At 44.4% G+C, this 72,089-nt stretch overlaps 1 non-coding gene and 1 pseudogene across 1 annotated transcript; both read left to right on the forward strand.

Annotated features, from left to right (window-relative positions):
* The first annotated feature begins 13,007 nt into the window (after nt 1-13,007).
* Nucleotides 13,008-42,695, forward strand: LOC143733388 (uncharacterized; annotated as a pseudogene).
* Nucleotides 38,132-38,285, forward strand: LOC143734821 (5.8S ribosomal RNA). The gene has a single exon (XR_013202699.1). It is a non-coding gene; the product is annotated as a 5.8S ribosomal RNA (ribosomal RNA).
* Nucleotides 42,696-72,089: the final 29,394 nt, after the last annotated feature.

The raw sequence follows: 72,089 nt of genomic DNA on the forward strand, positions 1-72,089 counted from the left end.
TTATCTATGTGAATGTTAAAATCTCCAGCAATGGCAAAGCAGTCAAACTCTGAGGAAATTGTTGATAACAGTTCTGTTAAGTTCTCAGCAAAAGCTGGAGAGTATTTTGGAGTTCTGTAAACAATGATAAGTAAAATGCGTGGAGAACCTTTTAATACAATACCCAGATATTCGAAAGACGGGTAATTCCCAAATGATATTTGCTTACATTGATAGACATCTTTATAAAGAGCAGCTAAACCTCCGCCTCTTCTGACAGCTCTGCAGACACTCATAAAAGTAAAGTTAGGAGGGGCTGTTTCATTGAGGACTGTTGCACTGCAACTTTCTTCTAGCCAAGTTTCATTTAGCAACATAAAATCCAGGTTGTATGTGGTTATTAAGTCGTTGACTAAAAGTGATTTATTTTTAAGTGAGCGGATGTTTAAAAGTGCTAACTTAACAGTCTTACTTTTTGTCCCCACAGCAATCTTGGTATGTCGTGTAATAGGCACCAGATTAGATGGGTTTGCTGTATGGCTTTTGAAGGCCTTAGACTTTCTATCATGTAATCGAACAGCAATAGAAAAAGATACAGGCTCACTGGGTTCCCGCTTGTTCTGTAAACATTTGAGAAAGTTATTGTTATCATAGTGGGGACCCGACACATATCACTGAGAGCTGGTATCAGTTGTTTTTGGTTCACCTCGAGCCGCTGGAGGGGGGTGTGGGCCCTGGCGCTGTGGCAGAGGCCGAAGAGCTCTCACAGGAGGAGGGGGAGGGCGTGCTGGGCCCGCAGGCTTTGGTGGTTGTGGGGCCTGGCGTTTTTTGGTTGGTATCTGGGGGCTCGCAGCAAAAGGGTGGGATAGTCTAGTTCCAGCATGCACCAGTTGTTCCATTTTCTCTGAGAAGCACAGAAGTGGAGATGCTGGAGAGAGTGATAACGTTTCCGGTGAGAGGGGTTGTTGCTCTGGTGTTATTGGAGGCTGTAATATGCTGTCCTGGTTTCCCTGGCTGTTTTCCAGAAAGTCGTCCTTGGGTGCTGTATCTTGGAAAAGTGCTGGTATGTCACAGTCTGTCTGTGGTGAGCTCTGTGGGCAGGGCTCAGCTGAGATTGTGTCCGTGAGCAGAGGTTGTTGTGGCTGAGTGGTGTTATCACTGTCCTTGTGTGATGTGTCAACCGCATGTCCATTCAGGTGCTGAAGTGAAATCCTGTGGTCTTTCATACTGTATCCAGGTGTGTGTGTGCCATTCAAGTTGAGTGGATTGGCACACATTGCAGAAGGATGACGGAGGGAGAAGTAGATATTGTCCTTTAGCACTCTTGAACCAAGTTTGTTTGGGTGGTGGCCATCCTGTTGAAACAGTAGCCTCTGACTCCAGAAAAGATTGAAGTTGTCAATAAAGTTCACTCCTTTTATATTGCAGGTTTTTTGCAGCCATGTATTAAGCCCAAGCAACCGTGAAAACCTGTTTGTTCCTCTTGCTGGGAGTGGTCCACTGATGAATGTTTGAACTTTCAGTCTTTTAAGTGTTTCAAAAAGTTAATTGAAATCCTTTTTAAGAAGTTCCGACTGCTCTTTATGAATATCATTCTTCCCCACATGAATGATGAGTCGATTTGCAGTCTTATGTTTCATCAGAATGTTCTCAAGTTTCCTGTTTACATCAGATGTTGTTGCTTGTGGAAGGCAGCATGTTGTTGTATCCCTGCTATTAATGTTTCTGATTATGGAGTCGCCCACTATCAGAGTCCTGGGCTCGGCTGCACTGTGAGCTGAGTGCCGCTGTCTGGTCGACCTTGAGCCCCAGTTTGCATCAGTGTTAGCTACTGGCTGATTCAGTCTGTGTGCGATCACATTCATCAAATTTGGGGATTCCTCATTCATTAATACTTCAAATCTGTTCTCAAGATGTATAGGCGGTGGTAGGAGACCAGTGTTTGCAGTCCTTGTCAGAGCCGTATCTGGGGTAGAGGATGCTACTGCAGTAATATGTGATGCTCGTGACAATCCGATGTCTCGAGTGCCTTTGGGTCTCGCACCCTGTTTGTGCCATCGATTAGTAAAACGATCGGCTTGTTTCTCTACACTCAGTATGGCCTGTCGAGAAGCACTAGATTCATGGGACTCACCGGCTGTATGCTGAGGACGTCCATGACGAAGCTCTGTTGTGTGTTCTGTCTGGTTTGGTGGTCCCGCAATTAACTTTGTTTCAAGAATTCCAATCCTTTGTAAAAGTCTGTGGCAGTTGGAGCAGCAAGTAGATTCCAGAGGAGGCATTTTCTTATCCTTATGAATGTAGGCAGTTGTGTTTTCTCTTCCCCGGAATGTAAGCTTTCAGTGGGAGGCTGGTCGAATAAAATAATTCAGCTTTTTTTGTAGTAATTCAAGCGTTTGAGCACTGTGCTGATTTGCTGAAGTAAAAATTAGGTGATACAGGAGATAAAATATAGAAATATAAAAGTGATAGAGCAAAGCGCGGAGCAGTAAGCGAGAGCGTCCGAACAGTAGCTGAGCAGGAAGTAAAAAGAATACCTTTTCTGGGTCTAGGTGATGGAGCAAGGGTGCAGTGGTGAATGCGGTTTTGAGGGATTTAAAAGCAAGCTCAGCTTCAGGGGTCCAGAGAAGCGTCTTCGGCTTACCCTTTAGCAAAGAGGTTAGGGGGGCTGTCAATGTGCTGTATTGGTGTATAAATCTTCGATAAAATTTAGCTTTTAAGAACAGAGTAAATTCTCGGAGTCTTTGGAGTACTAAGGACACATGAAGTTCATGTTCAACAGGATCTTTGGAGAAGATAAGAATATCGTCGATATACACCAACAAAAAACTTCCCAGGAATTCTCGGAGCACCTCATCCATGAAGCTCTGGAAGACGGAAGGAGCGTTTACCAATCCATACGGCATGACCAGGTACTCATAGTGCCCTGCAGGAATAATGAAAGCAGTCTTCCACTCATCCCCTTCTTTAATTCTGACCAGCTTGTATGCACTCCTTAACCCTCTGGGGTCGAGAAATGCGCCGGAGCGTTTTGCTTGATTTTTTTCACATAGCAGGAAAATAGACTTAAAATACTGGTCATTCAGACAAAAAATAAACTGTTGAATGTCTATTTTTTTATGTGTCCACTTACAATCGAAATAAAACATTGTGCTTTTGTAAAATGAAGAAAATAAACAGGGTGTGCTTTCTGTCTCTCCATCTCCGTTAACCCTCTGAGATCTAAGGGGTTTTTGGGGTCCTTGAGGTGTTCTGACATGCTCTGACATTTGTGCTTTTTTCAGTTATTTATAAACATGTTAATGGCAAAGGTGTAAATTCACTCTATAGCACAAACGGGGCTACTGTAATATGTGAGCAACATGTATGTACATGTTTGTATTTTTTAGAGAATAATGTTTATGCGTGATTATTGAAAACACTAAAACTTAAAGTGTCTGAAATAAGGCCACAAAACACATACTAAATATGTGTCTACAAGACTTTTGACTAATAAGTGTTGTTGCTTAGAATTTTTGCTTCAAAATGATCTGAAAATTATCCTGCCTAATCATTTACACAAAACAATACATTGATTTAAATTTTATAAGACACCTTTTGTTTGGAAAGGCAATATGCGTGGAGGCGTGTTCACACCTGAGAAGACAAAGGCCAGATAATGTGCCACATACATAATGAGCTGCATATTAATTAGCCTTTCACACAGGTGTGTCACAGGGTCCCAAAGAATGCAAGAATGAAAGGACAAAAGAAATGATCTATATATACATATTTTACAATTAGAAATTGTAACCAATTACAAATAGGTTACAATTACAACAACAATTACAATTTTAAAAATATTTCAAGTGTATTTCTTTGTAAAAAGTATACATTTTATTATACGTATTAAAAAAGGTAAGGATTCATTAGTTTGAATATTGGAACAAACACTATAATAACATCTTAGTTGATAATTCAATATACCTACTTTATTTTTGACAAAACATCATACTATAGTATATTTAACATATGAGCAGAAATTGGTGAACAAAAGGGTACCTATTTAATGTGACAGTAGTCTTTTTTTACAGTCAACACTTTATAATCTATCCAAAACTAATCACAAAATCTTGTCTAAACATTCATATTTAGTCTGTAACATATTGTGTATGATATATTAGCATATACATGTGAATTTGCAGTTTGTTGCTTATACAGAGATTTTATTTCAACATATTTCAGTCTATTTTTACTCATCTTAGTAGGCTGTAGCAATATAGTTTGGATGTGTTCATGTAAAAATAACATGTTTACTAATGTAGGTGCGAGAGTGAATGAACGGCACAGACACGCACTGTATAACTGTAGTAAACAACGTACGTGCGTCTGTGCTGTTCATTCATCATTTAGCCTACACACAGACACGCAATTCATATTTAAACAGTCTTTTTGTGGTGTACAGACACTATTTAATATCGCGATTAGAACAAAGCACTTAAGAATAAATGACTTACTACATCAGCTGGATCCGTTGCTCAGCGAAATGAAACTACCAGCACTTCTGGTACATTTTCCAGGGTTATTAGATAGTATTATTCCTCACAGGTAGGGATACGCTGTGTACACAGCGGTAGTAAGATACTTACTAAACATGATGTGTTTTATAATCCAGCTGGTGGGCGTTGGCATGTTTGAATGGCTTGCCTTAGATCATTTGCGTTTGAATACCGCGCGCTCTCCGTGGGCGTGGCACATTAACACGTAATCAGGTATAATGAGCTGGATAGAAAAAGACTGACATCTCTCTTTTTTCATACAGATTACATAAACTGAGAATATTTGTTTTTTTATATAAATTAATTAATTTAAAAGAAGAGAGTTCAAGCTTCATTATGGAAAAACACTCGTGCCTGTATGACAAGTATTAGCGGAATTACAGTTAATTTTCGGACACTTTCAGAATGGACTTAACTGACAGAGAGAAGGCAAACCTAGTATCATGTTTGTTTTCTTTATTTGGCGAAAAGCACAACACTTTGTTTTTATTGTGAGTATCCACCAAAAAAATAGACACTTATCAGGATATAATGATGTACAACACTTAATATGTAAGATCAAAATCAACAGAGTATTTTGAGTTTCTTTTGCACTGATAAGAAAAAAAGCGAGCGCGATAGTCGAACTCAGAGGGTTAACCTTTTTTCTGGAGCACGTCTCTAAACTTAAACAAAACTCAGCGAATACTATTCACCCAAGTATGAGCAATATATCTTTATAATCATTTAAGTTTGTACTTTTAAAATATCTAATTCAAACTACAATAAATATTCTCTGTTTATGTAATCTATAAAAAAAGAGAGAGGTGTCAGCCGATCTCATTATCGTTCTCTCAGCTCATTATTCTGCTAATGTGATACGCCCACGGAGAGCGCGCGCTATTCAAACGGAAATGATCTAAGGCAAGCCATTCAAACATGCCAACGCCCAACAGCTGGTTTATAAAACACATCATGTTTAATAAAAACTTGTACTTTACCTCGTCTTGCTACCTGTGAGGAACAATACTATCTAATAACCCTGGAAAATGTACGGGTTTCATTTCGAGAAGCAACGGATCCAGCTGATGTAGTAAGTCATTTATTCTTAAGTGCTTTGTCCTAATCGCGATATTGAAAAGTGTCTGTACACCGCAAAAAGACTGTTTAAATAGTAATTGCGTGTCTGTGTGTAGGCTAAATGATGAATGAGCAGCACAGACGCCCGTAATAGGTGGTGAAAAATGGCGGTGGAAGGTGCGCACAGGTTAGCAGGTGCTGAGCGCCCTTTACTAAAACCGTCTAAACTTTTCAAACTTTTTATAGCACGCTGGTTTTTAGTATTGTACGTGTCCACAATACTTGTGATATGCATGAGAAAAAACTATCTGCAAAGAGTTCAAAGAAAATGCGATAATATCGTTGTCACAGAGTGCCAACATGCTCTCTATACAAAACTGCTTAACAATGGATATACTGCAACTGCCTCAAAGACGCATGAGAGGAAGAGCAAGTGCAAGTATGCAGAAGTTGAGCTATTAATTGTGCTGCTACTTGCCGGGGATGTGGAACTCAATCCTGGACCACAGCAACTGGCTTCATGTGCCACATCGTCGGCTTCTTCTCCAAACAGCTCCCGGCGTCCCGGTTTTGGTGGTCCGGTTGGTAAGGATTGCTCGCCATCATTGGGGCCTGGCTGTGTACGCGGCGAAAGGTTGGGAATTGTTAACGTCCCCGTGGCTGGCGGTGGCTGTTTGTTAGCTTGTTGCACGGCCGTGAGAACGATACGTGCTCCTGGTTTGATTTCTGTTGAGCGGTTTGCATCGATGGAAACCCCGGAGGCTAGTGGGTGTGACACAGAGGATTGCATGGATGTGTTCAAGCCAGGGAATCCAATGGCCAGTTTGACTATTGGAAATGGCGTTGCGCTGCCTTCACATGATTCAACAACTTCCATTGAGGTAAGAGGATGTGCCTATACATCCACAAACACAGATATGCCTCAACAAACTGTGAAAGCGAAAGATAAAAACGCTCCGGTTAACACTTTAATATCCCGTGTATATTCGGACTTGGATACAGACCCATGTATAGACCGTGCAGCCTTAAAGCAGACAACGTTTAGGTTGTTTCAGACCGTAAACCATGCAAAAATACTCTGGGACCCCAAAGTTAAACCAAAGGGTATTCTTGGTGGACATTTGAATATTAGGAGTGTTGTGTCAAAGACTGAGCAACTGGAGCATTTGCTGATAGACTCTAATTTGGATTTTTTGTGTCTGTCAGAGACTTGGTTAAAACCATCAACTCCACAGAGTGTCTTTAATGTACAAGGGTATAACATTTTTAGATGTGATCGAAAACAAGTAAAAGGTGGAGGAGTAATGATATATGTGAAAGAGAAGTTTAACTGTACATTAATTGAAAATCTCAGTGATTCTTTGGAATGTGTGGGTATAACCATCAAACTCTCACCAGAAATGTCATTTGTGGTTATTGTGTTGTATAGACCTCCAACAGCAAAGGACATTTTCTTTACCCATCTCACTGAGATACTAAAAAAATGTAACAATAAGGAAATTATTTTATTAGGGGATTTTAATATCAATTGGTTGGATAAAAGCTGCAGGAAAAAATTAAAACAAATGACAATTAAATTTCATATGGCCCAAATGATAAACAATGCAACTCGTATAACTAAATCATCCCAAACATTGATTGATCTTATATTCACAAATAGAGAAGAACGAATTGCAAAATCCTATAACCTGATAACTGGTCTATCTGACCACAATCTTACTTTGATAGTCAGGAGGCTATCAAAGACGAGATATAAAACTTCGAATAGAATTGATATCAATGCAGGGGCTTCATATATATCAAAAAGAGACTTGGAATTGTTTTATAATGAAATAGAACAAATTCAATGGAATCAGATAACTAGTGGCAAAAATTGCCAATCGGCAAGTAATGACTTTATGACAACCTTTAGTGATCTCCTATCGAAATATTCCAAAGAATCATCTCGGAAGATCAAAAATAAACCGTCTATCCCCTGGATGGATGAGACGGTGTGGAATTTAATGAAACTAAGAGATGCAGCACTTAAAAAGTCTTTAAAAACAGGCCTTTTGACAGATTCGCTTTTGTACAAGGAGCTCAGAAATAAAGTTACTACACTGTTACGAAAAACTAAAGCAAATTTTTTTATGAATTTAATTGATCAAGCAAAAGGAAATACTAAAAGACTTTGGCAAACCATTGATAAAGTAACTGGTAGGAAGAGTTGTAAAGGTCATAAATTAGAAATTAATAATAAAGGATATTTGGAAACTGATGCGCAAAAAGTGGCGAATCATTTTAATAATTACTTCATAGAATCAGTCAAAGAACTGGGAATACAAAATAGAGATTCAAATAATTATGTACGAGCATCTGATTGTATTGATTTATGTAAGAGATCTGTTTGTATCTCACATGAACAAAATATGCTAAAATTTAAATTGGCAAATGAATTTGAAATAAAACATTTTTTGCAATCATTGACAAATTCTAAAAGTAAAGATATTTGGGGAATGGATAATGCTCTTCTTAAAAAACATAAAGACATTTTTGTAACTCCTATCACATACCTGATAAATAAATCAATAGAAGAGAGTTTGTTTCCCACTACTTTTAAAACTGCAGTAATCACTCCAGTTTTCAAATCGGGGGATAAAAATGAGGTCAGCAATTACAGGCCGATTAGTATACTTCCAGTTGTCTCAAAGATTGCTGAGAAAGTAATTGCGGAGCAGATAAAAGAACATTTAAATAAAAACAATATATTACATTCTATGCAATTTGGATATAGAAAACACCATTCCACCGAAACTGCATGTTGTTATTTTATGGAAGTGGTGGAGTCAAAGCTGGAAAAGGGCGGGGTCGTGGGAGCCGTGTTTTTGGATCTAAGCAAGGCCTAACACGGTCAAACACTCTGTGCTACTGGGAAAATTGAGTAACTGTAATTTGTCTCTAAGTGCACTGCAGTGGGTAGAATCATATCTCAGTAACCGTGTCCAATGCGTAAGAGTCAAAAGTAAGTTATCAACAACTAAGGCTAATGACATGGGTGTCCCACAAGGTTCTGTTCTTGGGCCATTGCTGTTTGCGCTTTACATAAATGATCTTCCTTCAGTATGTGGTGAGGTGGATATGGTAATGTACGCGGATGATATTGTAGTTTACGCGCATGGAAGTGATGCAACCATTGTAGCTAATAGGTTAACCAATGTTATGGGAAAAATATTAGGTTGGCTTACCTCTGCCTCGCTCACACTGAATGTAAATAAAACAGTAGCAATGTATTTTACCAAAACTAATCGACTGAAGTCCTCCTCGCCATGCATCTATGCAAATCAGAGTCAAATAAAAGTAGTGAAAGAATTTAAATATTTAGGTCTTGTTTTGGATTCTACTTTTACTTTTAAAAAACATATTAAGAAAGTTTGCAGCAAGCTAAAATACAGTTTGTCTGGTTTTAGACATATTAGAAATGCATTGACTCATGATGCTGCAAAAATTTACCTGGAGGCAATGATAATTCCTCATATTAATTACTGTATTTCTTGTTGGTCACAGACGAGTGAAACAACAATAAAACCTTTAAAATCTTTATATAATCAAGCTGTTAAAGTATTAGATAAAAAACCACTGAGATATCATCACTGTCTGGTTTTGGGAAAATACAGTATGTTAAACTTTGATAATATAATTGTGTATGCCAATGTGCGATTAGTTTTTAAAATTTTGAATAATATAGCGCCTCCTCCCCTGAAAACATTTGTACAGTTTTGTTCAGAACAGATGAGTAGGAGCACCAGGTCAACAAGTTGCAATGATTGCAGGCTGCCTAAACGTAGCTCGGCCATTGAACAAACAGCCTTCTCATTCAAGGGCATTAAAGAATGGAACAAACTCCCACAGAGTCTAAAACTTACTTTTGACCTGAAGATTTTTTCTCGTAATACAAGGAAAGTGCTATTGGACAACCAGTTGTGCCAGCATAGATAATTGTGTATGTAAATATGACTTTTTAGTGAGGTTTTATTGTAGTAATATTGGTATGATTTAGTTAGACTGATGATTGTAATGGGGAATGGTTGAATGCTAGCTGTATTTGAGTGATTAATTATTACATTTTATATTGTATATTTTGTATTGCAACTTACCTGCTCGGGGACTGCAGATGGAAACTAGCTTAAGCTAAATCTGGTGCAAAGCATCTTTAATTAATGTTTTTTTGCACATTGTCCCTGTTGAAATAAATAAAAAAAATAAATAAAAAAAAGTACGTTGTTTACTACAGTTATACAGTGCGTGTCTGTGCCGTTCATTCACTCTCGCACCTACATTAGTAAAAGTTATTTTTACATGAACACATCCAAACTATATTGCTATAGCCTACTAAGATGAGTAAAAATAGACTGAAATATGTTGAAATAAAATGTCTGTATAAGCAACAAACTGCAAAATAACATGTATATGCTAATATATCATACACAATATGTTATAGACTAAATATGAATGTTTAGACAAGATTTTGTGATTAGTTTTGGATAGATTATAGATTAAGTTTTGACTGTAAAAAAAGACTACTGTCACATTAAATAGGTAAGCTTTTGTTCACCAATTTCTGCTAATATGTTAAATATACTATAGTATGATGTTTTGTCAAAAATAAAGTAGGTATATTGAATTATCAACCAAGATGTTATTATAGTGTTTGTTCCAATATTCAAACTAATGAATCCTTACCTTTTTTAATACGTATGATAAAATGTATACTTTTTACAAAGAAAGAATACACTTGAAATATTGTTAAAATTTTAATTGTTGTTGTAATTGTAACCTATTTGTAATTGGTTACAATTTCTAATTGTAAAATATGTATATATAGATCATTTCTTTTGTCCCTGCTTTCTTTGGGACCCTGTGACACACCTGTGTGAAAGGCTAATTAATATGCAGCTCATTATGTATGTGGCACATTATCTGGCCTTTGTCTTCTCAGGTGTGAACACGCCTCCACGCATATTGCCTTTCCAAACAAAAGGTGTCTTATAAAATTTAAATCAATGTATTGTTTTGTGTAAATGATTAGGCAGGATGATTTTCAGATCATTTTGAAGCAAAAACTCTAGGCAACAACACTCATTAGTCAAAAGTCTTGTGGGTACATATTTAGTATGTGTTTTGTGGCCTTATTTCAGACACTTTAAGTTTTAGTTTTTTCAATAACCATGCATAAACAATATTCTCTCAAAAATGCAAACATGTACATATATTTTGCTCACATATTATGGCAGCCCTGTTTGTGCTAAATAGAGTGTAGTTACTTCTTTGCTATTAATATGTTTATAAGCAACTGAAAAAAGCACAAATGTCAGGACATGTCAAAACATCTCAAGGACCCCAAAAACACCTTGGACCCCAGAGGGATAAATCCAACTTGGTAAATATTCTGGCTTCTCTGAGCTGTTCAAGGGCTGATGGAATAAGCGGTAGTGGATAACTGAACTTTACGGTGATTTTATTCAGGGCACTCTAGTCAATACATGGTCTTAAACCCCCATCCTTCTTGGGAACGGAAAAAAAAGCTAGCGGCAGCAGGGGAGGTGGAATGACGGATGTAACCCTGCTGTAAAGCCTCCTCGATGTATTTTTGCATGGCTTCTTGTTCTGGAATTGACAAGGAGTAAATTTGACCCTTGAAAATAGACTCTCCGGGGACCAGATCAATGGCACAATCCCAGGGCCGGTGTGGAGGTAATTTGGAGGCAGCAACCGGATTAAACACATCTGAAAACGAAGAGTAACAGTGGGGAATATTCGTTGACAGGTTTTCCTTAGGACTTTTGTGGAACTCACGGTAATAGCTTGTTGTGGTTTAGCACCTGGTGGAACAGGATGTGAGATTTCTTTAAGAGGACAATGACAACCCCAACTGTTGATTTTACCAGACTGCCAGTTAATGGTAGGTTGGTGACGAATTAGCCATGGATGACCTAAGATTATGTCCACTTGACTATTCTTGAGAACAAAAGGTTCGAACATTTCTTGGTGAGTATTTTCAATACACAACATGAGGGGGGTTATCTGAGCCGTTTCATACCCTTTGTTAATCATTTTGCCGGTCACTGCATGCATGGAGTATGGCTTTAGAGTGTTGATCTTCTGGAGGTTGAGCCTCTTACAGAGTCGTCCTGATATGAAGTTCCCCGCTGACCCAGAGTCAATGATGGCTGCTACAGAGACACGGAAATTTTGGGATTTTAGAATTACAGGGATCGTGAGTGGTGTCGATACAGCGAGGCAGTCTTGAACGGAACTCACCGTCAGCCGAGGTGGTCGAGTGGGACATGCGAGTAGAAAGTGACCTTCAACACCACAGTAAAAACATAATTTTAATTCTCTACGACGGGTGCGTTCTGCCTGGGAAAGTCGTGAGTGTCGACTTGCATCCTTCCTGGTGGGTTTTCAGATACAGATTCAGTGAGAGATTGATGGGACGTGGCATGAGCGTGTCGAGTCTCTTGGTAACAACTCTGAGATCTTTGATATATACAGAGAGTTTGTTGTATGAATTTTTCCAGTCCCAGGTAATCATCATATATAGCCAGTTAAAGATGGAGTGCAGGATTTAAACCACGGCGATATACAGAAAGGAGAGCTCTTTCATTGCAACCACTCGCTGAGGCTAAAGTCCGAAATTCAGTGGAATACTCTGAGACAGATTTCTTATCTTGTCGAAGCTGTAACAATTTATCGCTGACGGATGCTTCACGGATTAGTTGCCCAAATACTTCTTTGAAATGGTTAACAAAGCTCTGCAATGATGTGGTAACCTCAGTTTCTTGTACCCACAACGACTCAGCCCATCTCAATGCTGTTCCAGATAACTGTTGAATGATGAAAGAGATTCGTGATCGATCTGTAGGATATAGATGAGGTTTTTGTTCAATGGTGAGTGAACACTGCAACAGGAATCCGTTGCAGTCTTCCGCCCGGCCGGAGAATGGCGCTGGTCGAGAGGCGGAGTTCGCGATGCAGACCAGCGTGGGAGCGGGGTTAGCGAAAGCGCTGGCTGCTTGTGGTAGCGAATTCGTCGTATTGGTTGCAGGTTTCACTGGAATGGCAGCGGTTGTGTAGGATCCATACCGTTGAATGTTTGTTTCTTTCGGTCAAGCCTTCTGTCAGGATACAGGCACGGAGACAGAGGTTAGTGAATCCAAACACAGCTTTATTCAATGTGACAAGTGCAAGGTGAGTATTCAGAGTTCAGGTGCAGATTCGGTGAAGATCACTCCGTGCGGGGCAGACAACAGGTTAGCAGGTCCTCTTCAGGTTAGTTGATGTCAAGCAGTTACAGTTCATTAATACTTGTCCTCTCTCTTTCAGATGCGGTCGTGAGAAAACAAGCTTGGCGTGAACACAGGAAGCTCAGGATAATACAGGATCTCGGGAAACATGGACTCAAACAGGATTTCTGGAGACAGCGGAACAAGGGTCCAGAGGTTAGTGTTTCACAGGTGAGTATACGTTACTTTGCAGGATAGTGATGCATCAGAGACTTCAGGAGACAATGGATAACGGTCTGTTCCTGTTGGAGGCTTGACAATGACTGAATTCACAGTGAGTGTTTTTATGCGCTGGTTGATGAGGCTTGCTGATTGTGAACAGGTGCAGGTGATTAGAATTCTAGGGAGAGTGATCGTTGTGTGGTGATTGATGTTGAATCTGATTGGTTCCTGACAATGACATGATCTTGAAAAACATTTAACTAAATACAGAGTTTTAGACTTGTCATCTTCAGATTTTAAATATAACATGTTCAGACATGTGGCTTTAGCTGCAGTGCATTCATAGTTTGATACAATGCCAACTTCAAGATTATTTTTATGAAGATATTTCATAAAAAATAAATTTCTAATAACTTTACAAAACTTTGAAGCTATTTATAACTATTTTTTCATTATGACAATAATTAATTCTACATTTACAATAAACTACCAGGTGTCACCTTTCAAATGAGATCATACTTGTGCTTTTAGTACAAAGGGTTCATGAACTGTATCTGTTTTAGTTTTGGTATGTCATTTCTGGGGATTTTTCAAATCTGGGGTTGCAGCTTAACAGGTTAAGATGGTTCTTATGAATAAATTATTTATCTGGACTTAACTGGTGGTTCACGACGGCTTGACGAAGTGAAGGATAGGAGGAAAAAGGACAGCTTTCCTATTCAGATTATGCTTATTATCAATCCTCAGGACTATAGTTATGCCCTAGTAATCGTTGAGATTACTTGTGTTGCGGGGTCATAAGAATTAGTGTACTTGTTGAAAATAAACAAAATCACAAATAAAGGTGTCTCTGGTTCCTTTTTAGGCCCTATGGGAAATGGAACCACATTAGAAAACAAAAGGGGAAGTGTAAATAAAGAATATAGATGAAACAATAGACAAGTGAATAGCTGACTGCTATTATTATCAAAGTCAAATAAAATAAAAAGGACTTAAATAAGTGATCAATACAGCAGGAATGATCTGGAATTGGGAATAAGCAATAGCACTAGTGACTAACCTTTAGATTTGCTTGGACCAACACTCCATAGTGGTTCACAGCAGCTGCGTGTTTAAGACCACACCGTGTGTGTCCCTCCAAAGGTTTAGTCAACATGCTGATGAAAATTCTGATTACTATAAAAATTCTTCTCTAGCTACACAGCTTACATGTAATTAATTTTAGGTTTAATTAGCAAGGTAACTGCAAATTTAGCCGACAGCGCTCAGCCTAAACTAGTGAAGGTGAAATTTAGCTGAAAAGAATTGAAAGTAAGGAAAGAGAAAGTAAAAAAAAATAGAAAACCTTAAATGGTGTTAAAGGAAAAGTATTTTAGAATACTTTGCACTGTATACACAAAAGCTGTAATTAAAGGCTTCAAGTAAATTATGCTAACCGCTAACTGTAGAAATTATTATTTAGCTTAGCCTAAGCTGAATGGACGCTAGGTTAGGTTAGCTTAGCCACTTAGGCTGGTTTGTTTACAATATGATGTCACGAGTTAGCACTTCCTGTGACAAGTCGTTGTCATGGGAACAAGTGCATGTCTGAAGACTAAAATTTCATCTTTGGATATAATTTCATTATTTAATATTATGTATCTGTAGCCTATTATAATTCTTTATTTAGTATTCATAATCAGTTGTATTATTTTATGAAGTTTAAAATACATGAGTTAGACTATAGATTGCATGGACACATGTGTTTAAGGAACATATTTTAGACACAAGGACGGTAGCTGGGAGGATTATGTATTCTGCTTAGAGGTATGTAATGTTTACTTAGCAGAGATGTTCCAATGATGAATATACTTCAAATGTGTACAGTTGGTATGCTTTTTGCATACCAAAAAGGCGGTAGATCCTTTTCATATTTAGCACCAAAACTTTGGAAAAATCTTCCTAACATTGTCCGGGAAGCAGACACAGTCTGTCAGTTCAAAGCTAGACTAAAAACACATCTCTTTGACCTAGCATTCACATAACACTCTATAGACTTCTATAATTCAATCGTTACATCATAAGAAGAATGGCATCTATGCTAATTTTAGTGTCTTTGTTTATCCCGAGGTTTTCCCGCAGCCTGCCGGATCCAGGCCGTTTCCAGATCTGACGAAGGACTTTCGCCTGGACCCGATGACAATGCAGTGCTGAAGTGCCAACTAGCCTCTCCCTATGGAGGATCCCTATACCACTCCCCAGATAAAGCGTTGTGGAATTTTTCGGTTCGCGTACCTACCCAAAGTGATAAGATACAATAAGTATCTTTTTATCTTTTTATCTTTTTATCTTTTTTGGCGAGAGAAAAATAAATAAATAACTGAGCGCACGGGTGGAGCGTTAACAGGCTAGCGAGTTACTAGCGTGTTGTTCTAACAATAGCGGAAGCTAGCGATGTCAGGTTAATCTGAGATGTTGTCTAAGCTGTATTTAGTAGTATAAACAACTAGAAATGGTAGTAAATGATGGTTCAAAACAGAAAGAAATACAAAGCTAATACGAGGCTTAGACGGAGCTTACAGCCTCGAAGCAAACAAAACACAGAAGGCAGCTAGGCAGACAGGAGCAATCGATCAGGGTTGAATCCCTTGTGGATGGCTTCAGCACAAAATACCAACAAGCCTTATCACTTGGAGTCAATCTTGGAGTGTGTGGGGTCTTCTGTGCAGTCTATATCCAGATGTTTGGGCTAAACACAAATTGGATTGTGGCAAAGCCAACATCGACCCAGTTGTTATTGAGGGACCGATACATGCGCCTCATAAACAATACCCTATCCGTCCTGAAGCAAGACAAGCCGTGGAAGAGATAGTGGCAGAGTTGGAAGATGAAGGATTCATCAGACAAACCTCATCAACCACTAATAGTCCTGTTACCATTGGTTACACAAGACTTAACAGTGTAATACCAAAACCGCATCCTATTGTGGCCAATCCTGCCACCATTCTGAATGATATTCCAGGAAATGCAAGAATTTTCACGGTACTAGATGTACTGTCGGCTTTCTGGTCTATACCCATTGACGAAAAATCTCAAGAGAAATTAGCCTTCACAGTAGGCGCAAAACAGTATCTTTGGAACAGACTCCCACAAGGTCTTAATCTTTCTCCTGTTGTATTTCATAGAACTTTGGACCAGTTCTTAACAGCGCAAAAAGCCGAGATTGAGAGTACAGGAAGTGTTTGCCTCCAATATGTTGATGACTTGTTGATTGCAAGCCCAGATGAAAACAGCCATATATTTGCTCTGAATGTTGTCCTACAAGCCCTTAGGAAAGGAGGATTCAAAGTCAACCCCGACAAAGCACAGCTGGCCAAAACCAAGGTTATCTACTTGGGCCAAGAAATATCTGTTGAGGGAAGGAGAATGACAACAGAGAGTGTAGAGGCATTACGCCAACTTCCAAAACCTCTAACAGTTACAGGAATGTGGAAGGTGATGGGATTTTTCAACTATTGTCGTCAGTATATACCTGATTTTGCCAGCATCACTAGCCCCCTCATCGACCTGTACAAGGGAGGAAAGCCTGGAGTGGAACAGATAAACTGGACACCGGAAGCTGAGGAAGCGTTTACTTCGATGAAAGAGAAACTGACTTCAGCCCCAGCCTTGGGACTTCCTGATGGACGATTGCCATTTCATTTGTGGACCAGGGTGGGAGAAGAGACCTACTCAGCAGTACTGTGTCAAAGACCAGTTGATCGATACAGACCAGTTGGATACTTTTCCACAAAGATTCCGGTCACAATGACTGGTAAACCACGATGTATACAAAGGTTATTATAGTTTTGCTTTTTTAAATTAGTTTTTATTTTAATATCGTTTTCAAATTTGCTTTAAATTTCAGTTTAGTTTTAGTTAGTTTTATTAATGGTTTTGTTAGTTTTAGTTTAGTTTTTATTTTGCAAACACATTTCTATTTAGTTTTTATTTTATTTTGTTTCAGTTTTAGTTTTAGTAATTATAGTTTAGCAGAGCAGACAGAACACCAGTGTAGACCAAAGCGGGACGCTTAATTTCAGCAAAGTTTAATGTTTGCCCAGATTACAGTCAACTCTTGAGAAGACATCTTAATAATAAAAATAAAATAATGGTTTGAGATTGAACAAAGCACCAAATAAATGGAACTTAAAAGTATACAAGAAACAAATATGAAAAATTCAGACAAACTAATTCATATTAAAGATGAAATCTTGTTAAACGTGCCTAGTTTACTTTTTTTCAGCTGTAAATGTGGCAGAGTGACCACTGGTACATAAAAATAAAAACAGCTCAATTCATCTGACTACAGCCAACACAACCTGCTGTGAAGCCAGTGTGATTAAATAATGAAGTATCTATGCAGTGTGTGAGAGTGTATATGTTTTTCTATCCTGGTGGGGAATTAAACCTGAATACACACAGACTAATGAGGACTTGTGTAACTGTGGATACCCACATTGAGGTACACAAGGCTATAAATCATACAAAATTAGTTTTTTTGTAAATGTAAAAATGCAGAAAGTTGTGTGATGGGTAGGTCTAGGGGTCAGGTTAGTGTAAGAAGACAGAATAGTTTGTGCAGTATAAAAACCATTACGTCTATGAAGAGTCCCCACAAAGATAGTGCACCAGAGTGTGTGTGTGTGCGTGTGTGTGTGTGTGTGTGTGTGTGTGTCCTGGTATTCCATACATTGCGGGGAAATGTCTCCACGTGGCTATTATTAGCAGTAAATATTTTATAAAAACAAAGATAATAACAGCACCTTTCAGCCTGTCAACCTCCATGCAAACATGACATCTCAAACATAGTAGCCTAGAACATTAAAGTTTTTTTGTGCTTGACGAACTTGTTTTGCTGTCGCACCCGCGTCTCGCAAATGAAACGGCATTCTAAAAATGCTGCGCTCAAGTTAAAAGAAGTCCAACTTGCCTCTTATTACCTTGTGTTATTTCCCATTCCACTGCAACAGACGCATCCTTTATGAACAGCGCTTAGCACTAGCCATGTGTTCTACGTTACGGTCCTTCATTGAGCGCGTCACAGCAAGACAGCGGTTAATCGCCTCAGAAACTTCACGCGTATGAAGCGCAATATCAGCCACAGGTCAAATTTTCCGCCAGAGTAAAGAGCTTAATAACGAAAACTGTTATTTATTTTTGCTAATTATTATTTTATTTCAGTTAGATTTTCAGTAACTGTTGTTAGTTTCGTTTAGTTTTAGTTTTTCATTTATTATGAATTTTTAATTTTATTTCAGTTTACGAAAATGTTTTTTGACCAATAGTTTTAGTCTTAGTTTCAGTTTTCGTTTACATAACCTTGATGTATACAAGCCCTTGATGGTGCCACATGGGCAGTGGATGCTGTGGAAAATCTGATAGGAGCACAAACTATCATACTGCACACTCCACACAGTATAGTGACGTTGTTGAACAATACAAACATCAAGACCATAACTGACGCAAGGAGAGCAAGATGGGAAGCAACTTTGTTGAACAAGGATTTGAGAGTGGAAATCATCAGAGACACTTCTCTTAACCTTGCAACAGTGTTGCTGGAACCACATGAGGGAATACCACACGAGTGTGAAAAACAAGTTGAAATTCTTGGTCCTGTTAATCCAATCCCTCTTGAAAATCCAGATAAAGAGTTATGGGTCGATGGATCCAGTTATTATGTTGATGGAAAACGACATACTGGATGGGCTGTAGTGGAAGCTGATGGAACTGTTGTGAAGAAAGGAGCTCTTTCTGGGCAACTTTCAGCACAAGTAGCTGAGCTCATAGCACTTACGGAAGCTTTTGAACTATCGGAAGGAGTCAACATCTATACAGATAGTCGTTATGCTTTTGGGGGGGTCCATGACTACCTGGCTCTGTGGAAAAGACGTGGACTTATCACTAGCAGTGGGAGCGAAATACAACATGCTTCCATAATTCGCCGTTTGATTACAGCATGTAATTTACCCAGAGAAGCAGCCGTGATCAAAGGGAAAAAAATCAATCTGACAAGTCCAAAGAAAGTCAAAGAAACACGGCAGCAGATGCAGCAGCTAGAGAAGCAGCTCTACTCCCTCTTTCTCCTGTTACCTTGGTAAAGGAAAACAGCAAAGATAATCCTGAGCTCCATCTTCTGTCATATCAAACGGAGACAGATGAAGAGAAAGAACAATGGATAAAAGCGGGAGCGAAAGAAGATGATCAAGGTATCTAGAGAATTCCGACAGGACAAGTGGTGATGCCTATTGGAACAAGAAGGGAACTAATGCAGCTGTATCATGGAAAAGTGCATGCTTGATGCAAGACTTGGTGGTGGCCACGAATGATGAGAGACATTGATGATTACTGTAGGAGATGCTTAATTTGCTTAAAGCTTATTTGATGTGGCAGTAGTCTATTTTACAGTAAACACTTTATAATCTATATCCAAAACTAGTCAAATGAAATGTTGTCTTTCATATTTCGTCTGTAATATTGTTTGTTGCTTTACTGATAGCCTATATTAGGGCATATAAATATTATTTGCAGTTTAATACATTGCTTATACAAAGACATTTTATTTCAACATATTTCATAGTTTAGCAATATAGTTTGGTAAAAGCTGTTCAGTTCATTCATTCACACACAGACGTGTGTCACGGTGTGTGTAGGCAGGAAGCACTAGGAGACGAGGAATAACTGCTAACAGGAATTTAATATACAAAAACTCAGGAACTGCAACACTTACAACCATATAAACGCAATAACCGACCAGGAGTGAGGGAGAACACTGGGTTTACATACACAGAGAACAGATAGGGGAACAAGACACAGCTGGGGCAAATTAACTAGACACAGGTGACTAAACTGAGGACAAACGGGTCTCTGGGCTGGACGGAACCAGCGGTGAAAGGGTCTCTGGGCTGGACGGAACCAGCGGTGAAAGGGTCTCTGGGCTGGACGGAACCAGCGGTGAAATGGTCTCTGGGCTGGACGGAACCGGCGGTGAAAGGGTCTCTGGGCTGGACGGAACCGGCGGTGAAAGGGTCTCTGGGCTGGACGGAACCGGCGGTGAAAGGGTCTCTGGGCTGGACGGAACCGGCGGTGAAAGGGTCTCTGGGCTGGACGGAACCGGCGGTGAAAGGGTCTCTGGGCTGGACGGAACCGGCGGTGAAAGGGTCTCTGGGCTGGACGGAACCGGCGGTGAAAGGGTCTCTGGGCTGGACGGAACCGGCGGTGAAAGGGTCTCTGGGCTGGACGGAACCGGCGGTGAAAGGGTCTCTGGGCTGGACGGAGCCAGCGGTGAAAGGATCTCTGGGCTGGACGGAGCCAGCGGTGAAAGGGTCTCTGGGCTGGGCGGCGCCAGCCGTGAAAAAGTCTCTAGGCTGGACGGCGCCAGCCGTGAAAAAGTCTCTAGGCTGGACGGCGTCAGCGGCGAGGGCTCTGGGCTGCACGGCGTCAGCGGGGAAGAAGGCTCTGTGCTGGACGGGACCAGCGGGGAAGAAGGCTCTGTGCTGGACGGGACCGGCGGGGAAGGCTCTGTGCTGGACGGGACCGGCGGGGAAGGCTCTGTGCTGGACGGGACCGGCGGTGAAGGCTCTGTGCTGGACGGGACCGGCGGTGAAGGCTCTGTGCTGGACGGGACCGGCGGTGAAGGCTCTGTGCTGGACGGGACCGGCGGTGAAGGCTCTGTGCTGGACGGGACCGGCGGTGAAGGCTCTGTGCTGGACGGGACCGGCGGTGAAGGCTCTGTGCTGGACGGGACCGGCGGTGAAGGCTCTGTGCTGGACGGGACCGGCGGTGAAGGCTCTGTGCTGGACGGGACCGGCGGTGAAGGCTCTGTGCTGGACGGGACCGGCGGTGAAGGCTCTGTGCTGGACGGGACCGGCGGTGAAGGCTCTGTGCTGGACGGGACCGGCGGTGAAGGCTCTGTGCTGGACGGGACCGGCGGTGAAGGCTCTGTGCTGGACGGGACCGGCGGTGAAGGCTCTGTGCTGGACGGGACCGGCGGTGAAGGCTCTGTGCTGGACGGGACCGGCGGTGAAGGCTCTGTGCTGGACGGGACCGGCGGTGAAGGCTCTGTGCTGGACGGGACCGGCGGTGAAGGCTCTGTGCTGGACGGGACCGGCGGTGAAGGCTCTGTGCTGGACGGGACCGGCGGTGAAGGCTCTGTGCTGGACGGGACCGGCGGTGAAGGCTCTGTGCTGGACGGGACCGGCGGTGAAGGCTCTGTGCTGGACGGGACCGGCGGTGAAGCCTCTGTGCTGGACGGGACCGGCGGTGAAGGCTCTGTGCTGGACGGGACCGGCGGTGAAGGCTCTGTGCTGGACGGGACCGGCGGTGAAGGCTCTGTGCTGGACGGGACCGGCGGTGAAGGCTCTGTGCTGGACGGGACCGGCGGTGAAGGCTCTGTGCTGGACGGGACCGGCGGTGAAGGCTCTGTGCTGGACGGGACCGGCGGTGAAGGCTCTGTGCTGGACGGGACCAGCGGTGAAGGCTCTGTGCTGGACGGGACCAGCGGTGAAGGCTCTGTGCTGGACGGGACCAGCGGTGAAGGCTCTGTGCTGGACGGGACCAGCGGTGAAAACTTGGGGCTGGGTTGGATCAGCGATGATGACTCGGGGCTGGCTGGGATCAGTGGCGGAAGCTCTGTGTCCCAGTCAATAAGCAAATCCTCCTCTTCAAGCACTACCAAGATCCCCACTGGTACGGTGGGTATGGCGCGATGCATAAGCTCGGGACTGGACGGGACCAGCGGCGCAGGTTCGGAGCTGGATGGGACCCGCGATGAATGCTCGGCCATCTTGGGTGAAGCGGGGGACACGGAGCTCTTGGAGAGGTATGTAGAAGATTCCGGATCGATGTGAACTGGGCCTACATACTTCCGGATAGGGACTGAATGATGATTTTGACTAGCTTCTGCATAGTCAACGAGGAAATCAGAGCCAAGTAATTCAAGGACATAATTAATAAAGTCCGGGACAGACTTATAACAATCATCAACGGAGATGAGACGGAATAAATTATCATCATCCAGTCCAATCCGGAAACAGGCATTAATTGTGGAATTACCCCAGTTCACTAGATGGGAAACATCCAGGAACTCCTCAACATACCTCTCCAAAGAACGGCCATTCTGCTGAATGGAGGCGAGCTTGTCTTCAGCCATCACATTCATCTTTTTGGTCGGTTATTCTGTCATGGTGTGTGTAGGCAGGAAGCACTAGGAGACGAGGAATAACTGCTAACAGGAATTTAATATACAAAAACTCAGGAACTGCAACACTTACAACCATATAAACGCAATAACCGACCAGGAGTGAGGGAGAACACTGGGTTTACATACACAGAGAACAGATAGGGGAACAAGACACAGCTGGGGCAAATTAACTAGACACAGCTGACTAAACTGAGGACAAACGAGGAGCAGGAAAACTGAATAGGACTAAACCAAAATACCAAGCAGGGGGAAACCCAGGACACACATTTAACAACGTGATTCATATTTAAACAGTCTTTTTGCGGTTTACATTTTGCTACACTAGGATATCGCGATTAGAACAATAATAAAAAAAATGTACTTCTCAGATGGATCCGTTGCTCCTCGAAATTAATTTAAACCAGCACTTCTGAGGTAAATTTCCCAGGAATATTCTTTACAGCCTTGCAAGTAAGTACTGTAATCTGATAAAATTTGGTGTGCTGATCTCATCTCATCTGATGGGCGTTTACACCTTTGCATGTGTTGCCTCAGGTCATTTGCTTTTGAATAGCGCACGCTCTCAGTGGGCGTGTCAAATTAAAAGATAATGAGATTAAATGAGAGCGACTGACATCTCTCTATTTTCATATAGATTACATAAACAGAGAATATTTGTTTTTGTTATGAATTAGATCATTTAAAAGTACAAACCTTAACGATTATAAAGATATATTGATCATGCCTAGTGAATAGTATTCGCTGAGTTTTGTTTAAGTTTAAAGACGTGCTCAAAAAAAAGCTCACTGTGACGCAGAGCTAGAAAGCACACCCTGTTTATTTTCTTTATTTTACAAAAGCACAATGTTTTATTTCGATTGTAATTGGACACATAAAAAAGTAGACATTTAACAGTTATTTTTTCATATTTCTTAAGTCTGTATAACCAAAAATGACGGAGTATTTTAGGTCTATTTTGCTGCTATGTGAAAAAAAAATAGCAAAACGCGCCGGCGCGTTTTCAGACCCCAGAGGGTTAAAGATTGGGAACAAAGAAGTGATGTTTAATTATTCATCTGCTTCCATTTCAGGAATCAATTCCATTGACATTGATTAGAGATGGTTGCAAGTTATTCTCGATACCCAACGACAATGGTATGGTTATTTTTTATTTTACTTGGCATTTACCAAAGAAGCCAAGCTTTATGGACTCCTCGAGTTCAAGAAATCACTCGGAATGCTACTCTGAAATCTGGTCAACATTTTAATCTACCCTTTATTTCCAAATGGGGATTATGGGATTGGGTGCCACGTAATGATAAAGACCTTGCTAAATATCGTGAGGACATCTTTGGAGGATGTAACTTTTATCATCAATGTTACAAAAGCAGAGTAATTAAAGATGGGGGGTATTCTGGTAGTGCTCAAAGACGAGAAATTTGTTCAAAAGAACAATGTGAAGTTGTGGGGTTAGACCTCATAACGTCTACTATTGTGGAAATTAATTTAATTTTGAATCGTACTCACATGCTTACAATATGGGATTCATTGGCCCAAGGGTGTATTTATCCCATAGTGTTGCCATGTGAAGGGTTTCTAAGGGATACTTCCTCTGGGACAACAAGATTTAAGGGAAATTATGTACGAGTATGGCATTCAGAAGATGAGAATGAATATTGTGAGACTGAACTAGAAACTGGGGAAATCGGAAGGTTTTTTTTATCTTTCTGCAGAAAAGACAAACAAAGCTAAAACATGCCCAAATAGTCAAGTCAAGTCAAGTCACATATATTTATATAGCGCTTTTCACAATACAGATTGTATCAAAGCTGCTTCACAGTATCAATCAAAACAACTTAACAATGTTTGTTTATTACTGGAAAAAAAAGACATCCAAGTTTGGTAGAGCTAATCAATGGTATGATTGGTTAATTAATTTGAATATCCCCAACTGAGCAAGCCAAAGGCAACAGTGGCAAGGAACCGAAAAACTCCATCCAGTGACCTAATGGTGTCCTAACACCCCATCAAATGACCCAATGGAGAAAAAAAAAACCTTGGGAGAACCCAGGCTCAGTCGGGGGCCAGTTCACCTCTGGCGTTTATGAACTAGAGGCCGAATTTACGGTAACTGTAAGATAAAAAATTTATATGAATGCATGGCTAAATAGATGCGTCTTCAGTCTAGTTTTAAACTGGGAGAGAGAGTCTGAGCTACGAACAATATCAGGAAGGCTATTCCAGAGCTTCGGAGCTAAATGTGAAAATGCTCTGCCTCCTTTGGTGGATCTGGATATCCTAGGTAACTGACCAAAGTACAAAGAAATGTTTTCCAATGTTTTCACTGACCAACATAATTGTATTTTGTAAATATGAACAAATTTTGATGTTGATGGCTGCAACACACCCCCAAAAAAGTTGGGGAAGAGATTAACCAAATTAGATTATCCAACTATTTTGAAACAGTCCGGAATGAGCAGGTGAATTGGTAATAGTTGAGGGTCCCATTTCTCAATGCAAGATTGCAAAGAATGTATGCCTTTCATCATCTTCCATACATAATATGGTCACAAGATTCAGGGAATCCAGAGAAATCTCAGTCTGTGTTGGGTAAGGCAGTAGACCTCTGTTGAATGTGCGTGACCTTTGAGCCCTCAGATGGTATTGCACAAGATACAATCATGCTACTCTGTTAAATACAGACACATGTGATCAGAAGTAATTTGAAAACCATTTTCACTGAACACAGTCTGACGCTTCATCAAGAAATGCCACTTGAATCTCTGTTACGCAAGGAGAAAGCTTTACATCAGTTCTATGTGGAGATGCCGGTGAGTTCTCTGGGCCTGAGCTCATCTCAGACGGTCTAGAAGACAGTGGGAATGTGTGTTGTGGTCAGATGAGTCCATGTTTCAGCTTGTTTTTGGAAAAAAATTAACACAAGTTCTTAGTCCCAAAGACGAAAGGCACCAACCAGACTTTCACCAGCGACAGGTGCAAAAGCAAACATCTGTGCTGGTATTGAGGTGCATCATTGCAAACGGTGTGGGTGGCTTGCATTATTGTGAAGGCACCATTGACATGGAGGAATGTATTTGGATTGTACAGAGACAAAAACTGCCATCAAAATGACATCTTTCCTGGGAAGCAAGACAATGCCAGGCCTCATTCTGCACATGCTAAAACTGAGTGGTTTCTAGAAACTCTGCACCATAGAAGGGATGTGTCTGCCTGTTTACTGCAGTCCAGATATGTCTCTAATGGAAAATGTATGAACCATCATGAAAAGGAGAATCAGGCAACGATGACCACAGACTGTTGAGCGGCTGTCTTGTTTCAGACAAGATTGGGCAAATATTCCACTAGCAAAACTCCAACCATTAGTATCCTCAACTCCCAAATGATTAAAAAGTGTAATTAAAAGGAAAAGTGATGTGACACAGTGGTAAACATGTCTCTGTCCCAACTTTTTTGGGGTGTGTTGCAGCCATCAAAATCAAAATTTGTTCATATTTACAAAATACAATTATGTTGGTCAGTGAAAACATTGGAAAACGTTTCTTTGTACTTTTGTCAGTTAATAAAAGGTTAAATAGAATCAACAAATCACAGATTCTTGATTTTATTGCATTTTACAAAATGTCCCAACTTTTTCTGATTTGGGGTTGTAAAAGCCTCAGAAAAAAACTGCCAGGAACGCCCACAACAGATGTCTGTACCTACAATCTTCTGGAAAATGAATTTGTCAAGTCTACGAAACCTGGTGGAGTCTTTCGGTACTGCACCAACAAAGTACATGAACCAATGAAATAACCCATCATAACAATAATATTCTCTTCTCAATACCTGCTACAAGACTATGGAAGCATTTGGGTAGCAATATTCAATTTGAAATGTAATATGTAAAATGGCAATGCATTTCTGTTTTTAAATTTACATTTGCCATTACATTTGTGAAACGTTTGGTGCAAAATTAAAATTCAATTATATAATTTACATTTGCCATTTCATACACTAGTTTTAATATGTAAATTGAATACATATTTTAACGCTTTGTAAGCTGCAAAATTAAAATGTATTACAGATTAGATATGTTTAATATTTTCAAGCAAAAACTATAGCAAAATGATCATTTAAATGTTATTTTTCTTAATTGCATTTACACTCACAGTTAAGACACTTGCGATTGCATTTTCATTAAATGTCCCGCTTGCATTCCGAGCCGATCACGCCCCTCCCGCCCTGTCAATCACTGCGTGAAGTTTCGTTTTTTTAGATATTAAAATCATATTGGTAATTTTGAGGTCACTCGGCATCCCCACATGATCCAAATACACGCAAAAAACACATTTTCACATTTTCGGCACATTTTTGTGCCGGTTAAAGTGTTGTTTGTGCTGCTTTTAACGGGTGGAACTTCTTCAGATGCTGGAACAGGTTTGATGTGTTCCCGCTGCTAGTCGGCACCACTCTCCGCCACATTTTGCAGCGTGCTGAAACCTGAAGTTGTGAGATCTCAGCCGAAACACCACTGAATTTATACCACTGAATTAGTCTTTCCTCTCTTATCAACTATTTCGTCTGCTTTCTACTCACTTGTGGAAGCTCGTTAAGTCACATTTGTATTGCGGTCAGGGGCGCTCATTCTGTAGCTTAAACTTGCCGCGCTGGAGATCAGCCCACTCCTGCTGTGCTGAGCACTGGCTGCGTCCGCGTGTCTGTGGTGTACTTCATCACGAAAGTAACCAATTGTGTTCTGCTCTTTCTGACGGCTGCGCGCCTAACGTCAGTCAGTGACAAATGCTGTATAGCGAAATATCGAAAATGTGTTTAAAAATCATATCACCGTTATCGTAAAAAAAATATCGCGATATATATTGATATTGAATTATTGTCCAGCCCTACACAGTGTGTGGGAACAACGACTGGGAAAGGACTCACTAAGGCCCTTCAAGGTACTCTACATATTATAGCAGCGGGTTAACCCTCTGAGGTCAAAGGTGTTTTTGGGGTCCTTGAGATGTTTTGACATGCCCTGACATTTTTGCTTTTTTCAGTTGCTTATAAACATGTTAATTGCAAAGGTGTAATTACACTATATTTAGCACAAACAGGGCTACCATAATATGTGAGTAACATGTATGTACATGTTTGTATTTTTGAGAGAATATTGTTTATGCATGTTTATTGAAAAAACTAAAACTTAAAGTGTCTGAAATAAGGCCACAAAACACATACGTGTGTCACATATATGTGTCCACAATACTTTTGACTAATGGGCGTTGTTGCCTAGAATTTTTGCTTCAAAATGATCTGAAAATTATCCTGCCTAATCATTTACACAAAACAATACATTGATTTAAATTTTATAAGACACCTTTTGTTTGGAAAGGCAATATACGTGGAGGCGTGTTCACACCTGAGAAGACAAAGGCCGGGTAATGTGCCACATACATAATGAGCTGCATATTAATGAGCCTTTCACACAGCTGTGTCACTGGGTACCAAAGAATGCGACCTCAGACAAAAAGAAATTATATATATATATATATAAAAAAGGTAAGGATTCATTGGTTTGAATATTGGAACAAACACTAAATAACATCTTAGTTGATAATTCAATATACCTACTTTATTTTTGACAAAACATCCCATACTATAGTATATTTAACATATGAGCAGAAATTGGTGAACAAAAGCTTACCTATTTAATGTGACAGTAGTCTTTTTTTACAGTCAAAACTTTATAATCTATCCAAAACTAATCACGAAATCTTGTCTAAACATTCATATTTAGTCTATAACATATTGTGTATGATATCTAGCATATACATGTTAATTTGGAGTTTGTTGCTTATACAGACATTTTATTTCAACATATTTCAGTCTATTTTTACTCATCTTAGTAGGATAGCAATATAGTTTGGATGTGTTCATGTAAAAATAACGTTTACTAATGTAGGTGCGAGAGTGAATGAACGGCACAGACACTCGCTGTATAACTGTAGTAAAAAACGAACGCGCGTCTGTGCTGCTCATTCGTCATTTAGCCTACACACAGACACGCAATTCATATTTAAACAGTCTTTTTGCAGTTTACAGGCACTATTTTATATCGCGATTAGAACAAAGCACTTAAGAATAAATTACTTACTACATCAGCTGGATCCGTTGCTCAGCGAAATGAAACTACCAGCACTTCTGGTACATTTTCCAGGGTTAATAGATAGTATTATTCCTCACAGCGTAGGGATACACTGTGTACACAGCGGTAGTAAGATACTTACTAAACATGATGTGTTTTATAATCCAGCTGGTGGGCGTTGGCATGTTTGAATGGCTTGCCTTAGATCATTTGCGTTTGAATACCGCGCGCTCTCCGTGGGCGTGGCACATTAACGCGTAATTAGGTATAATGAGCTGGAAAGAAAAAGACTGACATCTCTCTCTTTTCATACAGATTACATAAACTGAGAATATTTGTTTTTTTATATAAATTAATGCATTTGAAAGAAGAGAGTTCAAGCTTCATTATGGAAAAACACTCGTGCCTGTATGACAAGTATGAGCGGAAAAACAGTTAATTTTCGGACGTGTTTCAGAATGGACTTCACTGACAGAGAGAAGGCAAAACTAGCATCATGTTTATTTTTCTTTATTTGACTAAAAGCACAATACTTTGTTTATATTGTGAGTATACACAAAAAAACACACTTCACAGGATCGAATGATATATAACACTAACACATAAGATTAAAATCAACAGAGTATTTTGAGTCTCTTTTGGACTGATAAGAAAAAAAGCGAGACTATCGCGCTGGCGCGATAGCAGACCTCAGAGGGTTAAACACCGACCCCAAAATAGGAAAAATAGGAAAAAACGGCTAAAAATAGCATACCCAAAATCAAACAGGTATAACTTATCAACCTTAAGACCCACATACATGATTCTGGTATCCTTTTATAGATCAGAAGCTATGGGATATAAATACATTTTAAGTAAAAGTCTAGCTATTACTATTGAAGAGTAATCTCAGATGGAAAACAGCATAAATAAAAGATTCAATTCTCGCCTAAAAAAATAACACATTTTATAGGGAATATTCCCTAGGTATAATGCTATATTATATAGTGATACAGTGATACACATTACACACTCCGAATGATTTGAGACGAATGATTCACCCTGGTGTCAGAGCTTCACGAAGCACGTCTCATAAGAGGGTTAAACCACCCTCTTCTCTCTCTCTTTCTCTCTCTCGACCCCTTCCTCTTGGTTTCACTTTCAGATTGAAACCCAGATACTTTGGGTTTTTATTTGTGTTTATTTTATTTTTACTTAAATCTACCCCTCTTTTATTTTGTGTATTTACACCTGTTGAGCCTGAATCGTCCTATTCAGTTAAGTTGAATTTAATTAAATTGGGAATTTAATTAAATCAATTTGCTTATTCAAGTTCCCCCATAGTTACCAGAGCTATGAGAACACACAATGTTTACATAATTTTTTTTTGATTTTATTTCAATTTAGTTATTTACTTTGGTTTCAGCCTGAATTCTTATATTCAGCTAAAGAAAAAAAAAGGGCTTAACTAAATTTGAAATTTAATTAAATTACTTGATACGCTTCCCTTTCCTTTTAGTTTTCTTAGAGCTATAAGGACGTTCTAACTTTACCTTTACCTTATTGTAGATCACTAGTCACTATCCTCATCTTCTCTCTCTCTATAGGATTACAATATCTAGCGACTGTTGTTTCCATAGTGAGTTACACAGGTCATTAATATCCTACTTCCTGTCTGTGTTTTACCCATCCTCAATCCTTAGCACCAAGCTAAATACATGAAGTACGGCTAAACACAAACGCACAGTAGGCCCCAGACAGAACTGGAAACACTTCCCATTGTTTCTTCTTCTTCTTTTGGACCTTGAGATGTCTGATGTGTCCCTGGTAGCTTAGTCTAACAGCAGCATAACCCATAAGTGACTCCTGTTTACCTATGTCTCCTAGCTAAACCTAAATAGGTAAAACACTCCTTTCTTCCTCTTCTTTTCTGGTTTCATCCTATTGTTTTATTTTGGTTTTTCTCTATCTGTTACTCTCGTAGCACAACATGTGAGAAGAACCATCAGCATTTTTGAGTAATAGGTTATGACATGTAAGAGCCCAGTCATCAGTCGATGCTGCTTAAAGCAGTCAACTAAGATACTCAAAACTTTTTTTTTGTTGTTGTGTGTGCTCACCAACACTTAATTGTAGCCGCTCCACATAGCCATTCTCCCACACAGATAGCTCACCACCTCTGTAGAAACTTGCATTTGCCTTTGCCATTTCTCTCTCGTGTTCCCACAAGTGTGCCAGTAGGCCTCAGACACCCGGCCCTGCCACCAGGACCACCTGAAGACCCGGCAGAGCAGTGTCATGGACATCCTTCAGCCTGAAGCAGGCAACGACCTGCCACGGCAGAGGAAGGAACAGTTAGGCAACAACAAAAGCAGACGTCTGACACCCAGCCTGAGCCACCAAGAGCTGACCAGCATTATCTTCTCCTTGGCCATGCTCCCGCAGGCCTCAAACAGGAGGTAAATGAACTAACGCTGCCAGCCACAGGACTCCACAGAGAACGAACCCTGCTTAACGGGAGAAGGCACAGGGCAGATGCAGAGACCCTGACAGCGTGGAGCAACTGAAAGAGATCACCAGTTTTCAAGCGGCTCTGACAGCTGCTGAGCACCTGCCAACAGACGAGAGAGGAACTGGTTGAACTCAAAGAGAGAGACGCTGAAGCCATCGGCTTGCAGCCAGAGCTGAAGTCCCAACACTGACTCAGCGATGCTGCAACATTATAGTCCAGCTCGATGTGGTCCAAATAGAACTGAAACAGTCCAACCAACTGCAAATGGACCCCACGAGAAAGATGTACCCTGCTGAACTTCGCATCAGCAGCGTAGGCTTCCCCAGCCCTGCACAAAAGGGGGGGGGGGACAAACCCCTCTGCTTAACATGTCATCAGACAATTTCCTTAAAGCTTCTGCAGCCGTGGAAGGAAAAGGATTGATTCAGAAGAATCTTGAAACGACGCGTGTAGTGACACTCAAAGACCTCAACCGAACGGCCAGACATATCCCTGCATTTACACCAGAGCTTGCTAGACTATCTGACCTTGATCACATCCAGCCCAGAGTTGCGACGCTTTCTGGCTCGGCAGCCAGAAAACATCCAGTCTAACTACCAGCAGCTGGAACAAGCCATCACAACAGGATTCTCAGACTTAAGAGTCTGAATGTAGACTGGGCGCGGTCCCAGACACCAACCTGGGTAACCCTGAAAGTCCCTGTGCTACTACCACAGACATCAAGCGAGCTACCTCGGAGCGTGCAACAAACCTGTGATGGAGGAAGACACCAGCTTCAAGAACCTTTTGACTCTGAACTTCAAAACCAAGAAGACACACGGCATGACCACAATGCACGACTCTGCTACAAAGTTCCTAGTCAGCATAGGACATAAAACTTTTAAAGTAGATGAAAATGTGTGCTCAAAAGGAAGCAAGAGTTTGCATTAGTAAAATTTGAATTTTACTGATTTAAAGAAAATCTTGAATGTAGGTGTAAGCCTCACGTGCCAACAGACTATGCACTGCTTTTTGAAACATACAGACATTGTGCCACCCGCTGGTTGAAATATACACTGCTGCACATTAGTTTCCATGACAATGACTTGTTACAGGAAATACAAACTCCAAATAGGGCATTCGTCACCCTAATGCCAGATAGTAAACAAACCACCTAAGCTGGGAAAACTAGCATGACCTAGAGCCCCTTCGTAACTACTGTTATCCTAAAAGTGCTTATTTGATCATTCTGATCCAAACGGGACATGATATGCGATACACATTTTGATCACGAGCTGCTGGCTTGTCTAAATGCAGATAAAACGATAGCTGGAATTGACATCTCTACTTAAAATAATAATAATAAAAAAATAATAAAAAAGGGGTCTTAACTGGTATCGGTAATTTCAGCATTAAAGCGTAAGTCTGTTTGACAAAGGAATCTCATCTCAGCGGCATGCAAACTGTACCGGTATTTATTAGTCTGCTTTGGTTGAAGGAATCCAAATTGCAGTATTGCTTAATCTGTTTCTGACGAAGGAATCTCAGTACAGTGTTATATACACGTAGACTTGGGTGATGCTCCCCTTTCTACAAAGTAAAGACCTTACAAATTATTGTTAGGTTGATGTAAATTCACCTAAATTTTGGCTGCATCTACAAGCAGAGAGCTACCTAGCGATCAAACTGTTCACTCGCTGAAAAGTCAGTATTTATGCACGAGATGGACGTAACTATATAGGCTTAGACAAGCTTTGACTTACAGCAAATCTATTTCCTTACTCTGTAAACAAATAGAATAAGTTGCGTACAGTAAAGAGAAGAGTTCCATGAGTAAAATTTGCAAATGCCAAACCACATTTGCATTTTACTGAATGTAACATCAAGTTCTTGAAAGACTTAAAGTATAGGCGCCCCCTTTTAACCCGTTTAAACATGCATAACTCATTTAAAATGTGCAGTCATTCTTCATGGACTGTTGAATTGTTCTGACATGCACTGGTTCCCATGACAACGACTTGTCACAGGAAGTGCTAACTCGTGACGTCATCTTGTAAACAAACCAGCCTAGGTGGCTAAGCTAACTTAAAGCTAACTTAACCTAGCGTCCATCCAGCTTAGGCTAAGCTAAGCTAACCTAGCATCCATCCAGCTTAGGCTAAGCTACATAATAACTTCTACAGTTAGCGGTTAGCATCATTTACTTGAAGCCTTAATTACAGCTTTTATGTATACAGCGCAAAGTATTCTAAAATACTTTCTTTAACCCCATTTAGGGTTTCTAATTTTTCTCTTTCCTTACTTTCAATTCTTCTCAGCTGAATTTCACCTTCACTAGTTTAGGCATAGTCCTTGCTGAGCGCTGTAGGCTAAATTTGCAGATGCCCTGTCAATTAAACCCAAGTTTAATTACATGCAAGCTGTGTAGCTAGAGAAGAATTCTTATTTTTATGAGAATTTTCATCAGCATGTTGACTAAACCTTTGGAGGGACACACACGGTGTGGTCTTAAACACGCAACAGCTGTGACCCACTATGGAGTGTTGGTCCAGGCAAATCTAAAGGGTAGTCACTAGTGCTATTGATTATTCTCAATTTCAGATCATTCCCGCTGTTTTGATCACTTACTTAAGTCCTTTTTATTTTTATTTTACTTCGATAATAATAGCAGTCAGCTATTCACTTGTCTATTCTGTCATGTATATGATTTATTTCCATTTCTTCTCTTGTTCAAATGTGATTCCATTTCCCATAGGGCCCAGAAAGGAACCAGAGACACCTTTATTTGTGATTTTGTTTATTTTCAACAAGTGCACTAATTTTTATGACCCTGCAACACAAGTAACTTCAACGATTACTAGGGCATAACTATAGTCCTGAGGAATGATAATAAGCATAATTTGAATAGGAAAGCTGTACTTTTTCCTCCTATTCTTCACTTCGTCAAGCCGTAGTGAACCACCAGTTAAGTCCAGAGAAATATTTTAGTCATAAGAACCATCTTAAGTCATTTATTTCATCTCGGCTATGCCCTTTCCAGGAAATACTCTCGGAACCACACAAGTCTTAGCCTCCTAACATCCACAGCTAAGATGATAAGGATACAATACACACTTCACTAGCTAGCTACACATGAAATACCTAGCTTTATGCTACATATCTAGCGAACCCATTAAACCGTGGCTCTGAACTTTCTAGGGTCATGCCTTAGTCTCTCACCACAGGTGTGCCAAAATGTTGCAGATCCTCTGCTTAACCTGACCTTAACCAGTTAGGAGAACAAAAGACTGACAAGCCATCGCGAGGAACACTGTTCCACCCATGGCTGCTGACATCCGACAGCACCGGAGCCAACGGAACTGCACCATGAGAGAAGAGGACAAACGACCCATGACCCAAGCCAGAGTTACAGCCACACCGGGGTGATCAAGATTCTCATCTCCTTACCCCACCTTATGGGTATAAAACAGAAGGTAAACAACCTCACATAATAGACCACAGCGTCCCACAAGGAGCAGACCTGTGCCCAAAGCCTTACAGACCAGCTAGACACTGAGGTTCGAACCAGATTCAATGCAGCTGGACTGAGCATGCCCAGGACCAGCACAGAACTGTCACCATGGCAACAACCCAGGTACCAGCCAAGCCCCTTGGAGAAGCCATGGAGGACAGCACCCTCAACCTGCAAACACCACAGGAAGACCAACGGCTGTCAACGACAGCATCCTCTTCCATACCCTTCACACAGGTGTCAATCTGAGGCTCCGCAAGGACAGCTGGACGCACCTGCCTCAGAGTTACTGGAGCCGCTGACACACGCAAAACAGCTCCCTGCACAGGACTCACCCGAGGAGTCCTGTAAGGTACAAGCTTCCGACTCCTTGCCCACCCCAGCTTAGGCAAGCTTGCATCGGCACCACCATAAGGACAGAACAACACTTCAATCTTTCAGACCTCTCGTGACTGAGAGGCTAACAACCACCTTCTGACCTCCGGGCACCAGCACCAGGTCAGCTTGAAAACCTCTCTATGCTACATAGAGGCCTAACCACTTCATACAACCACAAGGAAACACCTGCCCCAAAACTAATGAACTTCAGAATGCCCCAACACCTGCTGCCTCAACACCTGCTGCAGAGACCTGGACTTGGCTACTGTCCACATCACCAGCCGTGGAACGACCACCGCTCCAGAAGACACGAGCAACCAGAGCCTTCCAGCCTTCTATGACAAGTGTGTGTCTGATCTCTCTGCACTTCCAACTTCGCTCGTGGTTGTCCTTGAGGAGGGACAACAACGATCGAAAGGGGGGATCTGTAGGGTATGGACCAATCAGACACATAGTAATTATTCATTATATACAAAGGTTTATGAAACTCCTCACACAGCCCAAATGAACAAACACAAGGGCAGAAACAGTGTCGGGTTACAGGGCATGATAAGGAGATTTTACGACCTCCGAGGAATGTGGCCACATACTCAAGAGAGAGACTATGAAACAGAAACCCTCTTTAAAACAGACTTTGCTACATTAATCATAGACTAACTGATCTATAAATGAACATGCATAAAACTTTGAAAGAAACAGTGTAAATGGTTTACTGTCTCGTGTACTATTAGATATATATTATGGTATGTATCCAGGTATACAACCAACTAACGATCAATGTAACCTCACCTGTATCATGCCTCCTAACTAATTAATCCTCATTTAATGACTCACACTTCAATGTACATCACCTTCTTCTAGAATGCGGTGTGGATGTGTTATAGCTATTTTAGCATTAATGAAGGTATAATCATATTATGGGGCAAAGATCCGTAAATCAACTAAGAGCCACTTTCCCTCTCAGACATGTCCCCTTTCTGATTGGTCGAGTTCAACCCTTAGGGGAGGATCTTCTCCAGGCCTTATTAGAGACAGTCCACATGTGACCTCCCTCTCTTAGTTCTTTCATCCAGCCGCAACACTGTTCTGGTGATACTGGGGAGCCCCCTCCCCCTCCACGGGGGCCCCAGGGCCCAGCAGGCCTCGATTCCAACCAGATATGGGCTCAGGCAGGAGAGAGATGACTCTCTCACAAAGAACCAAGGACAATCTCAAGAGTTTTGGAACAAAGACTCCAACCAACAACGACTCCAATCACCCATCCTTCCGAGTTCCTCACTTCTCCTGGGTGCTCGGCGTGGCCTCAACAGAGTCCCAGGCCTTGACCAAACCAGCCATGCGTTCCTGGAGAAAGAGAACGCTCAACCAACTTCCACTTGACACTGCCGGAACCATCAACGACTTCAATTTTCAACAACTTCAAGAATTGTTCCCATTACAAATGCAAGTATTCAATTCAATGAAATGTGAAAATGAAATTCTGATGGTTCTTCTCATAGACCCTCTTCCGGTTTCCAATTTCATCCTATCACTAACCTATTTATGTATTCATGTGTGTATGTTGTTTAGTTTATTTATATTCATATAAATATCTATATTTAGTTAATAAAACTTGTACATAATATGTATTTGGTTCTGTTTTGTTTGCAATACAAGTCACTTTACGATCACGGTTTTTGCTACTGGCTCAAAGTACTGTACAGGCGAAGAAATAATTATTCTTCGGTGGCCATGGAAGATACCCTTTTCTTAGAATAAATTAATAATCAAAAGAGTTCGTTGGAAGAACTGATTAATTTATTGTAATATTAATTCAGCCACATCAAGTTAATCCAATTAACTGACCCAAATATTTATAATTAATAATAACAAGATATTATTGATTATTAATATTTCCAAAAAGCTGAGTTCCTTACACTGGTGTTCTACAGCGCGAGTGCAGCGGTGTTCGCGAGCTTTGAGCTCTCAACTGCTGTTTTAACAGCAACAAATTTCTAAATGTTTGTGTGTGTTGATGGCTGGTTAGAGGGCGGAAAAGTGAGTGCTTCACTGTTTCAGTTCTCTGTTCAGTGTTGCCGTGGTCATTCCCCTGTGTGCTCCGGCACTGGTGACGGTCCTATTTTCTGAAAGAGCAACACGGGTGCGTTTGCGTCTTTTTCAAGATGTCATTCCGCCCGTGCGTTTCTGGGTGCGGTCGTTCCCTTGCTCTCTCTGATGGTTACAACTGTTGTGTCACGTGTTTGGGCTTACAGCACGCTGAGACAGCTTTTGTGGACAGCTCATGTTTTCACTGTGGGAACATGACTGTCGCAGTGTTGAGGGCGAGACTCGCCTTCGTTCGCGGAGAGCGAGTCCCCATTACCATGCCCCACCCTCAGGTGCTGTGTGGGATGGGTGACCGGAGGATAGTGTTGGATGTCCCGCCCGGTAACCATTCCCTGTGGGCTCCTCACTCCTCCCTTCCACTGCAACCACTGGAGCCTCCTGTGTTGTCTGCTGGTCCATCTGTAATGGGTGGGCCAGCGGTTTCACTCGGGGCTCCCTTGGAGGACAGGACGCCGATTGCAGCATCGGAGGGTGAGCTGACTTCTAGAGATGATGACTCGGCTGCATTGTCTCCCTCCTTGAGTTCAATGTTGCCTGAGCCGGATCCAGAATTATCAGCTATGCTGAAACGGGCAACCGAGGCTGCCCGGCTCGAGTGGAACCTCCACCGTGTCCCGTTCAGTCTCGGTTGGAATCTTGAGTTTGGTATCTTGGGGCGGGCCGCGCTGGTTCTCAGCTCGCCGCCCCAGTGCCTTTCTTTCACGAAATGCATGGAGAGCTTATCAGGTGGTGAACAGCATCTTTCTCTGCCAGAAACTGCCTGAATAGCTTTTCCCCCTCATTACCCTTGATGGAGGAACGGTGAAGGGTTGCGAGGTGTCCCTCCATTGGAGCGGTCTGTCGACACAGGTGCACCTGTGTCCGGCGGCTGCTGCCTTTTGGGGGGATCCTCGTCTCCCCACTAAGGCCTGTGAGTTTTTGTCCGTTCCGACGGGCAGAGCTTACAAAGCCTGTGGGCAAGCCGCTTCCTCTTGCGTGCCATGGCATTGCTGCAGGCTAGGGCACCCATGGCATGCACGAAAAAACCAAAATCAAATGCCTGGCGGACCTGAAACCCCCATTCGGTGAAAAACGAGTGGCGAGAGTTGCAACCCTAATGGTTACCCGTAGGCTCTCTATAGAAGGGGACCGTGAGTTTAAAGACCTCCTCCCCCACCCCGACAGATGGGGAGGGGGTGCCCGGCCGGGGCTCGCCACCATTTTTTCCCCCCATGCCTCGGTTTGTGTTGGTTGGCCTCGAAAAACAAAAAACTCAAGTGTACAACTCTTAGCGGTGGATCACTTGGCTCATGAGTCGATGAAGAAGGCAGCCAGCTGCGAGAACTAATGTGGATTTCAGGACACATTGATCATCGACACTTCGAACGCACTTTGTGGCCCCGGGTTCCTCTTGGGGCTACGTCTATCTGAGGGTCGCTTAGCTATCGATCGGGGCCTCCGCACCCCGCGGCTGGAGCGTCGTAGGCCCCCCGAGGGCCTCCGTCCACCTGAACGCAGACCGTCCCCTCGTCCCGTTCCGTCTCCTCTCTCTACTTTCGGGAGAGGCTCCCGTCTTCCCCCTCACCCGGGGGGGGGGAGGGTGCCGCCTCGTCGCTCCGAGGTCCTGGGCGTCCTCCTCCGCGGCTGCCGGTGCTTCAAAACCACCGCTGCCCGCGCGAGGGGGGGGGGGGGGGGGGCGCTCGCTCAGTTCGGCGGATCGCAAGCGGGCGTGGGACACCCCTAGGTCGCCGGCCAGTCCCCCCCCTCACCTTCGACTTTAATTTGAAAATTTAAGATATCTGAATTTAAGTATTTTACTAAGCGGCAGCCTAAGGAGACGAGGTCTGTTGCGATGCTTGTGGGGGGATTGTAGGGATCTACGGTTCCATTTCGACAAAGCTCACTGGCCTGAAAGCTGTCAGCGGACTGATGGGGTGACCTGGTAACTGGGCCTTGGCTTGGGGCTGCAGAGCCTTGTTGGATCCGTATCTCTTCTCTTATCCATCTGCTTACCTCCGGTTGTCACTCAAGTAGGGCAATGTATTGGATACAGGGGTGGTCGGTGTAGTGAGGATGACATTACATTGTACCACCACAGACGGATCGATGGGTTGCCAGAATTTGAACTTGAAGTAACTATGACTCTGCTAAACGCTTGAATATGACGCCCCGGTACACCCCAGGGGGAGGTTATCCCCCCCCTAAAAACTATGAGAATGTCCAACAATAGTAACTTCATACTGGCTGGTACGTCGCCCAGGATAAAAAGGTACCCTGCAGGAGCCTCGGGATTGGGTTCCTGTGGCATGGCTAGATCCCCTTGTGGTCCCAGAGACCGGGATCGTAGCGGCGGCATTGGCTCACCCGGTAACGAGAACCATGGATCAGAGGTAAGGATACGAGAATGTTCGGTCGTGCTGACTCGCCTCCGCAGGGGGTGGGTTGGAGACCGTACGCTGGACTGGAATAATGCAGAATACCTCGGAATGACGAGTCCTGTCAGAGAAGCCTTGGGAGCAGTGCAAACTGTCGCTTCCTCGATGGATAACCCTGCCCTGGTTATACCATCTTCAAATGGGACACAGGAGGAAGGCACCGGGATGGTGATACAGTTGCCATTGCGGGACTTTACCTGTGCCTTATGTGGCATGTCGGCTAGCGCCCTGTTGTGGATAAGAAGACACTTCTCAATCCAACATGGAAAGGCGCTAGTTAGATACAGTTGTAGAATATGTGGAAAAACCTCGGTTTCGGCGCATCCCATAGCTTGTCACATCCCTAAATGCCGAGGAAAGAAGGTGCGAGGGGTGTGTGGCCACGTTTGCAACGGAACGAGCGCGGAGTACACACGAGCTACACGTCCACCCAGACATTCGAAATAAGAAAAGGATCAGAATGAAGCGAAGGCGAGGAAGTTCTGCCTTCCGGCAGGCTGAGGTGGAGACAAAGACTCAGACATCCTTGGTAATTAGCGGGGAATCCTCAACTGAGGATTGCCCCGCCAAAAGGCTTAGATCCCGAACTGCAAGGGATAGCGAGGACCCGTTGGAGCCTTTGGCGAGTATGTCGGTCCCTCCCATTCAACCCAACTTGCCAGAGGGAGACCTTGTGTTGCTCCTCAGAGAGGTGGCCTGCAAAATGGTGAGCGAGGGGGAGGGCGATGACACAGGTGTTACGTGCTTAAGGCATGGCTGGAAGGCTGCGAGCAGATACCCGAACTGGTTGAGGCGGCAACGCAACGGATACTCCAAGGATGCATCCATGGAGGGGAGAGTGGTCCAAGGAGAAGGGTTGTAACACAATCCAAGAAAGCCCGGCCCCGGTACTGGAGGTGGCGCCAAAAGAAACCTCTCGCCCGAAAGGGCGCATATCACACCAGACAGTACAAATTTAAGCATGACCCAGCCTGCCTTGCAGCGGAAATACTTGATGGGAGGACACAAGGAAAGTGCCCAATATGAAGTCGTTTACAATACCTTCCAGGCTAAATGGGGGAGTCCTCCCTCCTTTCACGGGTTGGGTCAATTCGGGGGGTGAGGTGAGTGCTGACAACACTCATCTCATGGGGCCACTCTCCCAAGGCGAGATCCAAGCTAGCCTCCAGCAGGCATCGAACGACTCCGCACCGGGCCCAGACGAGATTGGGAAATGGGATATTCTCAATTGGGACCCCAGGTGTGAGACTCTCACACGTCTGTTTAACAGGTGGTTCACAGGAGTCGTACCTACACGCCTGAAGAAAAGTCGAACAGTGCTAATTCCGAAGACATCTGACCCAGGAGCGGTGATGGAGGTTTGGTAACTGGAGACTGATCACCATCGGGTCAATGATCTTGAGACTCTTCACTAGGGTGATAACAAAGAGAATGTCGGAAACGTGTCCCATCTATCCTAGACAGAGGGGGTTTCGTCCCACCCCCGGGTTCGCAGAGAACATTGAGGTGCTGCAAGGGCCTCATCGGGCACAGCAAAGAAGAGCGCAGTCCTCTTGCAGTGGCATTCATCGACTTTGCACAGGCGTTCGACTCCGTTTCCCATGAGCACATCCTGTCAGCTTTCGGGCAAATTAACGTGGACCCTCACGTGGTAGGTCTGATCCAGCAGATCTACAAGAACAGCACGACAAGTGTCGAGGTCAGGGGTAGGAATACTCCTGACATTGAAGTGAGGGTTGGTGTCAAGCAGGGGGAACCGTTGTCTCCCCCAAGGCCTTGAACGCTATGGCAATGGGTACATCGTGGAAGAGGGTCATTCAGTAGTGTGTTTTGCTTTTGCTGATGACCTGGTACTGGTGGGAGGATCCTAGAGGGATATGGCTCATAGCCTGAGTCTGTTGGATTCATTTTGTCAGAGCACAGGCCTCAAAGCACAACCTTCGAAGTGCAAGAGCTTCTACGTGAAGCCATGCAGCGGCTCCTTCTAGGTCAATGACTGCGCCCCATGGGTTCTGGGGGGCAGGGCACTGCTCCAAACCACCATCGCAAGTACTTGGGAATCAGAGTCAACCCTTGGGCGGGGGTTGTTGAGCCTGACGTGGTGGGAGCTCTTGACAAATGGATTAAGAACATCGGGGAATCACTCCTTAAACCCTCACAAAGGGTGGTAGTCCTCCCAGTTTGCGTTGCTAAGGTTATTCTACCAGGCCGACTTCAGTGAGGTCGGCCACGATGTACTCCGAGCCGCGGACGGGAAGATCAGGTGAGCGGTTAAGAAGTGGCTGTATCTTGCGCCGTCCACCTGTGATGGGCTGTTATACGCAAAGAACCGGGATGGTGGCCTGGGGATTTGCAAGCTCGCTCGACACATCCCATCCATTCAAGCAAGGAGGCTGTATCGCCTGGATCCAGTTATATCCAGTTGACGCGGACTTCCCACATGCAATCAAAGTTCAAAAGGGCGTGGATGAGGGCCGGTGGCACGGAGGACAACCTCCCACTAATCACTGACGAGGATTCGAACGATAGAGGAGACGCCACCGACCTGTTGACCCACAAGTGCGTTTCTCCATGTGACTGGAGACATGATGAATTCCTGAGATGGATTGGGCTTCCAATCCAGGGTGTGGGGATATCTGGCTTCAGGGGCTCGCCCGTGAGCAACGCGTGGCTGAGAAAAACGGTGTGGCTGTCTGAAAAACAGTACATAGCGGCTCTTCAGCTGTGTGCTGGAGTGTACCCCACTCGGGAGTTTTGTGTAGAGGAAGAAGCAAGTCGGAGGCAGCTTGCAGGAAACGCTCCTACAGGTTGGAATCATGCTCGCACATACTTGGGCAATGCCCGGCCGTGAGCGTGGCCAGCATTGCTAGGCACCACAAGTTGTGCCGTCTCCTCAGGGCTGAGGCTGAGTCTCTCAGGTGGGAGGCACGCTGGGAATGGGAGTTCAGGGCCCGTTATGGGGTTGTGAGACGACTTGGTGCTTATCCGGGATAGACTCGCCTTGGTCATTGACGTGCCAGTCCGCTTTGAGTTTGCTCCTGACACCCTGGCGGTGGCAGAACGCGAGAAGTCGGACTATTGCGAGCCCTATAAGAATCTGATTGCATCGAAATTGGGCGTGAAGCAGGTCCAGGTCTTCGGGTTCCCCTTGGGTGCGAGGGGCCTGTGGTTTGATGGCAACGATAAGGTGATTGAAGCCACCGGCATGGGGAGGAGGAGGTTGAAATCCTTTGCGAAGCTGATGAGTCGAAGATGCCTAGATGATGTGTACAGGCCGATGCTGGGCAGTGCACGGACCTGGTCCTGTGAAGGGCTAACAGTGTCTGCACTGCCTGGGCCAGTTTTGCCACATGGTAGTGTACAGAATAATGGGGTGCCTTGGGACATGTTGGGCTTGGGCAGGGTCTTGTAGGGCTGATGGCTGGGGGTTGCAGCCTCATCTGTTGGACATCTGAGGCCTGGCTCGGGTCCCATGGACCAAGTAGAAGAAAGAAAGCTCCTTATTGTCTGGCCCACCTTGATGGGTGTCAATCGGGCTAGGTGTCGCGTGGTCCTGATCCCATGAAGAGATTACAGGAGCAATAATCAGCAATATATTCTCCAATTAATCTCTCTCCCTCTGTTTCTGTTGCAGGTGCAGTGGTAGCAGTGGTTGCGGACAAGGCCGGATGCTGGATGGCAGGACTGGGGGTGCGGTTCTCTGTATGTTTAGAAGAAGTGCTACTCACTGTGAGCAATGCAGATGCACTAGTGACACAATTTGCAGCACAATTGGGCTTCATGTCTAAACGGTGACAAAAGTATACTACCAATGCTTAGCCAGATTTTGTCATCAAGTGCGCTGGTCGGGGAAAGAAGACCCGGTTGAGCCTCTTTTTTATACACTAAGCCACACCTATTCTGGCAGGCTATGAAGCGTAGAGGGCGCAACGTCACGCGAGGCTCAGTCGTAGGCTGCTGCAGTTGCCGCAGGGCAGCCAATGAGCACGCTAGACAGCCTGCTCTAGGTCTGCTGGCTGCTGCACTGCATTGACAATAAATACAAAATTAAGGATAATTTTTGGCTTCATATCTCAAGAAAAGATGACTTTACCCGTAGCGTAAGCAACTTACGCAATACTCGTTCCCTCTTCTAGAGAGAACCGAGGTTACATTAGGTAACCGAGTACGTTTCACATCCCTTAAAGGGACTATGTGTAGTTCTTTTTAGGTATTTTATTATCTAGAGTCAATATTTTTATTCATAAAAATGTCCTCAATGGTGTAAAAATATCTCTGCCAATTATCTGACTTATCTTCGTAAACAAAGAATTTATTATCTTTATATACATGTAACGGGTAGGTCCACGGAGGCTTCCATGTCGTTCCGCCATCTTGAAAAACTATAATAGCAGAGAGGGTCAAAAAGTACCAGGCCAACGCGATTCCACAACATGTTTACGTTCGGAGTTAGCATCACATAACTGAAAGCAGCAGAAACGGAGGAGCAGAGCAGTGAGAGGCGCTTGTCACTGCCCCAGCAAGTTTAAAAGGCTGCATTGCACTGCTATTATTCATATTGTAACATTCGTTTGTTCGTTGTGTCAAGTTGCAGTTTGTTTAAAATAACAAACCTGTTCACCCGAAGTAAAAACTTGACAAAGTGCTATTAGAAGACATCCTGTCATAGCTTTTTGGTACATAATAGCTACCGTAGATGCAACACGCATTTGAAAAAGTGAGGTGCTGGAGAGCACAAATTCATTTGAAAGCAAAATACAATATCACCGCTAGATGGGAGAAATTCCTACACAATGTCCCTTAAAGGGTCATGAAACCCTAAACTAAATTTTCTGAGATTTTAACAGAGGTATGTGTGTTGAACATCATTGAAAACGTCCCGGGTTTCGTATGTAACCCTAGTTCCCCGAAGGGACGGACGCTGCGTGAAATCGCAGTGGGAACGCCCTCAGCCTGACGCGTCTGAAGCATGAATGAAATCAGTCAATGGAGAGAATGAGCGTACGGCGAGTGACGTCATCGACCAGGAAGCTATAAATATCCCCTGAGTACACAATACGCCAGCTTAAAAGTTACTGAAGCAGCGACCCAAGGGGATGCCGAGAGTATGGCAGGAAACGCAGCGTCCGTCCCTTCGGGGAACTAGGGTTACATACGTAACCCGGGACGTTCCCCTTCAGGGACTACCGCTGCGTGAAATCGCAGTGGAAACGCAATACCCACATCCCCATACGACCAAATCCCCGTCGTGTGTCATTAGGAGACACAAACCGACGAGAGAACCTGAGCCCCGGGAGTGGAGCTAAGATCGAGGGAATAAAATCCAACGAAAGTGTGCGGTGAGGACCAGCCTGCCGCATCACAAACGTCCTGAAGAGAAGTTCCTGAAAGAAGAGAGCTGTAGAAGCAGCCATACTCCGGGTGGAATGAGCCCTTACAGCCAAAGGTGAAGGCTGATGGGCCGAACCATAAGCAAGTGGGATGGCCTCGACCACCCACTTGTTCATCCTTTTTCTAGATGCAGGACACCCTTTCTTAGGTGACCCAAACAGACGAACAGTTGTTCCGATCTCCTCCACAGGGCAGCTCTGTGGACGTAAGCATCAAAACCCAAACTGGGCACAGCAAATTAATTTTCTCCTGGTCTGACGTCAGAAAAGGCGGAGGACAGAAAACCTGCAGAACTATAGGTCTAACTGAAACAGTTGGAACCTTAGGAACATAACCTGGTCTCGGAAAGAGAAAGGCCTTAACCAACCAGGAGCAAATTCCAGGCACGAGGGAGCCACCGAAGGTGCTTGAATATCTCCAATTCTTTTTAGAGATGAGATAGCGAGAAGAAGGATAGTCTTTAGAGTAAGAAACTTTTCCGAAACTTCCTCGATGGGCTCGAAAGGAGCAAGGGAGAGACCTTCTAAGATGACGGCCAGATCCCAAGCTGGTACCCTTGTGCGAAATGCAGGCCTCAGCCTCAAGGTGACACGAAGGAAGCGAGACATAAGCGGGTGTTTCCCGAGGGAACCTCCACTTGAAGGGGTGTGGTAAGCAGCTAAGGCCGCCACATACACCTTCAGTGTGGAGTGGGATAACCCTGTGGAGAGACGGTCCTGCAGGAAATCCAGGACTGTACCAACCGGGCAGTTTACTGGGTCCTGCTGGCGCTCTCCACACCAAGAGGTGAAAAGTTTCCACCTCGCGGCATATAATTTCCTCGTGGAGGGAGCTCTGGATCGGAGGATGGCCTCAACGACCTCAGCCGAGAGACCAGAATCTATGAGCTGGGCCCCCTCAGAGGCCAAGCCCACAGCCTCCATAGCTCTAGACGGGGGTGAAGGATCGACCCACCCGCCTGAGAGAGCAGATCTCTCCTGATCGGTATCTCTAGGGGAGAGCCGTTGAGGAGAGACACTAGGTCCGCAAACCATACCCGGGCCGACCAGAACGGGGCTATTAGCAGGAGACTGAGCCCGTCCCGGCGAACCCTCTCCAGAACTCCTGGGAGCAGAGCGATCGGGGGAAAAGCGTACAAGCGTGACCTCGGCCACGGATGTACCATCGCATCCAACCCCAGCGGGGCTGGATGGCTGAGAGAGAACCACAGCGGGCAGTGTGATGTTTCTCGAGAAGCAAATAGGTCTACCTCGGCAAGACCGAAATGTTTCCATAGGAGTTCCACCACCTCGGGGTGAAGACTCCATTCCCCGGGCCTCGGCCCCTGTCTTAACAGGATGTCTGCCCCCTGATTTAAATACCCCGGGAGATAAAAGCTCTCAGAGAAAGAATTTTCCCCTGGGACCATAGAAGGATCTGACGTGCCAGTTTGTAAAGCGGGCGAGAACGCAAACCCCCCTGATGGTTGATATAAGAAACCACCGATGTGTTGTCTGTCTGGACAAGAACATGGTGGCCCCTTAGGTCTGGGAGGAAGTGTTTCAGAGCCTGAAACACCGCCAACATCTCTAGGCAGTTTAAGTGCCACAGACGATGATGGTCCTCCCACAGACCCTGAGCCCACCCGTGAGAGAGGCATCTGTCATTAGCATAACGCGACGACAAGGAGCTCCTAACACAGGGCCTTGGGACAGAAACCAAGGATCTTTCCACATGATCAGGGCGTGATGACACCGTCGCAAACTCACGATCATGCGAAGCGGATTTCCCCTCGGGGAGAATCCCTTGGTCCTGAGCCACCACTGTAACAGTCTCATGTGCAAGAGGCCAAGAGGTATCACGTTGGACGCAGCTGCCATGAGACCTAGCAGTCTCTGGAACTGTTTTACAGTGGATGACTGGCCTAGCTTGACATGATCTACTGCAGCGAGAATCAAAGCAATACGAGCAGGTGACAATCGTGCCTGCATCGTCGTTGAATCCCACACTACACCTAGAAAAGTGGTTCTCTGTAATGGAGAAAGAACACTCTTTTTGGCGTTGAGCCTCAGCCCCAGTCACTTGATATGAGCAAGAACGACATCTCGGTGCCGAACCGCCTGTTGTTCCGATTGAGCTAGAATCAAGCAATCGTCTATATAGTACAGAAAGCGGATGCCCTGTAACCTCAGCGGGGCTATAGCAGCATCCGTACACTTTGTGAATGTTCGGGGTGACAGTGCTAGGCCGAACGGAAGAACCCGATATTGGTACGCTTCGCCCCCGAAAGCGAACCTCAGGAACTTCCTGTGTTGAGGGAGGATAGATACATGGAAGTAAACGTCCTTTAGATCTATCATGACAAACCAGTCCTCGGATCTGATTTGAACATCCCCAGTGACAGACACAGCGCCCTGTAACGTACTGGCAGGGAACAGCTGGTCTGGGCACTCCACAACCCTCCTCGGAGGGGGCGAGCGTCCCTCGGGAAATCGCTCGCCGAGTCTCTCTACGCCCTGTGAAGGCAGGGTTAGTAGAGCAGACCACTGAGGGCATCGGAAAAGACAGGGCACCGTGTTCTTGTGCAGTGAACTCAGGTCTTTCACGATAGGGACCACCCTCAGAACCCTGACGTTCAGCACGTCAGGATTTTTTTTTTTCGATGAAGTAGTATCCTAACTCCCTGCTGGGTGGGGGACCCATTCCGCCAGGAACTCTACTAAGGGAACCAGCCTCTTGAGGCTGGCCTCCGGATGAACATCCCGAGTGACAGACACAGCGCCCTGTAACATACTGGCAGGAAACAGCTGGTCTGAGCACTCCACAACCCTCCTTGGAGGGGGCGAGCGTCCCTCGGAAAATCGCTCGCCGAGTCTCTCTACGCCCTGTATAGGCAGGGTTAGTAGAACAGACCCCTGAGGGCATCGAGAAAGACAGGGCACCGTGTTTTTGTGCGGTGAACTCAAGTTTTTCCCGATGGGGACCACCCTCAGAGTCCTGACGTTCAGCCCGTCAGGACTTTTTCGACGCGGCCTTTCTGGCGACAATGACTGTCCTCAGATCAGTCCTGCCCCGAGAAGGCCGCGCCGGAGAGCACCCCGCCTCGTCCCTCCAGTTTCTCTGCAGGGGGCCACGAGACGTGACACTCCGCTTCTGCTGTGCTCTTTTTGAAGACGAACTCGACGAAAGACTTTGCTCTGGTTGAACATTCTGCGTGACAGACACAGTGCCCTGTAACGGCGCACCGGCAGGGAACGACTGGTCTGAACACACTAGAACCCTCCTTAGAGGCTGCGAGCGTCCCTCGGGAAAGCACTCGCCAGACCCTTCTACGCCCTGTTTCGGCAGGGTTAGTAGGACGGGCCCCTGAGGGCGCCGGGAGAGACAGGGCACCCTTAAGGGAGGTGAACGCAAGTCTCTCTCGGCGGGGACCCCCCTCAGATTTCCTTTGAGCAGGTCGGCCTGAAAAGCCTGCATAAAAGTCATCGTATGCAAACATGCAGCCGCCTGCCGAGCCACCGAGTAAGCCTTCCCCACCAGCACAGAGGTATATATATTTATTTATTTATTTATTTTTTGGTGGAAGAGCCGGTGCTTTAAGTGAAGCCGATGAAGCAGGAGAGAGATAGCTCGCGAGCGTCTCCTCCGCCTACAGTATCGTCACATAACCAGCAGATTTAGCACCAACAATGTTACCATAAGCATTGGACTGATTTGTGTAAATTCTGCTTGAAACCGGTCTAACCCAGGTCTTTGAAACCTCAGCATGAAGATCTGGGAAGAACGGTAAGCACCGGCTAGAAGGTTGAGGTCGTGCAGACAGAAATCTATCATCTAGATTGCTTTTAATTCTAGAAACCTGTCTATCAGCTGGCCACTCGATACTGTTATTTTTTTTTTTTTTTTTAGCTTTTCAACAGCCCGAGATAATACATCCATCAAACCTTCTTCATTTGCAGTATAATGTGATAAACTAGTTTTCTCTGATAATAAACTTTCGACATCCAGCTCCTCAGAACTGGAAAATCTCAATTCAACATCATCATGTGCCTCCACCCGGGCAGAAGTAACCGCCGCAGCGCGTGCTTCCAGAGCCGGGTGAGAGGCACTAGATCTCGTCGGAGATAGCTGAGATAGGGCGGAGCCCGTCTCAACATCGCCAGCGAGATCCATCTGCGAGCCCCAAGACAAGCGCCGCCGCTCTGCCTCAACAGAAGCGGGACCCGAGCCTCGGGGAGCTCGCAGCAAATCACTCTCCTCGAAGAGCGATCGCCGCGAGCGCAGAGTTCTCAAGGGAAAACGCTCGCAATGCTGACAATCGACTCCCTCGAGAGCCGACTGGGCATTGCTGCACTCCCAAACAAGCCACACTTAGCTCGTGTGAATCCCCACCCGTGATGTACCGAGTACAGGGGGGAACACACTTCTTATACTGCTCGCTCATATTGTTTTTTTTATATAAAATATATATAGTGAAAACTCCTGACAAAACAGACAAACACAATCGACAGATTCAGACACACACAGAGCTGCTGAAGTAACTAAAAGCTGGCGTATTGTGTACTCAGGGGATATTTATAGCTTCCTGGTCGATGACGTCACTCGCCGTACGCTCATTCTCTCCATTGACTGATTTCATTCATGCTTCAGACGCGTCACGCTGAGGGCGTTCCCACTGCGATTTCACGCAGCGGTAGTCCCTGAAGGGGAACAATGTTAGCATCTGTTAGATTTAATAATAGGGTGAAAATGGTTAAATTTTAGTTTTTTTTCCCCTATTTACTTCCAGGTTTAAAATCTTCTTCGCAGGGTGTGACGTGGCAGAGCACTGTATAGTGCGTTGATGACTCATTGCTCTCTCATAATTATTAATGAGACTGAGTTTTTATATCCTATGAGAAGACACTCTCTCTTAATTATTCATGACACCACGTGGATCTTTCCAATGACAGACATGTCAAACTGATATTGCTTAGTAGAGGAGAGAGACAATCATGGGACGCAAGTGTTTGTTTTCGTGGTGCAAAAGTCAAAGTGGGTTGAATATGTTTCCCCGCGACGCTGCCAGGGCTAGACTCTGGCTCCGGGCGTTGATTGGCCATAAACCACGATCACATCTAATCAATACGTGTGCCGCAAACATTTTACCCGAGAGAGCTTCGAGAACTGGAGAATGGTGGACTTCGACCTTGTCGATGACCAATGCAAGTTACGTCTTGCGAGTAATGCGGTACCAAGTCCCGAGGACTTTTCTATCCCTTCAGAGTTATGTGTGTGTCTAAAATGTAACCCAGCTCATTTTACTTGCCTTTTGTTAAATAAGCGCTCGTAATTAAAATTTTAGATATTTCGATAATACATCAATTGTATGTTTAATTCGTGTAATTAAATATGTGGCATTGGGGTTCAGGGGGCGCGCAGATCTATAGGCTATGCACGGAACGTTTTTTTACATTTTTTTAAATTTTATTTATTATTTTCAAATATATGCATTTATAGTGTGTATATAAATAAATATATATTTTATAATGACATTATAATTAGACATGTACATTAATATGTTTTAAATAGAATTACGATTACTGTAGGCTAATATATGTAGCAGGGCATTCAGTTACTTTTGAAAGGACAATAATAAAGTGTCAGTGTATTTCATTAGACTTTAACTTTGCCAGCTATAAAAAAAATCTAGCATTTCCTCACATTTTACCACTGATTTTTAGTGACAGTCGATATGCATGGGCCACTGGCTGATGACAGTTCCCCCTCTCCCCTGCCGTGCCACACCACACCCACTCTCTCCCTTCTTCTCACAGCCATCCACCCACATTTAAGTTGCATTTTTCAAAGAGATTGTGAGCTAGACTTGAGCTGAAAGAGGGAGGTTTCATGACCCTTTAAAGCAACACCAAGGAACTTTTCCTCTGCGGTCACCCTACAGGTTGGAAGCCTGTAGGTATAAATTGATACATGATCTTGCACCACCCCCACTCAAGCAATATGTGTCATTTTGCAGAGATAATGTAAGGGTCACCAGGGCTTCTATAAGAGGTGACTGTTACACTCAATTTAGGAAAACTAAATTTGGACAATCAGCTTTTTCATTTGCAGTGGTTGAAAAGTGGAACTTAATCCCACATTACATTAGAGATTGTGCAAGCCTTGGCAGTTTTAAAATGTCCGTAAAGACTTGGCTGAAGGCGAATCAGATTTGTGATCATTGACTTTTTTATATATTGTATATTTGTATTCTGGTTTTTATGTGTGTCATCATGTAATAATAGACGAGAAGCAAATGCAAGTAAACAGTAGATTTAATAAGGATGATGATGATGATGATGCAGTACAGGCAGATGTAGAACGGGTGACACAGGGACTTCGGTGGTCAGGATCCGGTGGTGAAGAGACGATGGTGCGGTGACGGTGAAACAGCAGACGAAATCCAAAGACGAAGACGGAGAACAGGAACTGGAACACAAGGCAGGAACTGGACACTGGAACACCAACACGAACGACATCAAACAACGATCTGACAAGGATGATAGAACAGCGGTAAGTATAAATAGAGTGGTGAGATTGACTGCAGCTGGTGAAGTGAATGAGGATCAGCTGAAGTGGATCAGGTGATGTCATACATTCACGCCCACTACCCACGTGCATTCAAACCACAACATAAACACGAGACGAGAAGGAACAGAGAATGTGTCTACCGTGACAGTACCCCTCCTCCTAAGAACGCCTCCTGGCGTTCCCAGACTCCTTACCCTGTCGATTGTAATCATCGATGAGGGAGTGATCCAGTATGTCTCTAGCAGGCACCCAACTTCTCTCCTCCGGACCGTAACCCTCCCAGTCCACCAAGTACTGGAATCCGCGTCCTCTCCGCCTGGAGTTCAGTATACGATTAACCGAATACGTGGTCTCCCCATCTACGAGTCGCGGTGGGGGAGGAACCGGGACAGGCGGATTAATATGAGAATGAAACACGGGTTTAATTTTAGATACATGGAAGGCGGGATGGATCCTCCTGTACGCGGGAGGCAATTTGAGGCGGACTGCCACCGGGCTAATGATCTTGGTGACAGCAAACGGGCCAATAAATTTGGGAGCAAGTTTGTTAGATACGGAGCGAAGAGGAATGTTCTTGGTTGAAAGCCACACCTTTTGACCAACGACGTATACGGGAGGCTTCGACCTGTGGCGATCGGCCTTAGCCTTAGTGCGCGCCCCCACCTGGAGTAGAGTCTCACGGGCTCTAGTCCAGGTACGGTGACACCTCTGAACAAAGGCGTGAGCGGAGGGGACCGCGACCTCGGATTCCAGACTGGGAAAAATTGGTGGCTGGTAACCTACACTACACTCAAACGGAGATAGGCCCGTAGCCGACACTGGCAACGTGTTGTGGGCGTACTCCACCATGGAGAGTTGTTGACTCCAAGAGGAAGGATTCTTGGAAACCAAACATCGCAACACTCTCTCCAAATCCTGGTTGGCTCTCTCGGTTTGACCATTGCTCTGGGGATGAAACCCTGAGGACAAACTAACCGTCGCCCCCAGTAATCTGCAAAACTCTCGCCAAAATTTGGACACGAACTGGGGTCCCCTGTCGGACACCACGTCAATCGGAAGGCCATGTAAACGAAAAACGTGATCTACGACTGTAACCGCTGTCTCCTTAGCTGAGGGTAATTTGGGTAAGGGGACAAAATGGGCTGCCTTCGAGAATCGGTCCACTACAGTCAAAACGACTGTGTTCCCCTGAGAGGGCGGGAGGGCGGTAATAAAATCTAGTGCGATGTGGGACCAGGGTCTCGAAGGAACCGACAGCGGTTGGAGTAACCCATCTGGAGGTCGATTGGAAGTCTTACCAGTGGCACAAACCGAGCAAGCCAAAACAAAATCGTGAATATCGCGAGCCATAAGTGGCCACCAGAACCGTTGCTTGACCAAAAAGCTAGTACGATTAACTCCTGGATGGCAAGCCACGTTGGAGTTATGACCCCACTGAATAACGTCGGACCGTAATCCCTCCGGCACAAACAATCGGTTCGGTGGGCAACCGGGCGGAGGCGTTACCCCTTCTAAGGCCTTCTTGACCTTCGATTCGACCTCCCATGTGAGTGTGGAAACGAATAGAGTTTCGGGCAAAATACACTCGGGAGTAGACGGGCGTTCGGAAAAATCAAATATACGGGATAGTGAATCGGGTTTGACGTTCTTGGAACCCGGGCGGTATGAAAGAGTAAAATCGAAGCGACCGAAAAATAATGCCCATCGAGCCTGCCTGGAGTTCAATCTTTTGGCGGTTCTGATGTACTCTAGGTTCTTGTGATCAGTCCAGACAATAAAAGGTACCCCCGACCCTTCTAACCAGTGGCGCCATTCCTCCAACGCTAACTTAACTGCCAACAACTCTCTGTTACCAATGTCGTAATTGCGTTCGGCTGGAGATAAACGATGAGACAAAAACGCGCAGGGATGCATCCTGTCGTCTGTGGAAGAGCGTTGGGACAACACTGCGCCTACTCCCACCTCTGATGCGTCGACCTCCACCACGAACTGACGTGAAGAATCAGGGGCGACAAGGATGGGGGCTGAAACAAAGCGGCCCTTTAGTTTGGAGAACACAGCTTCGGCTGTGTCTGACCACCTGAACGTAGTTCTGGGGGAGGTCAAGGCAGTCAGAGGTGCGACTAGTTGGCTAAAATTGCGAATAAAACGCCGGTAGAAATTGGCGAATCCCAGAAACCTCTGCAGGGCCTTGCGGGAATCTGGGCTTGGCCAATCTACCACAGCCTTGATCTTCTCAGGGTCCATCCGCACTCCCTCAGACGAGACGATGTACCCTAAAAACGGGACCGACTGTGCATGGAAATCGCATTTCTCCGCCTTGACAAAAAGCCCATTCTCTAGCAACCTCTGAAGCACTCGTCTGACGTGTTGCACGTGTTCCTGGAGAGAAGAAGAAAAAATCAATATGTCATCCAGGTAGACATATATGAACTGATCGATCATATCTCGCAACACGTCGTTGACCAGTGCCTGGAAAACTGCTGGGGAGTTGGACAGCCCGAAAGGCATGACCAAATATTCAAAGTGCCCCCTGGGGGTGTTAAACGCAGTTTTCCATTCATCCCCCTCCCTGATGCGAACCAAATGATAAGCGTTACGTAAATCCAGTTTTGTGAAGATGGACGCTCCCTGCAACCTCTCGAAGGCTGAAGACATCAACGGCAAAGGATAAGTATTCTTTACCGTGATGTTATTCAGCCCTCGGTAATCAATACAAGGTCGCAGAGAACCGTCCTTCTTCCCCACAAAAAAGAACCCCGCCCCCGCTGGAGAAGAGGAAGGGCGAATGAACTTGGTTGCTAGAGAATCAGAAATATATTTCTCCATAGCCTCCCTTTCTGGAATAGAAAGTGAATATAACTTGCCTTTAGGCGGAGACTTACCTGGCAGTAAATCTATAGCACAGTCATAGGGACGATGCGGAGGGAGAGAAGCAGCACGAGACTTACTGAACACCTCCTTCAGGTCCAGGTACTCCGCGGGCACGTTAGACAGATCCCCTGCTTCCTCCTGAAACACAGAAACAGGCACAGACGAACAGGCAGATGTAGAACGGGTGACACAGGGACTTCGGTGGTCAGGATCCGGTGGTGAAGAGACGATGGTGCGGTGACGGTGAAACAGCAGACGAAATCCAAAGACGAAGACGGAGAACAGGAACTGGAACACAAGGCAGGAACTGGACACTGGAACACCAACACGAACGACATCAAACAACGATCTGACAAGGATGATAGAACAGCGGTAAGTATAAATAGAGTGGTGAGATTGACTGCAGCTGGTGAAGTGAATGAGGATCAGCTGAAGTGGATCAGGTGATGTCATACATTCACGCCCACTACCCACGTGCATTCAAACCACAACATAAACACGAGACGAGAAGGAACAGAGAATGTGTCTACCGTGACAATGTGAGTACTGTGTGTTTATGTTGTCTTTTTACTTTTCCTTGCCCAGGGACCACAGATGTAAATTAGCCGTATAGCTAATTTTGGTACAGGGCTTGAACTGTGCATGGTCCCTGACAAAAAAACAAACAAAAAAAAAAAACCCGGAATTGTCCATTACCGCTGTTGTAAATAATTTAGCCTACCGCAGCCTAATGTCGCACGTGCACGCTTGGCTGTTATCCAGTACCGGCTTTGGAATCAACAATGGCCACAAACAAAGTAGAGTATGATGCATGATTTTATGAAAGACATCACAAACGAAGAAACACTATGTATGCAGTCGAATTTTGTAGTTCTTTTTGTGCTCTGGTTACTACCCGAAACCCAAAGTTACATAGTGCCAGTAAAAGCAATACAGACCACGTTAGGCTATGGCAGACGTGTCATTCAACCTATTGTAAGTCGATGTACCATCACAAGGGTCTTGGAAATATATTATGAAGGTTGAAAAACGTCCCGGGTTACGTATGTAACCCTAGTTCCCCGAAGGGACGGACGCTGCGTGAAATCGCAGTGGGAACGCCCTCAGCGTGACGCGTCTGAAGCATGAATGAAATCAGTCAATGGAGAGAATGAGCGTACGGCGAGTGACGTCATCGACCAGGAAGCTATAAATATCCCCTGAGTACACAACACGCCAGCTTAAAAGTTACTGAAGCAGCGACCCAAGGGGATGCCGAGAGTATGGCAGGACACGCAGCGTCCGTCCCTTCGGGGAACTAGGGTTACATACGTAACCCGGGACGTTCCCCTTCAGGGACTACCGCTGCGTGAAATCGCAGTGGGAACGCAATACCCACATCCCCATACGACCAAATCCCCGTCGTGTGTCATTAGGAGACACAAACCGACAAGAGAACCTGAGCCCCGGGAGTGGAGCTAAGATCGAGGGAATAAAATCTAACGAAAGTGTGCGGTGAGGACCAGCCTGCCGCATCACAAACGTCCTGAAGAGAAGCTCCTGAAAGAAGAGCTGTAGAAGCAGCCATACTCCGGCAGCTGTAAGGGCTAAGAAGCAGCTGTAAGGGCTAAGAATGAGCCCTTACAGCCAAAGTGAAGGCTGATGGGCCGAACCATAAGCAAGTGGGATGGCTTCGACCACCCACTTGCTCATCCTTTTTCTAGATGCAGGACACCCTTTCTTAGGTGACCCAAACAGACGAACATTTGTTCCGATCTCCTCCACAGGGCAGCTCTGTGGACGTAAGCATCAAAACCCAAACTGGGCACAGCAAATTAATTTTCTCCTGGTCTGACGTCAGAAAAGGCGGAGGACAGAAAACCTGCAGAACTATAGGTCTAACTGAAACAGTTGGAACCTTAGGAACATAACCTGGTCTCGGAAAGAGAAAGGCCTTAACCAACCAGGAGCAAATTCCAGGCACGAGGGAGCCACCGAAAGTGCTTGAATATCTCCAATTCTTTTTAGAGATGAGATAGCGAGAAGAAGGATAGTCTTTAGAGTAAGAAACTTTTCCGAAACTTCCTCGATGGGCTCGAAAGGAGCAAGGGAGAGACCTTCTAAGATGACGGCCAGATCCCAAGCTGGTACCCTTGTGCGAACTGCAGGCCTCAGCCTCAAGGTGACACGAAGGAAGCGAGACATAAGCGGGTGTTTCCCAAGGGAACCTCCACTTGAAGGGGTGTGGTAAGCAGCTAAGGCCGCCACATACACCTTCAGTGTGGAGTGGGATAACCCTGTGGAGAGACGGTCCTGCAGGAAATCCAGGACTGTACCAACCGGGCAGTTAACTGGGTCCTGCTGGCGCTCTCCACACCAAGAGGTGAAAAGTTTCCACCTCGCGGCATATAACTTCCTCGTGGAGGGAGCTCTGGATCGGAGGATGGTCTCAACGACCTCAGCCGAGAGACCAGAATCTATGAGCTGGGCCCCCTCAGAGGCCAAGCCCACAGCCTCCATAGCTCTAGACGGGGGTGAAAGATCGACCCACTCGCCTGAGAGAGCAGATCTCTCCTGATCGGTATCTCTAGGGGAGAGCCGTTGAGGAGAGACACTAGGTCCGCAAACCATACCCGGGCCGACCAGAACGGGGCTATTAGCAGGAGACTGAGCCGTCCCGGCGAACCCTCTCCAGAACTCCTGGGAGCAGAGCGATCGGGGGAAAAGCGTACAAGCGTGACCTCGGCCACGGATGTACCATCGCATCCAACCCCAGCGGGGCTGGATGGCTGAGAGAGAACCACAGCGGGCAGTGTGATGTTTCTCGAGAAGCAAATAGGTCTACCTCGGCAAGACCGAAATGTTTCCATAGGAGTTCCACCACCTCGGGGTGAAGACTCCATTCCCCGGGCCTCGGCCCCTGTCTTAACAGGATGTCTGCCCCCTGATTTAAATACCCCGGGAGATAAAAGCTCTCAGAGAAAGAATTTTCCCCTGGGACCATAGAAGGATCTGACGTGCCAGTTTGTAAAGCGGGCGAGAACGCAAACCCCCCTGATGGTTGATATAAGAAACCACCGATGTGTTGTCTGTCTGGACAAGAACATGGTGGCCCCTTAGGTCTGGGAGGAAGTGTTTCAGAGCCTGAAACACCGCCAACATCTCTAGGCAGTTTAAGTGCCACAGACGATGATGGTCCTCCCACAGACCCTGAGCCCACCCGTGAGAGAGGCATCTGTCATTAGCATAACGCGACGACAAGGAGCTCCTAACACAGGGCCTTGGGACAGAAACCAAGGATCTTTCCACATGATCAGGGCGTGATGACACCGTCGCAAACTCACGATCATGCGAAGCGGATTTCCCCTCGGGGAGAATCCCTTGGTCCTGAGCCACCACTGTAACAGTCTCATGTGCAAGAGGCCAAGAGGTATCACGTTGGACGCAGCTGCCATGAGACCTAGAAGTATCTGGAACTGTTTTACAGTGGATGACTGGCCTAGCTTGACATGATCTACTGCAGCGAGAATCAAAGCAATACGAGCAGGTGACAATCGTGCCTGCATCGTCGTTGAATCCCACACTACACCTAGAAAAGTGGTTCTCTGTAATGGAGAAAGAACACTCTTTTTGGCGTTGAGCCTCAGCCCCAGTCACTTGATATGAGCAAGAACGACATCTCGGTGCCGAACCGCCTGTTGTTCCGATTGAGCTAGAATCAAGCAATCGTCTATATAGTACAGAAAGTGGATGCCCTGTAACCTCAGCGGGGCTATAGCAGCATCCGTACACTTCGTGAATGTTCGGGGTGACAGTGCTAGGCCGAACGGAAGAACCCGATATTGGTACGCTTCGCCCCCGAAAGCGAACCTCAGGAACTTCCTGTGTTGAGGGAGGATAGATACATGGAAGTAAACGTCCTTTAGATCTATCATGACAAACCAGTCCTCGGATCTGATTTGAACATCCCCAGTGACAGACACAGCGCCCTGTAACGTACTGGCAGGGAACAGCTGGTCTGGGCACTCCACAACCCTCCTCGGAGGGAGCGAGCGACCCTCGGGAAATCGCTCGCCGAGTCTCTCTACGCCCTGTGAAGGCAGGGTTAGTAGAGCAGACCACTGAGGGCATCGGAAAAGACAGGGCACCGTGTTCTTGTGCAGTGAACTCAGGTCTTTCACGATAGGGACCACCCTCAGAACCCTGACGTTCAGCACGTCAGGATTTTTTTTTTTTCGATGAAGTAGTATCCTAACTCCCTGCTGGGTGGGGTACCCATTCCGCCAGGAACTCTACTAAGGGAACCAGCCTCTCGAGGCTGGCCTCCGGATGAACATCCCGAGTGACAGACACAGCGCCCTGTAACATACTGGCAGGAAACAGCTGGTCTGAGCACTCCACAACCCTCCTTGGAGGGGGCGAGCGTCCCTCGGGAAATCGCTCGCCGAGTCTCTCTACGCCCTGTATAGGCAGGGTTAGTAGAACAGACCCCTGAGGGCATCGAGAAAGACAGGGCACCGTGTTTTTGTGCGGTGAACTCAAGTTTTTCCCGATGGGGACCACCCTCAGAGTCCTGACGTTCAGCCCGTCAGGACTTTTTCGACGCGGCCTTTCTGGCGACAATGACTGTCCTCAGATCAGTCCTGCCCCGAGAAGGCCGCGCCGGAGAGCACCCCGCCTCGTCCCTCCAGTTTCTCTGCAGGGGGGCACGAGACGTGACACTCCGCTTCTGCTGTGCTCTTTTTTCCGCTTCTGCTGTGCTCCAGCAGATTTAGCACCAACAATGTTACCATAAGCATTGGACTGATTTGTGTAAATTCTGCTTGAAACCGGTCTAACCCAGGTCTTTGAAAACTCAGCATGAAGATCTGGGAAGAACGGTAAGCACCGGCTAGAAGGTTGAGGTCGTGCAGACAGAAATCTATCATCTAGATTGCTTTTAATTCTAGAAACCTGTCTATCAGCTGGCCACTCGATACTGTTATTTTATTATTATTTTTTTTTAGCTTTTCAACAGCCCGAGATAATACATCCATCAAACCTTCTTCATTTGCAGTATAATGTGATAAACTAGTTTTCTCTGATAATAAACTTTCGACATCCAGCTCCTCAGAACTGGAAAATCTCAATTCAACATCATCATGTGCCTCCACCCGGGCAGAAGTAACCGCCGCAACGACGTGCTTCCAGAGCCGGGTGAGAGGCACTAGATCTCGTCGGAGATAGCTGAGATAGGGCGGAGCCCGTCTCAACGTCGCCAGCGAGATCCATCTGCGAGCCCCAAGACAAGCGCCGCCGCTCTGCCTCAACAGAAGCGGGACCCGAGCCTCGGGGAGCTCGCAGCAAATCACTCTCCTCGAAGAGCGATCGCCGCGAGCGCAGAGTTCTCAAGGGAAAACGCTCGTAATGCTGACAATCGACTCCCTCGAGAGCCGACTGGGCATTGCTGCACTCCCAAACAAGCCACACTTAGCTCGTGTGAATCCCCACCCGTGATGTGCCGAGTACAGGGGGGAACACACTTCTTATACTGCTCGCTCATATTGGTTTTTTAATATAAAATATATATAGTGAAAACTCCTGACAAAACAGACAAACACAATCGACAGATTCAGACACACACAGAGCTGCTGAAGTAACTAAAAGCTGGCGTGTTGTGTACTCAGGGGATATTTATAGCTTCCTGGTCGATGACGTCACTCGCCGTACGCTCATTCTCTCCATTGACTGATTTCATTCATGCTTCAGACGCGTCACGCTGAGGGCGTTCCCACTGCGATTTCACGCAGCGGTAGTCCCTGAAGGGGAACTACATAGTGTTACTTTAAGCATAAGAGTGAGTAGGTGACTAGGCCTCTCTGCTTCAAAATATTACTTTTGTCTGGTTCTATGCAAGATAAATTCCGCCTTTGATACGGACAGTGTCTTGTATTCATCTTTCAAAGATGCCAGTAATTTAGACTGATCATCTGAGAAGCTATGTTTTTGTAAATTCTCTAATGATTCTATTTTCTTTTCAAGATTTTTGATCTGGGAAACTTTTGTTTTAGCTAAAGTTGAGGAGAATGAAATACAGAAACCACTTATAAAACACTTTGTGGCCTCCCATAGAACTAAAAAATCTTTTAATTGTACTTTGAGTGAACTAAGAAATCCAGAGTTAGTTAGTAAAGATGTGTTTAAACGCCACCTGGGGGCCTTTGGTAAGATAGTAATGGACGTATGTCCTGCAATTAGGGTTGGGCTAAGAAAAGTATAATCTATCCGGGAAAATGATTTATGTCTATTAAAGAAAAATGTGTGATCTCTAGCAGTAGCGTTCTGTATACGCCAAACATCCACAAGATTTAAATCTTTGAGAAGCGTATTCAATAAGGTAGATGAAGGATTGGCTATTACATCTGAATTAGATTTATCAAGAGACATATTAAGGATGCATACTCCCTTGGTCTTATTTAGGGCGCACGATGATGCAAGTCATCTGTAATATTTATTTTGAAATCGTGCCATGTCGCATTGTTTTAGGTGTGTTTCTTGGATCTGGGCGATGTCTACCTTTTTACGATATAGATATTCAAGAACACGAGTGCGTTTGATAGAGTTTAGGCCATTCACATTGTGTGATAATATATTCAATGACTGCATCAACATATTATACCACTAAGATCTGTCATAAAATATGAACATGTTAGTATAAGATATAACAGAAGCGTGTAGCTTTCTACGAACTTGACGTGCGGTGCCGCGCTGACTGACATGTATGCGCATGAATCACTGTCACACACACGCTCAGTGGAAATATTGTAAGTTACTGCATGATAATACATTTTTATCTAGCAGAATAATAATGCATCACAATATACATAGACTCACGTTTAGTTTTGTCTTTTAACTATTATAGTATTTCGAAGGGCAAAAACATGAACTTTAACTATTGGCTTTAGGCCTACTTCAAGTCAGCTGTCACTTTAGCGCGAGGCCAGTAGCACATTAGTTCCTTAGCCTGAGCAAACTCGATCACGTCGAGCTAGGCGGGCATAGTCTCAGCATCCAGGCTCCTCAACTCCACCCAAAACCTGCCTTTTTGCCCATTTTCGTTTATCCGGGAATGACGCGCTGCCAAGATGGCGATGGCCGACTCCGCCCACTTTAGGCTTCAAAAACTATCTTCAGAAACCTACGGGTGACATCATGGACACTACGTCCATATTATTTTTTTGTTTTTTATGGTAATTCCTCTATAACGGAATGTACCACCCGCAGGCGCCACCTAGCTGTGACAAAATTTTTATTTTTCAAAAATATTACAATGATCAATTTAAAATAGTCATTTGAAAGCTTAGAGTCTGAAATGTAAAATGAATGTAGCCAATTTGATAAACTCCTAAGTAGAGCGGAGATATTTGCTAATAAATAGAAGGAAAAAAAATACTTTTTTGTACTATATACTGCAATATGTCAAATACAACATACAGCTCAGATAGTCCTGTGTCATATGTCATTTGAAAGGTGTCAATGAGTCGAATACAACAAGCATAATTGTTTCGGGCTTTTTACTAAACTTGAGCAGGGTTTTGTACAAGAAGCCCCTCAAGAGACCCAATTTGTAAATCATGGATGCTTAATTTAAGACACATTTCCGCTCATAACTTCATGAAACATACATCGATCATGAAAAATGACACATCATTATTTACAGCAGGAGCTCGTGATTAAAAAGAGCCCAAACTCAAAGTTTTTCGCTTACTATAACTAGGGGTGGGGGAAAAATTGATTCTTAGATGCATCGCGATGGGGACGTGGACTGCATCTCACAATATTATGACATCGTTATTTCATTTTAATCAGGGTAAGTGTATGGGGAGCATATTTTGATATTTTAAATGAACTAGCAAGTATCACATTTGATATAACAAGTAAAAATGACATTATTATATGAAATAAAATTATAATAAAATTCGAAGTTAAGAGTACAGTATAATGTACTGTTTTTATATTTAAAACGGTGTGAAAAGTAAAAATTATCATCAAATATTCATCTTTGAACTGTCAAAGTTTCCTACAAGTCTCCACAGCAAGGATGCATAGATTTATGTGCGTGGTAAGCAGAAGAAAAATGAGTCTGCACATGCGCCTAACCAGTAAGTAGCACATCTCGATGGGTAGAATGAATCGTCAGAACACCTGTTGTTTTTGTATTATTAATTTACGTATGTATGTAAGTATGCTGCTAGTTCAGGCACACATTTATTTTCCTGTTGGTTCTTTGCAATGTTAATAAAATATATTGTACGTTAATTCTTTATGGGTCATTACTTTGTACTTTTAAAGCAAAGTATTTATATTCACTCACACACACACACACACACACACAAAAAAGATTCAGATAATCGATAATCGCTTTAGCATCGAATCGCAGCCCTCTGAATCGTAATCGAATCGAATCGTGAGGTGCCTAGAGATTCCCACCCCTAACTATAACACAGATCGTAGAAAATTGCACAACATAATTTTCAGCAGACTCTGACGATTAAAAAGAGCCCAAACTCACCATAATCCATCACTCAGATCTAAAGATATTCCTCATGGACTTCTAACACATGAAGTTGCACAGGCGCACCAATGAAGTAGCATTAGCACTGATGCTATGTTGTATTGACGTGATATTTTAGCTCATATATCCATGCAACATGAAAATCGAACATCTTTATTGACAACAGATTCTCACGATTACAAAGAGACAATAATAAACACAACATAATACATTGCATTGATCACGAGATATACCTCACGAAGTAATGCATACTTAGCTAAAAAACATGTCTGGGAAGGAAGTAACACAAGGAAGGAAGTAACGCTAAAAGACAAGGATTTATTTTGATCATGACTTTTCCTTCAAGGTGAGACAACAAATATCTCTGTACAAGCCCATCAGAGTACAGTTAAAGGCCCAGGACATCAAAACGCACATTGTGGCTCCTGCTAAACTAAAAGTTTTCAATGGCGACGGGTCTACAACAATCTTCCCAACTCCAGCTGCAGCAATAAAAGATCTGGAAGAAAAAGGATTATATAAAACTGCTTAAGAGAATCCACGTTGATCATTGAACTGCATATTAGAGGTATGGTTAGAAAATATAATGGCTTGGACATTGATTCAGTTAGCCTATATTTAGTTACTTAAGAATACCAATTAATCTCTTGAAAATTTTTTTCTCTCTCTGTTTATATTTTCCTTTGAAGAGACAAAACAAAGGAATAAATAAAAGGCGTTTATTGCAATGTTCAAGTAACTCGTTGCATCAGGTGTTAAGAGATTATTAGTTTATAGATTATATCCTCTTGGATATGTAGGGATAATGTTGTTGTTTTTTTGAGGCTGAACAAACTTATTTAGGATATGTTAGAAAAACAATTGTTTGGTTATTATAAGAATGATTGGGGGAGGGGGGACACTCCGCAAGCTGCATCAGGGAATGTAGCCTATAAACTTGGTTACATGGACCCTCATTCTTAGACCAAACAACAATCACCAAAATATATCACCCGGCAATTGGGTGGTGCAGATGGAACTCTTTTTTGTTGTTAGTTTACATATATGTGAGTGGGTGGGTTTTGCCTGTGTTAAATGTAGGTTTTTTTTTTCGGTTTCCTTGTTGTTGTTTTTATTTTAAGGATTCTACCTGTTATGTAAGCCTGAAGGGTTGTAAGAGTATTTTCTTTATTTTTTCTTTAAAAAGATTATTATGGATAAATCATTAAAATTAATTACATGGAATGTAAAGAGTATAGGACATCCTATTAAAAGGAAAATAATACTTACAGCTCTCAAAAGAGAGAAAGTGAGAATAGCCTTATTACAAGAAACTCACCTTTTGCCTGAAGAACATCTTAAACTACAGAAAGACTGGGTTGGACAGATTGTCTTCAGATTGTCTTTTAAATCAAACAGTAAAGGAGTTGCAATTTTAGTTCATAAACACATATCTTTTGGATTAATTGATCAGATTTCAGATACAGAGGGAAGATATATTTTGGTGAATGGGAAAATTTGGGGCAAACAGATTACTATACTTAATGCTCCTAATATAGATACACCTATATTTATTTCTTATATGGTTTCTCTTCTGAATATACAATGTACAACATTTGGCTCGATGGGGGAAACGTCTCAGGTTACGTATGTAACCCTGGTTCGCTGATAGGGAACGAGACGCTGCGTTTGAGACGCCGTGGGAACGCTCTGCGTGATTACGTCGTGAAGCACGTGTAAAATCAGTCCAATGGACCCGCTACGACTTAGGTGACGTCATAGACCAGGAAACTATAAAGCAACCCTGAAATCAGACCGCGATAACTTCTGAAAAACCTGAAGCAAGTCGATCAGGGCATACAGGAAGTATGGCAGGCAAACACAGCGTCTCATTCCCTATCAGGGAACCAGGGTTACATACGTAACATGAGACGTTCCCTTTCAAGGGAACTCAAGCTGTATTTGAGACGCGGTGGGAACCCCATACCCACTACGCCATAGTGACAAATGCCCGTTCTGTGTGAAGTCCTGCGCACACTAAGAAGCAAGCAACCTCGCCCCAGGAGTGGAGAGGTCAAGGTCATAAAACCTGACAAATGTATGCCGCATTACACACGTCAAGAAGGGAAACTCCCAAAATTAAGGCCATAGAGGCCGCCATACTCCGAGTAGAATGGGCCCGCACAGCCATAGGTGAAGGCTGTCCGGCCGCTTCATAAGCCAATGAAATAGCCTCGACTATCCATTTACTCATAACCTGCTTAGATGCAGGGCATCCTCTCTTGAGTGACCTTAAACAAACAAATAGTTGCTCAGATCTATGCCACAGGGCAGCTCTGTGAACGTAGGCATCTAAAGCCCGGACTGGACATAACAGGTTAAGCTGTTCCTGGTCAGGGGTATTAAAGGGTGGAGGATAAAAGGCCTGCCGCACTATTGGGCCCCCAACATTCAGTGGGACCTTAGGATTATAACCCGGCCTGGGGTAGAGAAATGCCTTCTCCATACCAGGTGCAAATTCCAGACATGAAGGAGCAACCGACAGAGCATGTAAATCACCAATTCTCTTGATAGATGAGATAGCAAGGAGAAATAAAGTCTTTAGAGTGAGGAATTTTTTTGAAACCTCCTCGATGGGCTCGAAGGGAGCTAAAGCCAGACCCTCGAGTACAATGGCCAAGTCCCAAGCCGGTGTTCTAGAGTGCAGTGCAGGTCTCAACCTCAATGTACCACGGAGAAAGCGAGTAATTAAAGGGTTTCTCCCGATAGAAGTACCCCCCAGAGGGGTGTGTGTCGTGGAAATTCTTTTATTAACACCTTATACAACAGTTGAAGAACAAATGAAGATCTCGAAAGTTATAAGTATACGTATTTATTTCTTGCAAGAAAGGCAGTTCACACACAGACAGAGTCTGATATGAGAAGGGCAAAAGTCTTCTCTTTTCACAGAGTTTATATACCCAAAAGATCACCCCTCCTCTGAAGATCTTTGGACTAAGGCCCCTGCACGTGGACAGTTTTCAGTTCCCCTATTCTCTAACACCCCTTATCCATGAATCTCCACAGTCAGCACAAATGTCACTTTAAGAAACACCTAACCAAACATGTCTCACTCTTGATGCACTCTAAGTTATCTATTGCTAAGAAAAACAAATCATTCTGACCCCTTGCACTGTCCCTTTGACCTCTTTGCAAAGAAGACACTATTGAACTATTTGCAAAGAAGATTAATGCATACTGCAACTTCCTCAACACATCTATGTGTTGTAAAACACACAAGCAGATATAAGTTTCAAAAGATACATTCAAAAGAAATTACCATTACATATGGTAGGCAGATATAGCTGCCACGTAAACCTTTAGGGTGGAAGGAGATAACCTGGCCGAGAAACGGTCTTGCAGAAAATCAAGAACTGAACCATAAGGGCAGTTAATAGGATCTAACTGACGTTCAACACACCACGTCGTGAAAAGTTTTCATTTTAGCGCATACAGCCTTCTCGTGGACGGAGCTCTGGATTGAAGAATGGTATCTACAACATCGGTCGAAAGACCGGTTTCCCTGAGCCTGGCCCCCTCAGAGGCCAGGCCCACAGATTCCACAACTCCGGCCGAGGGTGAAATATCGTGCCCCCGGCCTGGGACAGGAGGTCCACCCTGAGTGGGATCTCCAAGGGGGAGCCGTCCAGAAGAGACACCAAGTCCGAGAACCAAACTCGGGTCGGCCAATAAGGGGCTACTAGTAGCAGACGAGCCCCTTCTCGGCGAACCCTCTCCAGAACCCCCGGAAGCATAGATATCGGGGGAAAGGCGTACAGGTGCAGCCTCGGCCACACCTGCACCATCGCATCCAGACCAAGAGGAGCTGGGTGCGTTAGAGAGAACCACATGGTACAATGGGTTGAATCTGATGATGTGAAAAGGTCTACCTGAGCACGACCGAACTCTTCCCACAGAAGCTCCACCACTTCGGGGTGAAGTCTCCACTCCCCGGGCCTCAGCCCCTGTCTCGACAGAATATCTGCTCCCACATTCTGACTCCCCGGAATATATACCGCCTTGAGCGACAATAACTTCCCCTGGGTCCATAGGAGGATCTGATGGGCCAATTTGCAAAGATGACGCAACCTCAGACCCCCCTGATGGTTGATATAGGAGACCACCGAAGTGTTGTCTGTGCGGACCAAAACATGATGGCCTCTCAGGTCTGGCAGGAAATATTTGAGTTCTCGAAATACCGCCATCAACTCCAAACGATTTATGTGCCAGGAACATTGATGGTCCTGCCAAAGACCTAGCGCCGAGCGGCCACTCATGACCACCCCCCTTCCCGTAAGGGAAGCATCCGTCGAAAGCGTGACGCGTCGACAAGGAGCCCCCAACACTGGGCCCTGGGCGAGGAACCAAGGTTTCCTCCACATGACCAAGGCACGAAGGCATAGCCGCGTGACCTTGATCTTTCGGAACGGATTTCCCCTCGGAGAAAACCCCTTGGTCCTGAGCCACCAATGCAGGGGTCTCATTTACAGAAGGCTAAAAGTAATAACGTTGGACGCAGTTGCCATGAGACCCAACAGTCTCTGAAACTGTTTCACAGTGAGTGACTGGCCTAGTTTCACATTCTTTGCGGCTGTGAGAATCGCAGAAATACGAGCAGGAGACAGGCGTACCTGCATTGTGGTCGAATCCCAAATTACACCTAGAAAAGTGGTCCTCTGAGCAGGGAGGAGCTCATTCTTTTTGGTGTTGAGCCGCAACCCCAAACTCTTTATGTGGGACAGAACAGCATCTTGATGCTGGACTGCCACCTGCTCTGACTGAGCTAAAATCAACCAATCGTCGATGTAATTTAATACGCGGATGCCCTGGAGTCTCAACGGAGCCAGAGCTGCATCCATGCATTTCGTAAAAGTGCGGGGAGATAAACCTAGGCCAAATGGAAGAACCCAATATTGGTATACTTCACCCCCGAAAACGAACCTCAGGAACCTCCTGTGATGAGGATGGATAGATACATGGAAGTACACGTCCTTCAAGTCTATTGTGACAAACCAGTCCTCGGACTGAATCTGTGATACAATCTGTTTGAGTGTAAGCATTCTGAACTTGAGTTTCTGAACTCTGCTGTTTAACTGGCGCAGATCTAGAATAGGACGCAACCCTCCATCCTTCTTTGGAACAATGAATTAACGGCTGTAAAACCCTGACTCTCTGCTGGGAGGAGAAACCCTTTCTATAGCTCCTTTTCGAAGAAGTGTCAGTACTTCTTGCTCCATAACCAGAGCCTGCTCTGGGGGGAGGACCCCTTGAAATCTGGGCGGACGAGAACTGAACTGAATTCTGTAACCCTTTTCTATTACGTGCAGGACCCATAGAGAAATATTTGGCAGAAGTTTCCACGCTGCCAGAAATTCTGATAAGGGAACCAGTCTCTCGAGACTGGCCTCTAGATTTGATTGAACAATCATTTCGGCGCCCTGATGCGCGAACCGGCAGGGAACAACCGAACTGACCGTTCTACAACCCTCCTCAGAGGATTGCACGGGGACGCTGACACCTCGGCGCCCTGAAGCAGCGAACCGTCAGGCAACAACCGAAGTGGCAACGCTGCGGCTCTCCTCGAAGAGTCGCCCCCCAGAGGGTGCCAAGGAGGGACGGTTCCTCCGAATCGTTCCTCTCTGGAGGGGACCACCCTCAGAAGCCTGATAGCCTTGGCGTCAGCACGTCTTCTTAGACCAAGCTCTCCTAGAAATAACAGTCCTCAGATCTTGTCTACTAGGCTTGGGCTGCGACCGCCACTCAGGAACCATAGATTGAGGAGGTGCCCGAGCGGCGACGCTCTGTTTTTGCTGAACTCTGTGAGCAGAGCTCGTAGGCGGACGAGGCTGCTCAGACTTTATACCACGAGCAGCCTTGGGGACACTAGACCAGCGAGGAAACCTCTGAAACGCACCCGCTTGTCTCTTATTTTCTTGAAACCTATCGACGACACAATTTATAGCGTCGCCGAACAGACTTGTAGGTGACAGCAGTGCATCCAGAAGAACAGATCTATCTTTATCCTTTATTTCAGATAAATTTAACCATAAATGGCGTTCCGTGGCCACCAAGGCTGCCATAGAGCGGCCGACAGACTTGGCCGTCTCCTTGGTGGCCCGGAGAGATAAATCTGTTGTGCGACGCAATTCTTGAATTGCGTCAGCACTAACTTCCTCACAATCGTCTATGTCCCTCAGCAGATCAGCCTGGTACGCTTGGAGAATCGACATAGTGTGCAAACATGCCGCGGCCTGACCTGCTGCCGAATACGCTTTACCCACCAACAAAGATGTATTTTTTAAAGGTTTGGTGGGTAACGTCGGGGCTTTCAGAGGAGAAGATAACTCGGGGGAAAGATAACTCGCTAGTGTGTCTTCCGCGCGAGGCATAGATAGATAACCAAAGTGCTCAATACCTTGAATTTTGCTATAATTACTGGTCTGAGGGTTATGTACTCTGAAAGAAGCCGGTTTGATCCGGGATCTCGACACCTCAGTGTGGAGATCGGGAAAGAACGGGAGTTCCCGACGAGGAGGTCGTGATCTAGATGGTAGAAAATGCTCATCTAACAGACTTTTTCTAGATACCACATCAACATCATCGGCTGGCCAGTCAATATTTAATTTAGCTACAGCACGAGATAAAACCTCCATAAGCTCCTCATCAGCAGGGGTATGAGCTGGCGAACACTCAAAATCCCCCATACTCGCGACATTCAGATCCTCAGAACTGGATAGCCGCAATATTGGTGCCCCAGCCCGGGAAGGAGAAGCCGCAGAGCGGTCTCCTTCTTGGGCAGAGGCACCGGATCCAGCAGGTAAGGGCTGAGAAAGGGCCGGGCCCGTCTCAAGCCCCGCTACTAGATCCATCTGCGAACCCCAAGATGAAAGTCGACGCTGAGCCTCAGCAGCAGCGGGACCGCACCCCGGGGAACACAAACCGAACCGTCCTCCTCAAAGAACGATCGGCGGGAGCGGAGCGTCTTTATAGATAGACTAGACGTAATACTAGACGTAATACTAGACGGCTGTTCAATATTATTCATTATTTGAATCAGAAAAAAACACCTTCACTATTAATGTCTCTTGATGCTGAGAAGGGGTTTGATCGTCTAGAATGGGATTTTCTGTTTTTAGCATTAGATAAATTCAAATTAGGTTATAACTTCATTCAATGGATTGAACCACAGGCACGCAATATCATAAAATGTAACTTTATGCAGACGATACTTAATTATTCGTCACTGAACCTATGTTAACCTTGCGCCATGTTCTGGCTGATATTCAAAAATTTTCTTTGATCTCGATATAAGGTTAACTTACAAAAAATCCATTGCTTGTCCTCTTAATATTTTAAATGAAGAAAATGTTAAGAAAGAATGCCTCATTTCCTGGTCTGTATATGGTTTTAAATATCTTGGAATACAACACCCGTTTTGGATAAACTATTTAAGGACTCTATACTGGAGACTTGTAAAAAGAAACTTACCTGGTCTGTTCTCCCACTATCTCTTATTGTGAAAATTAATGTTATTAAAATGAGTATACTCCCTAAGATTATTTATGCTTTTATTATGTTAATATGTTATATTTCTTTTTTTAAGCTAATTAATAGAATTTATATGGAACAACAAGACTCAGTTGTCCACTTTAACAAAATCAGGTCTAAAAGGGGGCTTAGGACTTCCACATATTCAGTGGTATTACTGGGCCTGTCAAATTAGAAATGTCATAAGTTGGAAGCTGGAAAAAAGTTCCCTGTGGGTAACTTTGGAATCACTAGCATGTTATCCATTGGAGATCACGTCAACACATTATGTTAATAACTTGCAGTTTCTGATGAGTGTAGAGGAGCTGCCCCCCTTACAATCCACACTGAAAGCTTGGCAGGATTGTAATAGGTATTTGAGCACAAAAGGTCATATAACTAAAAACTCTCGTATTGCATTTAACCTTGACTTTTTAGTACTTTACCAAACTGATTTTCGAAACTAGTAACCTAAGAGCCAACTGTCCTACTCGACCACTGTAGATTTGAAAATCTTGCTTCCCCCTATTAATTTTGAATCACGGAAGCTACACCAGTTACTTTTGCCAATAGATTTCTATTTATTATGTATAATATATCATGTGTCAGACCGAGAGAAACACAGACATAGAAGAATAAGGCTACATGAGAGGAGGTCTCCATTCCAGAGTTCTCTATTCCCCATTTCTCAATCTTCTCATCCCATCATGCCTTTATGTTTCTCCTTCCTCTCACCCTATCATGCCTTAATGCTTCTCTGAGGTGGTACAGAAAGATTGAGCTTATATACATCACAGAGAGACTTACAACTTCCTTGTAAAGTAGAAAAACACGTTGCTTATGTTTAAAATGGAACTTATATCTAATGCACAAGGTACAACCCACTTTCCACATTAAGAAACTATTTCTCAGTGTATACAGTACATTAGTGGTATACAAATGTACCATTGGGGTACATTTGCATCAGTTGAAACATTCCTTTTCTCTCAAAGAGCATACCAACTGTACACATTTGAAGCTTATTCATCATTGGAACATCTCTGCTAAGTGAACATTGCATTTTACTCATACATTTAAGCAAAATATAACTCTACCAGCTCTCTGCTCAGCACATATCCACAAACATAGTCTGACTTCACAAAATACATTATGAAATTATTATGAAAATGATTAAATAAAAATAAAACTAAAGGGAGAAAAAGTAAAGGCTTTTTGCTCCCCCTTCCCCAGCCCCCAGCCCCCAGCCTGACCAGTGTTTCATTTAATTATTGCAATGTTTTCTAAAATGTATTTTTTATGTTCTTTCTTTTTCATATACTTTATATTATATTTTTTATTAACGTATTATTTAGAATAAAACGTCTCAGGTTACAACTGTAACCTATGTTCCCTGAGAACAGGGAACGAGACAATACGTCATCGACGCTATGGGGAACGCCTCAGGCGTGACAGGTGTCTGAAATCAAGTATCAACTCACAACAATCATGTTGACCGGTGACAGCCCGTGCTTCATCAGCTCGAATGATGAGCACGCAACCTGGATGTATAAAAAGGGCGCCTTGAGACCGTGACAACATCCTATCGTCTGAAGGGACTGTTGCAGGCAGGCCCCGAGGTATGGCAGGGAGACGTATTGTCTCGTTCCCTGTTCTCAGGGAACATAGGTTACAGTTGTTCCCTTTCGAAGGGAACTCAACAATACGTCATCGACGCTATGGGGAACGAAATACCCACGCCGCCATACTGAGGGGAGTGCATGCCCAATGGCAGTGACAACTGTCAGAACCAGTAATACAAAGGACACTAAAACCACTCACCCTAGGTCACGTTGGGCTGTCAGTGACAGCACTCCCTACCGATCATAGCCCAAGCTAATGAACCGAGAAAACTGCCAGAACATAGTTCACGGGAGG

This window comes from Siphateles boraxobius, unplaced genomic scaffold (assembly GCF_051911475.1).
Source record: "Siphateles boraxobius isolate OS27281-9 unplaced genomic scaffold, OSU_SipBor_1 99, whole genome shotgun sequence".
Lineage (NCBI taxonomy): Eukaryota > Metazoa > Chordata > Actinopteri > Cypriniformes > Leuciscidae > Siphateles > Siphateles boraxobius.